Source organism: Neovison vison, chromosome 11, assembly GCF_020171115.1.
Source record: "Neovison vison isolate M4711 chromosome 11, ASM_NN_V1, whole genome shotgun sequence".
In the NCBI taxonomy this organism is placed as follows: Eukaryota; Metazoa; Chordata; class Mammalia; order Carnivora; family Mustelidae; genus Neogale; species Neogale vison.
In genome coordinates, this window is record NC_058101.1 from 169,290,271 (window position 1) to 169,362,359 (window position 72,089).

General features: G+C 44.3%; 1 long non-coding RNA gene and 1 other non-coding gene across 2 annotated transcripts; both read left to right on the forward strand.

The window, feature by feature from the left end:
- Positions 1-10,094: 10,094 nt before the first annotated feature.
- Positions 10,095-32,126, forward strand: LOC122889825. Its single transcript, XR_006380974.1, has 4 exons — positions 10,095-10,163; positions 11,065-11,192; positions 31,092-31,235; positions 32,040-32,126. It is a non-coding gene; the product is annotated as an uncharacterized LOC122889825 (long non-coding RNA).
- On the forward strand, positions 18,257-18,406 carry LOC122890790. The gene has a single exon (XR_006381212.1). It is a non-coding gene; the product is annotated as a small nucleolar RNA SNORA62/SNORA6 family (small nucleolar RNA).
- Positions 32,127-72,089: the final 39,963 nt, after the last annotated feature.

Genomic DNA, 72,089 nt, shown 5'->3' on the forward strand with positions numbered 1-72,089 from the left:
CAGAGCCGCTAGGTAGAGAAAAGATAGAAAAAGACATGGAAATGGGAGAGGGGGAAGTGAAAGTGTCTGTGTTTTCAGTTGATGTGGTCCTATATACAGAAAATCCTAAAGACCCCACCAAAAAACTGTTGAAATCGATAAATGAACTCAGAATTGCTACAGAACACAAAATTAACATGTAAAAATCACTTGTGTTTCTATATGCTAGCAACATACTATCAAAAGAGAAACTCTTAAAAAAATCCCATTTACAATAGAATCAAAAACAATAAAGTACTTAGGAATAAATTTAGCCAAGAATAATATTTGAAGATAAATTGTGAAAAGTTAAAAATGCATATTGTAAATTCTAAAGCATCCACTAAAAGAGTAAAACAAGAACATATGGCTGGGCCACTGGGTGGCTCAGATGGTTAAGCGGCCGACTCTTGATCCTGTTCAGGTTATGATCTCAGGGTTGTGGGATTGAGCCCTGATTGGACTCTGTGCTGGGTTCAGAACCTGCTTAAGATTCTCTCCCTTGTTCCCCCCGCTCCCTTTCTAAAAATAAAACAAAAAACTCACCTATGGCTAATAAGGCAATAGTGGAGATAACACGGAATATTTTTTAACATAGTCTATTAGTTCGCAAAGGAGAAAGCAGGCAAAATGGAACAAATCACAGATGGGACAAACTGAAACAATTGCAAGATGGTAGACTGAATGTAAGGGCATCAACCATTACATTAAAAATAAGTGTGGGAGGCGCTTGGGTGGTTCAGTGGATTAAAGCCTCTGCCTTCGGCTCAGGTCATGATCCCAGGGTTCTGGGATCGAACCCCACATTGGGCTCTCTGATCAGCAGGGAGCCCACTTCCCCCTCTCTCTCTGCCTGCCTCACTGCCTCCTTGCGATCTCTTTCAAATAAATAAATAAAATCTTAAAAAAAAAGTGGTGATTAAAATGTCGTCTCCTAAAAAGTCCTTCTAGCTCAACTGAAAAATAACAAAACAAAGGTAACAGAATTTCTTACTTTAGAAATATAAAAATCATTTATTGAAGAGCCATCTTGAATGCTTATATTTAATTATCAGTGAGGAAATTCCTTACATGTTTCCAGTTTCCTATACATGCATGACATTTGGTCTTATAAATCACTTGGTGACGAAGAGTAACATACTTTCCAGTGAATTATGAATCTTTTGGCCCCATTTGGCAAAATAAAGGGAGCTATCTCCTGCTCAGGAAAAGCAAATCAGTCTAAAAATTGCACCAGGGTTTTGGTATAAGTAGCTCACAACTTTTTTAGTACTAAGGAGAAAATTCAGATATATTTAACATTACATAAATCAATGAACCCATCTGAACTGAATTAAGTACGTTATAATGGAGATCTTTATTAATTATATGGAAAATATGTTCAAGTATAAAGTGAATGGCAATTTTTCCAAAAAGAAAGGCCAAATAATGTTTTCATGCACTTGATTTTGACAATTTGAATATAAAATAATCTTGGGGGGGTGCCTGGGTGGCTCAGTGGGTTAAAGCCCCTGCCTTCGGCTCAGGTCCTGATCCCAGGGTCCTGGGATTGAGCCCCACATTGGGCTCTCTGTTCAGCAGGGAGCCTGCTTCCTCCTCTCTCTGCCTGTCTCTCTGCCTTCTTGTGATCTCTGTCTGTCAAATAAATAAATAAAATTTAAAAAATTAAAAAAAAAAATCCTGGAGATGAAGATGAAATAATCTATAACATTTAGTAAGTAGAGTTCATAGACACATGTAAAGTGATACCAATGTTAATTTAGAAATCCCCTTTTTCACAATTCAGGGAATATTTTTATCTTAACAGTTTATAGGGGCACCTGGGTGGCTCCATTAGTTGAGTGCCCAACTCTTGATTTCATTTCGGGTCATGACCTCAGGGTCCTGGGATTGAGCCCCATGTTGCACTCTGTGCTCAGTGCAGAGTCTGCTTGTCCCTCCCTCTCTGCTACTCCCTCCAACTCGTGCATACATTCTCTCTCTTTCTCTCAAATAAATAAAATCTTTAAAAAATCGTTTACAGGCAGCTTCTATCTACTAGAGCCAGTATTCACATCATCTGCAAGTTTTTTAGAGCACTGGTTTCACTCCTTCTGAGTGTTAAATACAGCTTTTAATTTGCATACAATGTTGTCATTGAAAAGTTCCCCCAACATCCAAGCATCTGTTATACAATTGCAGACAATACTGACTCCATCTTTGGCCCTCCAACATGTTCATGTTTGCTCTTGGGACTGTGTTCCAGGCCCCTTGGAGATTGATACAGACCTTAGAAATGCCCACTAAGGCTAGGATTAGAGGAGACTTCTTTGGCCATGAATTTGTTAGAGGTAACATAGTCTCTTCTCCTTGATGCACAGGTGATGACCAAGATCTAATTAAAGGTTAGCTGTCAATTAGGGGCATGCAAGCCCTTGGAGGTGCATGTGAACATTTTGATCTCATGATCCGCATGTCTCCTCATTCTGTAAAAATCTCTGGGCTAACGTCTAGGTTTTGCAAAGAATACTTGTGCGACTGCCATGGATTGTTGCCCACCCGATGCCCTGAATACAGTTCTGTATAAACTGTGTGGTGGGGCCTCTTTTGGTTTTTGGTCTCAAAGTGCCTTCTCAGTTTGGAACTTATTTTCTGGTCCCTTCTCTACTGTTAATATCCATCCACTGAGTATGAGGATCATTTCTTTTTAAAAAATTCAACCTATATGTTTGGATTCATATCCTCCACAATCTAAACCCTTCCTATGAGGTTTTCAAATTGATCATGAAGTTGTTTACAAAAATATATAGTCTTTGTCAATGTGAGGTCATCACCCCTAGAGTAATGATTATTTGATGCTTTTTTGCTATTGTTTTCGGATTAGTTTTGTCAACAGACCTCTATAAACAACCAAACTATCACTGATTGAGAGCCTTTTAAGGTAAAATTATTCTGTAAGGAGGACTTGATTTTTCATATAAAATAATTGAGAGGACACTCATAATACGTGAGACTTCATACAGATGTAAGCCCAAGTTAAAATCTTTTCTGGGGAAAGAACATTTTTGAAAAAAAAGCTCCTTGGCTTATATTTGGGAAATTCTGTTAATAATTGCTTATTTAAAAATTAAAAACAAAGGACAACTTTTAATTTGTCTTTTGAAAAAATATTTGTACTGAAGGAATGTTCCCACTAAGAAACCCCATTCATTGACAGTGGATCAGCCTTACGTGAGAGTTTCATGAGGATCTACCTTTTTTTTTTTTGGTAGAAAAACACTACTGTAATCTTTTTTTTTTTTAAAGATTTTATTTATTCATTTGAGAGAGAGAGAGAGCACAAGCAGGGAGACAGGCAGAGGCAAAGGGAGAAGCAGACTCCCCGCCGAGCAGAGAGCCTGATGCCGGGCTCGATCCCAGGACCTTGGGACCATGACCTGAGCTGAAGGCAGATGCTTAACCCACTGAGCCACCCAGGTGCCCCACTACCATCATCTTTTAAGGCGAGCAGGAAAATTAGTAGAGTAAATGAGTGGCTTTTCTGAACATTTTTTGGCCATTGAAGAGTTAGAAAAATTACTTGAATTCAACATTTCTTTAAAGAAATTCCATATTTTTAAAGTCAAGAAGCCCTGCTTCCATCCATTTAAATTATCTACATTCTTACTAACAGTAATGTGTTAGGACAAGAGAGGGTGGAGAGTTTGCAGTGCCTAAAGCCTATGTAATTTGCTGGTGTTGGGGAGTTCTTTAAGAAAAAGAAAACAAATTCATGAGTATAGAATTAGGTGCAGAACTTTTGATAATTAGTTTCAAGGTAAAAACCATCTTCCCTTGAGCTGGGGATGGAGATGGAAGGTGCCTTGCATGTATATAGAGTGAGGTCATTCTTAGCGGATCCTCAGAACTCATGCCCTCTGCCAGGCTTGGAGCCTTATGCAGGGCTTGATCCCAAGACCCTGGGATCATGACCTGAGCTGAAGGCAAATGCCCAATGACTGAGCCACCCAGGTGCCCCTAAATATCACATTTTTAGCAAACTTTGCATACCTGAGAAAAATCCTCTTTGGCCATAGCATTTTATGTGTTGCTGAATTCAGTTTACTAGCATTAGTATTGAAGATTTTTGTGTCTACAGTTCTAAGAGACATTGGTCTATAATTTCATTTTCTTGTGTCATCTTTACCTGGTTTTGGGATCTGGCTAATACTGACTCTCACAGAATGAATGTGAATTGTTCTCAGGGTCCTGGGATCAAGCCCCTCATCAGGCTCCCTGCTCAGCAGGGAGCCTGCTTCCCTTCCTCTCTCTCTGCCTGCCTCCTGCCTACTTTTGATCTGTCTCTGTCAAACAAATAATAAAATAAAATCTTTTTTAAAAAAAAGAATTAGCTTTTGTATATATTGATTTTCTCTGTTGTGTCTTATTTCATTTATATCTGATCTCATCTTTCAAAATTTCTTTCCTTTTGCTTGCCTTTTAACTCATTTTTCCTTTATCAAGTTTTTATTTTTATTTCTTTATTTGAGAGACTGAAAGAGTGAGTGAGAAGGGAAGAGCAGAGAGACAAAAGCAGTCCTCGCTGAGCACAGAGCCCAACACGGGGCTCAAGCCCACAACCCTGAGATCATGACCTGAGCCAAAACCAAGAATTGGTCACCTAACCAACTGAGCCACCTATAAGCCCCTAATTTGTTTTTCATTTTGTCATTTCTTACGATGATAGGTTATTTTTTTAAGATTTTATTTATTTATTTGACAGAGAGAGATCACAGTAGGCAGAGAGGCAGGCAGAGAGAGAGGAAGGGAAGCAGGCCCCCTGCTGAGCAGAGAGCCCCATGTGGGACTTGATCCCAGGACCCTGAGATCATGACCTGAGCGGAAGGCAGCGGCTTAACCCACTGAGCCACCCAGGCGCCCATGATAGGTTATTAAAGTAACACTTTCTTCCTTTTTAAATATATGTTTATAATCCTAAGTTTCCCTCAAAAAAAAAAAAAAAACTTAACTGTATCCCATAAGACTTTGTATTTTATATTTTCACTTTCAAGAGATGAGCAATTGACAGATTTTTGGCTTTCAATCATCTCAAGGTATTTTCTAACTTCTACTGTGATTTCTTTTTTGGACTCCTGTCTCATTTGGGAGTGTGTTATTTATTTTCCACATATCTGTGAATTTTCTGTGTCCTTTTGTGAATGACCTTTATTTTATTGCATGGAGTTAGAGACCACACATTGAGTGACTTTAGTTCTTCAACATGAATACTACATTTATAGGTCTTTTGGTTTTTCAGACTGGATAATCTCAATTGATCTCTATTTATATTCCCTGATTATTTCATCTTTTACTACCATTGAGCTCATCTGGAGAATATTTTATTTCAGTTATAATGCAACTTTCATTTCATTCTGTTCTAATTTTATTTCTAGTATATTTTTGATTTGGTGGGGCACCATTCTTGTACTTCCTGTGTATTCTTTTTTGTAAGATTTTATTTATTTATTTGACAGACAGAGAGGCAGGCAGAAAGAGAGAGAGGAGGAAGCAGGTTCCCTGCTGAGCAGAGAGCCCAGTGCTGGGCTAGATCCCAGGACTCTGGGATCATGACCTGAGCCAAAGGCAGAGGCTTTAACCCACTAAGCCACCAAGGCACCCCGGTGTATTCTTTAAACATGGTTTTTCTTCAGTTCTTTAACATATGGAAACATAAGAATGACAGTTTTTGTCCACGTCTTTATCCATTCAACATATATCTGGAGTTCTTTGGAAATGGCTTTAATTCATCGTATTTTGTTTTTTTTTTTTTTCCCTAGTGTATAGATAGCTATACTTCCCTTTTGCCGGAGTATTGTACAATTTCTTGAGAAAATTAAGGTTTAAACTATATAATGTGGTAACTATAGAAAGTAGATCCTACCCCTGGGTTTTGAAAGGTAGCCTAAACATCAAGGCCAGATCTCTTGAGACTACATTTCACTCTGTTTTCCCCCCTACATACACATATTTGCACACTTCATATGACTGTATTTTAATTATTAACCTGAGTAGTGGAAGCATATGTCTATTTACTTATTTACTGCTGCTTAATTTTGATGTTATTTTCTAATTATACAATGATTCTCTTTTAGCTGATACTCCATGGAGTGTGCATTAAGAATGTAACAAAATTCTACTGGCTTTCTTACCACAAATGTTGTTTTTCAATTCACAAATGAAATGTGAAATTTTCACAAATGTAGGCTTTCATTTGACTTGAGCTCCCCAATACACTCAAATCAAGAAAGATTATTAAATACATAGAAAAATGGGGATTCAAATTGTGTCATGCTTTCTGCCTACGCATAATAGACATGTGATGTAAAACGGATATCGAGACAAAAGATTTAGCTTGGTTTTTAATTGTTGCACCTAAACACTGTGACTGTAGACAAATCAATCATTATGCTCTTATTTGTAAACTGGTAATAACACCAGCTCTACTTAATACTTTAATATTTATGCATTTTTACATCAAATGTTACATATTTCTACATAAAAGTTATAAAATGCATTTTATTGAGATAAAATGTGTATATTTTCTCCTGTACCACCTAGTTACTGTATAATATATAGGGTTATAAGTTACTTTCCCAAGGTTACACACTCTTAAATTGCATATTTGAAACTCAACCTTTTCTTTTTCTGTTTTTTTCCATATGAAACTATGTAAACTTATTACACAGATGTTCTTAGCTCTATTCACAATGCTCCAAACTGGAAAACTACATGTATACACAAGTATACACATACATAAACACATATGTATATATATACATGCATACACAATGGAATACTGTTTTTTTTTGTTTTTTTTTTAAATTTATTTCTTATTTATTTTCAGCATAACAATATTCATTATTTTTGCACCACACCCAGTACTCCATGCAATCCCTGCACTCTCTAAAACCCACCACCTGGTTCCCCCTACCTACCACCCCCGCCCCTTCAAACCCCTTAGATTGTTTTTCCAAGTCCCTAGGCTCTCATGGTTTACCTCCCCTTCCAATTTCCCCCAACTCCCTTTTCCTCTCTATCTTCCCATGTCCTGCATGCTACTTGTTATGCTCCACCATTAAGTGAAACCATATGATAATTGACTCTCTCTGCTTGACTTATTTCACTCAGCATAATCTCTTCCAGTCCCTTCCATGTTGCTACAAAAGTTGGGCATTCGTCCTTTCTGATGGAGGCTTAATACTCCATAGTGTATAGGGACCATATCTTCCTTATCCATTCGTCCGTTGAAGGGCATCTTGGATCTTTCCACAGTTTGGCGACCGTGGCCATTGCTGCTATAAACACTGGGGTACAGATGGCCCTTCTTTTCACTACATCTGTACCTTTGGGTTAAATACCCAGGAGCCCAATGGCCGGGTCATAGGGAAGTTTTATTTTTAATTTCTTGAGGAATCTCCACACTGTTCTCCAAATAGGTTGCACCAACTTGCATTCCCACCAACAGTGGAAGAGGGTTCCCCTTTCTCCACAACCCCTCCAACACATGTTGTTTCCTGTCTTGCTAATTCTGGCCATTCTAACTGGTTTAAGGTGATATCTCAATGTGGTTTTAATTTGAATCTACCTGAGGGCTAGTGATGATGAACATTTTTTCATGTGTCTGATAGGCATTTATATGTCTCCATTGGAGATGTGTCTGCTTTGCACCCAACACGAAATACACACAACCAAAACCACACATCAACCGCCCGAAAATGCAAAAAAGCCATCCTCAACAAGTTGGAAAGAGGACCTCAAGGAGAGCCCTCCACCCTCTCCCACACCTTAAGCAACAAAAGTCCTCCCATCAAAGCTAACCCAGATCTTCAAGTACCTGGTGGAGGTGCCTTCCCTCACATTGCAGATGCTGCCTATGAAGGCTTCAGTGCAGCTTCTGAAGGTGCAGATGCTCTAACCCCAGAAGCCTTTCTCTGCAGCAGTTTCCCTGGTCTTTCTGGCCTTCTGAGGAGGGAGGAGTGGGGGAAAGTGGAGGGAAGAGACAGGGATCCAGTTAAAAAGGAGGAGAAACAGCAAAATACAGGCAGTGGTGAGCCCTCACAACTTCCCAGGCATCCAGTGCTGCAAACTTGGCTGGAAGACCGACCACCCACCCACCCTTTCCAGGGACCAAAACAGGGACCAGGGAGTGCACGGGGCGCCCCCATGTGCACTCCACAAACTCTGGGCCCAGACCATGCTGCCTCCCACAGGCAGTGGAGATGGCAGCGGCCTGAGAGAGGCCAAGGCGGTCATGGGGAGCCGCCGACTTGTGGACTGCAGCGTGGGGCTGGGGAAGGGGCCGGCAGGGGAGAGGCTGGGCAGATCTGAAGGGAGCAGGTAGAGGCAGCCAGAGGCCTGTGGCGGGAAATGGGCCAGCTCCTTACCTCTCCCCTCCCAGGCTGGCTCCCTCCCTTTCTCCCTACCTGGGTAAATCTCCCTTTGCCTGGGAGGAATGGTAATGGCGGTGGCAGCGGCGGAGGGCCGCTGAGGAGGAGCTGCCAGGGCTGCTGCACTCAGAGCCGCCAGCCTCCAGCGGGAGCGAAGGCGCCCACTGCTGCCACAGCCTCCCCCAGCCCCAGGATCTCCATTTTAGCAGCGCGGGCCTCCCTCCGCCCTGGGTAGCCACGAAAACTTGTCGTCGCCAGCCCCCTCTAGCCCACAGCCCTCCCTCCCCTTCCACCCTCTCAGTTAACAGCAGGTACCTGGTCAGGCTCTCCTTATTGCACAAGGACACGGGTGGGCTCTACCCCGGCACTCCACCGTCCCAAAGGCCAAAGTGGCGCCACTGGAAGGAAAATGCCGTCCACGAAGTCCTCACAAACCGGCCCCCCTCCCTTCTCGGCGACAGTCCTCAGCCCTACCTCTGCCCTTCCTCAGTTGTTGTCCCTCTGGCTCCCGCTGCCACCGCTTGCGCAGCCCCCGCCGCCGCTCCGCCGCTCCACCGCCGCCATCTGCGTTGCTGCCATCTGCGCTGCAGCCGCCCCTTGAGTTGCCAACACCGCTTGTGCAGCCAACGCAGTCTGCGCAGACGCCGCTGTTTGCTCCACCGCTGCTACCGCCGCAGACACCGCCGCCCCTGCTGGAGCCCTGAACGCCCAAGCGGTTGCTGCTTGCGCAGTCCAGCTGTCTGTGCCAGTGCCGCTTGCACCGCGGACGCCGTCGCTGGTTCCGCCGCTGACGTCCTCTGCGCCGTCACCGACGCCGCTTGTGCCGCTGCCACTGCTATCCCCGCCGTCGCCACCGCTTATGCCGCTGCCGCCACCGCTTGAGCCCCAGACGCCTTCGGACCCTAAGCGGCTTGTGCAGCTGAAGGCATCCGCCCCTATGCCTCTCGGCGCCCTCAACGCCGCTGTCTGCGTCCACTGTTATGCCGCAGGGCCGCTTGCGCCTCTGACGCAGCCGCTTCCGCCGCCGCCGCTTCCGCCGCCGCCACTGTCTGCGCCACCAGCGCCATCAGCCTCCGTAGCCGCGGCGGCGCAGCCGGGGCATGCGCCCGCGGCTTAAGCGGTGTCTGAGGCGGTGCAGAGGGCGTGGGCCGAAGAAGAGGCGGCGGCGCAGGTGGCGGCGTCGCCGGACAGGCGGGGACGGCGTCGGCGGCGCAAGCGGCCTGGGCTGCACAAGCAGCGTGGGGAATCAAGTGGCGGCAGCGGCGGTGGCGGCACAGACGGTACCGGCGGCGGCAGAGTCGGCGGCGGCAGTGGTAACAGTGGCGGTGCAGACAGCGGCGTGGGCGGCGCAGGCGGTGGCGGTGCAGATGGCGGTGGCTTTGGTGGCGGCGGCATTGTCGGCGGCGGCGCAGGCGGTGTTGGCTGCGGCAGCGGCCGCGGTACAGACGACGGTGTGGGCGGGCAAGCGGCATTGGCGCAGACAGCTGGGCTGCACAAGCGGTAACCGCTTGGGCGTCCACGGCTCCAGCAGCGGCAGCGGCGGCGGCGGCGGCGGCGGCGTCAGCAGCAGCGGTGGAGCAGACAGCGGCGTCGGCGCAGATTGCGTCGGCTGCACAAGCGGTGTTGGCTACACAAGAGGCGGCTCCGGCGCAGATGGCAGCAACGCAGATGGCGGTGGGGGCTGCGCAAGCGGCGGCAGTGGCAGCTCCAGCGAGGGCCAGCAACTGAGGAAGGGCAGAGGTAGGGCTGAGGACTGGCGCCGAGAGGGAGGGGGGCAGATTTGGGAGGAATTCCTGGATGGCATTTCTCCTTCCAGTGGCGCCACTTTGGGCTTTGGGGTGGGCGGGCGGGGGTACAGACAACCCTTGTCCTTTCGCGATAAGGAGAGCCCGACCAGGTACCTGCTCTGAGCTGAGAGGGTGGAGGGTGGAGGGTTGGTGGCGAGAAGGGGCTGGCGACGACAAGTCCCCGTGGCTCCCCAGGGCCGAGGGAGGCGAGCGATGCTAAAATGGAGATTCTCGGGGCTGGGGGAGGCTGAGGCGGCAGCGGGCCCGGTCGCTCCCGCTCAGGCCTGGCTCCTCTGGTGCAGCAGCCCTGGCGCCTGCTCCTCAGCGGCCATCCGCCGCTGCCACCGCCCTGGCCATTCCTCCCAGGGAAAGGGAGATTTACCTTGGTGAGGAGGGAGGGAGGGAGCCAGCCTGGGAGGAGAGAGGGAAGGAGCCGGCCCACTCGCCGCCACTGGCCTCTGGCTGCCTCTGCGTGCCCCGTCCTATCCAGCCAGCATCTCCTCTGCTGCACCCCCGCCCTCGCCCCGGACAGCCCCACACTGCAGTCCACAAGTCCGCCTGCTCCCCGCGCCCACCGCGGCCTCTCTGGGGCTGCTGCCATCTCTGCCGCCTGTTAGAGGTTGCAGGGTCTGGGCCCTGAGGTTGTGGGGTGCCCTTGGGGGCAACCCATGCACTCCCCGGTCCCTGTTTCGGTCCCTGGAAAGGGTGGGTGGTCAGTCTCAGAGCCAAGTTTGCAGCACTGGATGCCTGGGAAGTTGCTAGGGCTGACCAGTGCCTGTGTTTTGCTGTTTCTCCACCTTTTTAACTGGATCCCTGTCTCTTCCCTCCCCTTTCCCCCACTCCTCACTCCTCAGAAGGCCAGAATGACCAGAGAACCTGCTGTAGAGAAAGGCTTTTGTGGTTTGAGCATCTGCACCTTCAGAAGCTGCGTTGAAGCCTTCATAGGCAGCCTCTGCCAAGTGAGGGAAGGCACCTCCACCAGGTACTTGAAGATCTGGGTTAGCTTTGGTGGGAGGACTTTTGTTGCTTAAGGTGTGGGAGAGGGTGGAGGGCTCTCCTTGAGGTCCTCTTTCCAACTTGTTGAGGATGGCTTTTTTGTATTTGCAGGTGGTTGATGTGTGGTTTTGGTTGTGTGTATTTCGTGTTGGGTGCAAAGGGGTCCTGTTCACCGCACGACTTGTGGGAGGACATTTGTCCAAGTTTTTGTCTCATTTCTAACGGGCCGGATTGGTTTGCCACTTGTATCCATTGGGTTATTGGTATGGATGGGCTCAAAAGGAGAGGAAGCAGGGATTTTTCTGTGGATTGGAGGAGTTTAGACGTTTTCTTTTGACCATGTGTAGAATGGTTTTAATTTGCCTGTCCTGAATTACGTTTTCTTCTCCTGAGCGATTTGGTGGTGGAGGTACAGTTATGCTGGTTGTTGTGCTTTTCCTGTCTTGAGCGGCAAATGTCTCTTCCTTTCTTGTGTTTGAAGATAAAGGTTGGGGTTGGATAAAGAAAGTGTAATTTTTTTGAAATCTGAATTGTCAGTTTGTGTTTGTTTCTTTTCTGATGATCTTCTGCAGTGGTGATGGGTGTCTTTCTAGACAGTGTTAAGGTACACATTAGTCTTTTGGGGCAGCACACAATGTCCTTTCTTTTGGAGCAAGGGGTAGTTACTTCTGTAGGTTATTACTGTAGGCTTTGCCGTTTAGCTCATTGGGTTGGGGATAATGTAAAATGGAGACCTTTGTATAGAGGCTAGTCTGCTTTTCCTTAGTTGCCTGCCATTTTCTGAGGCCAGGCCAGCTAACTTGTCAGTGTATGCTCTTAGTTGCTGGGATGGGAGGTTTGAGTGACGTAGGTTCTTCCTGTGCTTCAGTCAATGCTGAAGAAATTCCAAGATGAATAAAAACAATTTTGGTAGGGACGCCTGGGTGGCTCAGTGGGTTAAGCCACTGCTTTCGGCTCAGGTCATGATCCTGGGGTCCTGGGATGGAGTCCCGCATGGGGCTCCTGGCTCGGCGGGGAGCCTGCCTCTCTCTCCACCTCTGCCTGCCTCTGCCTGCTTGTGTGCTTTCTCTCTCCCTTTATGCCCCCCACAAAAAAAAAAACCAAAACCAAAAACAAAAACAAAACTATTTTGGTAAACGGCAGCTGGGTGAGGAAGTGGTCAGCACTAACTCAATTCGTTAGAACTTCAGGGAATAGTGGATCCCTGGATGTCTCCTTTGCAGTCTGAACTAAAACATGCTATATTCTTTTGGCTCTCAGTTTCTCTTTGGCTCTGTCACCTGGGCCTTTTTGGTTGTGTTGTCTTCCTCCCCATGGGGAAGTTCCCTTCTTCTTTCTAAGGAAAGGGAGTTTTGTGTTTGTTTGTTTATTTGTTTGTTTTTAAGGCTTATTTATTCTCTTAAAGATACTTGTTTCCTTGAGAGAGTCTATGTGGGGGCAAGGGAGGGCAGAGGGACAGAGAGAGAATGTCAGGTACAGTCTGCACTGAGCCAGGAGCCAGACTGAGAGCTCCATCCCAGGACCCTGAGATCATGACCTGAGCCAGAGTCAGGAGTTGGATGCTTAACCCACAGAGCCACCCAGGCACCCCTTTAAGTAAACTTTTTGAACTGCAGCATATATACAGAGAAGTGCACAGATCATAAGCCAAAAGCTTGAGGAACCTTCACAAGGGGAACACACCATGTGACTTTACACCCAGGACCCCAGGGTCTGTGATAACCCTCTTGAGGTTCACTTCTGCCACGGTTCTTGACTTCCGTTGCTGGGGAGCTGTTGTGCATGTTCCTGAATTTGGTGTACGTGGAGTCATCCAGTTGGATGAACTCCTGGGCCTGCCTTACGGAGAGTCATCCGTGTTTGTGTGCGTGGTTGTGAGTTTACCAGTGCTGCTGTTTCATCCTCACACTATTTTAGAGCTCCACTCTGCGTGTAGACCCTTAGACATCCTAGAAATAGGATAGCTCCTTGGTGCCTTTTAATTACCTGCATCCTTGAACACAGGTGTCTTCTTTCAGCTGTAGTGTAAGGATCAAGCCTGGTGTGTGGAACTTTTCTACAGCCCATAAACGGAGAAAGCTTTTGCCTCCTCAGTTGTAGAGTTCTATCAGTCATTGCTCTTTCAAGTCACTGGTGAAGTGGATAGAAAATGCCTGCTTTCAGGGAACCGAACGGATGTTGAAAAGGTGAGACAAAAAGGTCTTCAGTGGTGGGAGGCACGCCCATGGAATAAATGAGTCCATGGGAGAGATAGTTAGTCTCTGTGGGTACATTGGGAAAGGCCTTACTGAATCTGGGATTTAATGATTCTTGGAGGTCGTTTGTTGGGCAGGCCGATACAAGTTAGTTGTTTGTTCCCTCCTCCATCCTTGTTAAGCTCTTCCTTCACTTCAGAGGTCATCCACACCTTTCCACTTCGCCCCACAGGCTGGTAACTACCATTTACTGTATAATAACCATCACCAGCCTTATGCATCCAGGCCCGAGGCAAGCAAATCCAACTCTCTCTGCTTGGTCAAGTTAAATTACGTGGCAGTTTTTATTGCCTTTTTTTTTTCATTTAAAGATTTTACTTATTTATTTGACAGAGATCACAAGTAGACAGAGAGGCAGGCAGAGAGAGATAGAGGAGGAAGCAGGCTCCCCGCCAAGCAGAGAACCAGATGTGGGGCTGGATCCCAGGACCCTGGGATCATGCCCTGAGCCGAAGGCAGAAGCTTTAAGCCACTGATCCACCCAGGTTCCCCTCTCATTGCCTTTGAAATAAAGTCCAAATGCCAAGCATTCGAGGGGCTCTTGATTCAGTTCTTTCGTGTTCCTTTAGGATTTGTGCAAGCAGACTGCCACCAATCCCCATGTGCCCTCCACATATAAGGGTCTGTGTTTCCTGCCAACTGCTTGTGTCTTGGGCTGGGACCATGGGACCTCATTTCCATACCTTCACACCTTCTCTTCCTCTGGTTCTCTGAAATGCTTTCCCTTGCTTCTATGTCCTGGCTCACTACCGTTTGGACTCCTAGATGTCTCAGGAAGCCTTTTCATCACTCCAGTCAGGTGTAGCTCATCTTTTTGACACTTGAATTGTATTTTTATTGGCTTACCTCACCCTCCAAATCATGTACAATTCATTTAACACTTGAACAGAAGTTTTATTGGATCACCTATTACATTTTACCATTTTTGAGGGTAGGACCTTTTAAAAACAAAACAAAACAAAACAACCTAATGATTTTGAGAGAGGGAGGGAGGGAGGGTGGGGACAGAGAGAGAGAAAGTTTTAAGCAGTCTTCATGCAGACTCTGAGCCCCACATGAGGCTCCATCTGATGACCCTGAGATCCTGATCATCTGACCCTTAACTGATTTGAGCCACACAGGTGCCCCCTGAGGGCAGGACCTCTCTTTTCACATCTTTATTTTTCTATCTGTGTAGTACAGTGCCTGGCAGTGACAGGGCTTCAGGAAATGTGTATAGAATAGATGAAGATGAGTTTTAGTTTGAATCCACCTAAAACTGTTCCATCCATTTGGAAGTTTTATGTAATAAATAAGCTTTCATACTAGGGCTCGAGTCCTGTGTCTGTAATGTTACTAGGATAGGGCAAAGTTGTCTTTATGAAGTGTGTCCTTAAAAGTAGTATACCTCTTTTTCTCATTTTGTTTTTCTCACCATGGGTTGGAAATTAAACCCAGAATTTGAGTCTTGGATGCTGTAGGCAGTGCCTTGAAAGTACTTCCTGGAGTGGTCTGGAACTTCAGAGCTTGAGCACATTGACCTGAGCAACAACTCTGATGATTCCTAATCCTTTTTGGGTGTCCATTTGGTTATTTACGTGGCCGAGAAAGTCTTAAAAGTCTGCTGAGGAAGCGCAGATCTGTCATGCGCAAAATCGGTTTTGAGGAACTAGATGGGTGTGCACGTGACCTGGTGTCTAAAGGCAGTTTAAGAATGGGAACAGAACATGTTGGGTATCGATGGAGGGGTTATGCTGTCCATCGTGTAAGTTGTCTTGTGCTCATATACCTATAAGTTGGAAGTTGTACACAGAGTATATTCTGTTGAGGACTGTGGATTAATTCTGTTAAATGGAAGTCTTGACCATTCACTCCACGTATTGAGCTTTAATTTCACTTCTATGCAGTGATTGACTGTCGTGTCCAAGAAGAATTGTCAGTAAAGACACTGCAAGAAAACTGCAGTGTTATTCAGAAATCAGGAATAGTAGAAATCATAAGGTAAACAAGGGAAATTTTAATTTTTCAACAGGATTAGATAATGCTTTCCTTTCCCTCCCTCTCTCAGTTTAGAAAAACTATTTAAATGATCCTTTGGTTGAGAGAAGAAACTGGTAGAAGGGATATGTTAAAAAAATCTTACTTAAAAATTCATATTAAGAGCATTCGCAATACATTTTAAGATGAAGTTGCTTTTGCGGGGAACAGGTAATTAAAGGGGATGTAGAATGCCAGTATTATCAGCCTGTATTGGATCTTCAAATCTATCGAGTACTTGGTGGTTAGTCAGGGAGAAGATAAACCTGATGACTGCTTTCTGAGAAGAGATGACATTTCCTATGTACGGTAGAAGGTTTATACACTGTTCATTCTTTTCTAGAAGTAAAAGTTGTCAAATATCATAAGTGCCAGAATATTCCAGGTTTCAAGAAATAAAAATTCAGCTTAAAATGAACTTCAGTCAAAACCAAACCATTCTGGGGCGCCTGGGTGGCTCAGCGGGTTAAGCCTCTGCCTTTTGCTCAGGTCATGATCCCAGGGTCCTGGGATCGAGCCCCGCATCAGGCTCTCTGTTCAGCGGGGAGCCTGCTTCTTCCTCTGTCTCTGCCTGCCTCTCTGCCTACTTGTGATCTCTCTCTGTCAGATAAATAAATAAAATCTTAAAAACAAACAAACAACAACAAAATAAAGTTCTCTGGTCTTGGGGTGCCTGGGTGGCTCAGTTGGTTAAGCAACTGCCTTTGGCTCAGGTCAGGATCCTGAGGTCCTGGGATTGAGCCCCACATTGGGCTCCCTGCTCAGAAGGTCTTACTTCGAGGGAAATGGGGCACTTACCCAGGTGGATAGGAGGTAGCTACCATAATAACACCTGCTTGTAACCGGGTTAATAGCCATGTGTTCACTTTGAGTTTCAAACTTTAATAAACATGAAGGTTGGAACTCGGTTTATCTGGTACTACCAAAGCCTCTTTTGAATTTTGATCCCATGAAGGAGAGAGATTATCAGCGCATTGGTAAAATTTAAAAAATAACTAATATACTTGTAGGGTATTTTCCTGTATCATTCCATATATTCCTGATTCTCCTTTCTTTTGGTTGTGAAGATGGTAATACATGCTTAGAAGAAATTAGGGGACAAAACAACATACAGGTCACTTTTATTCTGCCCATGCAGAATTACTTTTATTTGACCGATTTATTTGTTTATTCCCTGGACCACAAATACTTGCATAATTATATTTTTCTAGGTGCTGTTTAATATGCTAGTTCATTGAATTTCGAACGTGCTATAGGTTGTAGTTCCGTGTAGGAATGGGGGTATCAGGCAGTGTATGATACAAAACTGATTGAGTCTCTGGTTTGAAAGACATCAGTTCTGACCTGTTGGTTCTCTGTGGTTCATTTTGGGTTTTTCTTCTCTAAGGAAATTTTTTTGTGATCACTTCATAGTTTTAGGGATTCCTTTTTATAGAAAATAAAGCTAACATCCAGTTTCCAGTTTTCTTTTTTTTTTTTTTTTTTGTTTTGTTTTGCTTTGGGGGAGAATGAAAATATGTCTCTGGATTCTTAGTATCTGTGGCGTGATTAACTTTGCTGAAGTCTTTCATGAAAAGAAAAAGTATGGAAGGCAATCCAGATTTAATGTCTTTCTACTAAATTTGTTTAATGTTGTGGTGCTCCAACTTTCCTATGTATCGGAATCCGCTGGAATGCTTGTTGAAACACATTGCTTGATTTCTGGCTCCACCCACCACCTTCTGGGTTTTTTTTATGAAGTAGGTCTGGGTGGGGCCTGTGAATTTGCATTTATTTCTTAGAAGTTACTAGGTGATGTTAGTGCTGCTAGTGCTGGTCTAAAGAGCGCTATTGGGAACTATTGATTAGATGATCTTAAATGCGAAAGAGAGGCCAGCCATGTTTCTTAATGAAACTGGAGATAGTTTTGATGTTACAGAAAATTGATGTAAAATTGATGTAAATTCCGTATTTCACACGGAATTTAAGAGAAGTGATATCCATTCACGTTTTTATTAATTAATTAATTAATTAATTAATTAAAATGATTTTATTTGTCGGGGGAGGTGGGGGAGAATGAGGAAGCACAAGCAGGGAGAGCAGCAGGCAGAGGCAGAAGCAGGCTCCCTGCTAAGCGGGAAGCCCCATGCGGGATTCAATCCCAGGACCCTGGGATCATGATGGGAGCTGAATTCAGTTGCTTAAGTGCCTGAGCCCACCAAGGCATCCCTACATTCATTTTTTTTTTCACTTAAAGCTGGAATTAGATGGGATTTCTTAATAAAGACATTGTGTGTAGTAGAAGAGCACTTATCAATTGGGGAACCATATCCACTAAATTTTTATCGTCCACATTGAAAAGTCAGATACTTTCTTGGGCTATTAATATGTGTGCTGGATTTCAGATACATGTAGTTTTAAAGGCTATTTCTTTGTAACGTATGTTAGAGCCAAGTTTGATAGGTTAGTAAACTAATCTTTCAATAGAATGTTGGCCAAAGAATATGAATAGATAGTTAAAGAATGACAAATCAAGTCCAGAAACATGAGAAATATATAACTTCTATTACTTCAATACAAAACAATATTTTTGGCAAGTCAGATTTTAAAGACTACAAAAATCTTAGTGCATCTTGTAAGAAGTGGACATTGTAACAGCCTTGGTGGCTAAGATAAGCTGCTTTGATTTTTTGAAGGCCAGTTGGTAGCAATTCCTTTAAAAATATTTTTAGCTTGTGACCCAGCATTTGCACTAGGAATTAGTGTTCTCTGCATATACATTTTCTGTGTAAGTTCGTTTGTTACATCATTATTACAACAAAAAATAGCTGCCTGGCCAATGCACTCATTAAATGTTGGTAGTATGCTTCATGAGGGGCAGGTCTTTTGCTAAGACCACAAGGGTCTGTGGCCCAAAAAGTGGAGTTTGAGAGTAATTCTTGCTGCAAGTTAAAAACAAACAAACAAAACAGTCTACATAGAGGTCAGGGAATTGATACAAAACTGTGTAATAGTTACAAATATTTTGCAGGTCTTAATAATGTCAGCTTTACTTTTCATATGGTAAAACAGGAAATAACCCAAATGTCCTTCAGTACATGAGTGGCACATCCATACCAGATGGAATACTTCTCAGCAATTAAGAAGGAACAAACTCTGGATGCATGCAGCAACTAGTGTGGATTTCAAGGGCATGATGCTGAGTGGAAAAAGCCAATCTGTACAGGTCACACACTGTAGGCAGCCATTCACGTTTTTGTTATCACAAAGTTAGATTAGCAGTCACCGAAGGGTTAGGGCTGATGAGGTTGGGGGTGGGGTGGGTGGTTGTGACTGGAAAGGGGTACTGAGAGGGAATGTTTTTGTGTTGATGAAATCTGATCTTGATTGTGGTGGTTGTTACCTGAATCGACACTTGTGATAAGGTGACCTAAAATGGTACACATGCATCCCAATGTCAGTTTCCTGGTTTTGATGTCCTGTAATCCAGAGGATGCAACCCTGTCTGGGAAATGGGGTGGAAATTATATGGGACTTCATACTGTTTTTGCAACACCCTGTGAATCTGTAATTATTTCAAAGTAAAATGTGAAGTTTTAGAAAGAATATCTAATAAAAGGAAGTGTTCAAAGTATTAGAATAAAACAAGTTTCAAAGTGATAAAACATATGATCCCACCTTAATATTTCATATCACTTAACACATTTACCTGGAAGTAATGGGTGATCAAAATATTCTGAGCAGTAGCATGGTGGGTTCTTTTGGATTCTTTTGTGAGTGTGTGTATGCTTCTCTATAATGTTGATAGTTTAGATGAGCTGGTATCACTTATGTCGTTTGAAAAACTGTATTCATAATAAGTCCCAAAAATCTAATTCTGGAGTGTTGAAATTTAAATAACAGTTACATTGAGATTGTAAAGTTTTGTTTATATTGGTTACACCAAGTTAGCATTTAAATAGCTCTTAGCTGAGATTGGAGAGTATATTTATCCTCTAAAACATGTTGTGTATGTAAATTTAAAGCTGGTTTTTGATCTTGGTATGACAAATGTCCTGTTTGATGTTCTGACTCCCCAGTGTTGTCCAATGTAAGTATATACATTGCAGGCCACATGAAATTTCAAGCTTCATTAACCACATTGAGAAAGTAAAAAGCAGGCAAAATGATTGTTTTTAAAGATTCTATTTATTTTTTGTCAGAGAGCAAGAGCGAGAGCGAGAGCTCGAGCAGATGTGCTCTCAAGCCAGAGAGCCCCTGTGGGCACATGCACAATCCAGGGGGGAGGGGCAGGCAGAGGAGTCAGACCAGGCAGAAATGAGAAGCAGGCTCCCTGGTAAGCAAAGAGCTGGATGTGGAATTTGATCCCAGGACTCTGAGATCACAACCTGAGCTCAAGCTTAATTAACTGAGCCACCCTGGTGTCCTTTGTTGAAATCATTTTTAAGAAATTTAGTTTGTTTAATCAGTTATATCCAGAATATTATCATTTCAATATGTAATCAGTATAAAATCACAGTGAGATGTTTTACATTCATTTTATCATACTGTGATAAAAATCATACTGATGTGGGAAACAGAGGCAGAAGAAACATTATTAAATTTCCTTACCTCCTGACAAGCCCTTAAAACAGGCAGAGTGACTCTCCTCTAGGGACTCAACTACCTGACCTTAAGGGCTTGCTAAGGGCAAAGGGAAGTCCTAGCCTGACCGACCCCCTACCCCTCACCAGGACCCTGTGAGCACTTTAACAATTCCTTTGGAAACTTTATCTCTAAACCTCCCAGATAGTGTTGACGATCATTCCCAAGCATATGGCCTACTGATAGACATGTAAAGGGTCTCACAAAAAGGTTTTACTACTAGTAGTGAATAACCTTTCCCCCCAAAAATAGATGGCCCCTCAAGGTCCTAGAAACCTTGCTTCCAAAATTCCTTAGAGACTGACACCATCCCTAATCCCTTCCCACCTTACAAGTATATACTAGACCACTCCTGAGAACCCCAGGGCAGCATCTCTTCCTGCCCACAGGTCCTGTCCCCATACTTTAATAAATCACCATTTTGCACCAGAGAGGCCTCAAGGATCCTTTCTTGGTACTGAGCTCCAGACCTCACCCAACCAAACCTCACCTATGTTCTAGAAGTTCATCATTTGGCGTCCAACTGGGTCTGTGAGTCTTTACATTTGGACTCTGAGCTTTGGTGCAAAGTTGGTGAGTCTGTTCTCGCTCCTTCCTTTACTCTCACTTCAGGGCTTTTCAAGGAGTATGGTCTTATTGGGACACTTGCATGTCAGTTGCTTAGGCTTTAATCCTCTAGCCCGTGGCTAATCTACAGGGAAGAAAACATCAGATTTTTGGCTGGAAGTTAGTACGCTGGCCGGAATGGTAATAAGACCCAGAAACTTGATGTCGTCTCTTTATTCCTGTTCTTACATAAAGTTGGCTTTCTTGGGCACGGGACAGCCATCTAAGTCACCAGGAAGGACCGCTGCCATTCTTAAGACTCCCATGTGAGGTTTCTTCCTGAATGATCTAATGTGATCTCCTCCACATGCCTGGCCTAGCCACTTCCTGCCATGGGACCTCCACTGGAAGATGGCCCAAAGCAGTACCCGATTGAATTATAACACAACCGGGGATCGTTTCCTAGGGAAGTGGGCGGTAAGGACCCCATGTGTTGGAATGTCACATAGACCATGATGGGTTTCAGTCTTTACTGTTTCACAGGGTGAATGAACCTAGGGTGCCTTCATTGTTTATGCCTAAGCCATCATTGCTCTACACCAGGACTCAGACCTAAGGGCGTTTTGCAGAATGTGTTTGCCTGAACGAGTGAGCTAGTCAACTCCCTCCTGACATATTGGGTGATTATTATGTAAATAAGCCTTCTAGAAAACCCAGGTTGCTAGGCCACCCCTAGGAAAGGGGACTCTGACTTTCCCTCTCTCTGTTTCTCCTCATAGATGTGGGGGCTTCTCCTTTACTCATGTCTGTGTTAATGGCTATAACTGGAGCCAACTGGGGTTAGTCTAACTCGAGATGGAGACTTTGAGGAATATTCCCAGGCAGCTGCCAAAACTCCCTTTGTTTCAGGGAAATTCCCTTTCTTCTTTGGCCTGACATGGACTGCTTAACCCCTCCTTCCTGGCGGGAAAACATGGCTTCTGCTCCTCTGTTGGAGCTGTCCTTTTAACCATTGCTGGTACTCTAAGGTTTGCTCTTCCAGACTAAGGAAACTTTTTTCTTAAGAGGTCCGTGACTTACAACAATGTAAAAATATTTATTTGTAAATAAAACATTCACCTTTTCTCTCTATCTGAACCCTCTAAAACTCAAAAGGTCTCAGTAAGTGTTTTCCTCCATGGCAATCAGTCATTTGAATAAGTTCAGTAAGAATCTGTTCTCCTTGTAATAGAACACCACGGGAAGCATGGGTTATTTTACCAAGGCTTTGACTGGAATGCCCTATTTGAGAAAGACAAAAAGAACAACTCAGATATGACCAGACAGCTTTAAGGAACTAAGGTTGCCTTTTTGAAACCTGGAGCCATAAAGCCCCTTGGAACTGTTGGCCCAATACCTGGCTTCCAGTGTTCCCAGCAGCCTCACCAGGTGAGTAAAGAATGTCACTTCCTGGCAGGTGCTGGAACCTCGGGATACCCTGGGGGACCTCAAGAAGAGGAATTCACCCCAATCGACAGGTATTGCAGGCATGTCTGATGGCAAGTACATGGCTTGGCTTCTGGCCTGGAGAGGCTATAACAAGTTCAACCTAGAAATTCCTTACAAGAAGTTCCAGTAAAGCAGATTCTAAAAGATCTATATGATCACTCACTGTTCTTGCTGAGCTTATATAAATAATTAGGCCACATTTGTTAAAACTGGACTTGTTTTTCAAATAAACTAGTCCTGATTTGGCTATCTCTGGAAATGAGGGTTATTTTAGAGAGACAAACTATGTTTTAATAACACCTTTATGAAGGTTACATTCTAGATTGGATTGTCTTTAAATGTTTGTTTACCTAAGCTAAACAATTTGAGGTGAACTTCAGAAAAGTTGCACAATAGCTCATTCAGAGGATCTTCTTGCATTTTTATTCTGGGGGGGTTATAACAAGAGCCCATGGCACTTGGTTAAACAACTGGAAAATATAATTGATTCCCAAACAATTGTATAACTTAACTATGACCTTGACCATTGTACTTCTCTATAGAGCATAACTGTTCAGATGTTACTGATCTTGCTTACTGTATTTGGCCAGATTTAAGATGCCCCTGTATAAAATACAAATGATAGTTGGTTTACTGATGACAGTAGTTTTCATGAAAAGAGTAAGAAAATCTAGGTGTGCCATAGTGCCCACTAGCACTTTGCAATTTCCAAAGCCTTAAAAAGTTAAATATTTCCTGCATTCAGCCTGGCATCCACAATCTTCTGGAAAGGTAGAAAAAACGAATCATACTTTAAAATGTCATATTACTAAGCTTAGTCTATAAACCCAGGAAAATTGAATTACTCTCCTACCAATAGGACTTCTCACGATGAGAACTGCTCCAAAACAACCTCTAGGACTCCGCCCTTTTGACTTATTACATAATAATATTATATAATAATGATCATCATAATTATTATTATGTAGTAATGAGTTATTATATATATGTATATAAAATATCTCTTTCCATTGATCTGTCATTGGATGAAGATTATAATGCCTTATTAAATACTCACTAGAGGCTGGTTTAACTTATAAGATACTCAGTGAAGATACTAATCATGTACTCCCCAAACCTGATTTAATTATAGCTGAAAACCCACCCCATGTAAATCTCAGGGACACTGTTTATTTAAAAAAAAAAAATTGGAAGTCACATACAACAGAAAGCCTACATCCAAAATGGAAAGGTCCCTATCAGGTCATACTATGTACTCCCACTGCGGGAAAGCTAGATAGACACTCTTCCTGGGTGCATATATCTAGAGTAAAACCCTAACCTCCTTCACAGGGACCCAGTGAGCAAATGAATGTGCCTTCTTACTCCTGTGAGCCCATAGAAGACCTCAAACTTCTCTTCAAGCCAAAATGAAGGTTGTAATTCTCTTTATCTTCCTTTCACCTATCTTAACTGACAGTTCCTTTCTACAGTGGGCACACCATTATACTGAACTGCATAATCAGTTTGTTGGATATGTGGAATTTTGCCTATGTCAAGTACATCCAGGTTACCCTGGTGTGTTTTGCCTTTACAGGGCACGGATTGGCATTCTCTGCAGGATTATATTTCAGATATAATATATGGAGACAGTATGTACCAGGATAACTCTATCACTAACCCAGATGTTTCTTCCTGGGCCATCCTCATTGAAACATGGAGTTCACCAGGACCCCATGACCAAGCTTTTTCATACTCTCAAACTATTAAAGTCCTAACTGACCTTACAAGCCCACAAATTAATACCCACCAACTAGGGCCTAAGCCTAAGCTACAAAACCCTCCTCATCGCTATACCAAGGATGGCATATATCAAATTTGGGATACATATTTGTGGGTCCTACCCACCATCGGACAGCTCAGTCAAAAGGCAGTTTTAGGCCAGGACCAAAGAAATCATACATATGATACATGGGCAAAATGCACACAACATCTGGGATGGCTATCATTAGAAATGTGTTCTGAAATAATAGTACTCCAGGCTACTGACAGGTTTGCTACTGATTGGGTAAGGTGACCTGGCATTAGATGGACAGCTTCAGATGGAACCAACTAGATATGTGGAACTAACCTATGGCCCTGGCTTCCTCCAGGGAAGATAGGTCGCTGCACCTTAGGATTTGCCTGGATTCATGGGCGTGATACTATAATCGTCACTACTCCAGCTAATCTCCCAGTTTAAAGCAAAGATGACACGATCTGTTTTTAAGTGGTATGATCACTTCACATCCATTTTTGCTCCATCTGTGGGACTAGAGGATTTCATTTGGCATGTAGAAGCCCTTAATAAATATACTGCAAAGGCACTCAGTGATTCACTAAATAGCATCTCCTTACTTACTATCGAAGTCTCAATGATGCACAAGGCAGTCCTACAAAATAAGATGGCCTTAGATGTCCTGACAGCAGCATAGGGTGACACATGTGCAATTATCAAAGCAGAATGTGTGTACATCCCAGAATATCACAGAAATGTCACGGGACTAATAAAAGATAAGAATACCCAGATTGAGGCTCCGCAGGATCCTTCTCTCTCTCTCTCTCTCTCTCTCTCTCTCTCTCTCTCTCTCTCTCAGTGATTGGTTAAGTTCCTGGTTTAAAGGAGGACTGTGGCCAACAATTAAATATCTCCTTTTTGGCTTTCTCATCCTTACGGCCTTGATAATCTTAATGTGTTGCCTTGTTCAGTGTTTCTCTGCTTGGTGCCGAGCTCCATTGCTGCAATGACTTCATGACGACAGATGATACTTACCACGCAGAGACACTTCCTCACTGTCAGCGCTGGATTCAGCTGCCTCCCTCTTTTGTAACTTCCCTACACGTTCCTCAACTGATCAATGTTGAACCAAGTAGGTAGGGACAACTCTACACCCCTATTCAGCAGGAAGAAGTTACAGAAGATGAGCCCTTCCATCTTCAACTACTGTAAAGTTTTAAGGGTCAACATAGTTCAGGGGGGAATGATGTGGGAAACAGAGGCAGAAGAAAAATTATTAAATTTTTTTACCTACTGACAAGCCCTTAAAACAGGCAGAGTGACCCTCCTCTAGGGACTCAACTACCCCCACCTTAAGGCTTTGCTAAGGGCAAAAGGAAATCCTAGCCTGACTGACCCCTACCCCCAACCAGGATCCTATAAGTCTACTTTAACAATTCCTTTGGAAACTTTATATCTAAACCTCCAAGATAGTGTTGACAAACATTCCCAAGCATATGGACCACTGGTAGACATCGAAAGGGTCTCACATAAAGGTTTAATTACTGGTCATGAATAACCTTTTCCCCAAAACAATAGCTAGCCCCTCAAGGTCATAGAAACTTGCTTCTAAATTCCATAGAGACTGACACCATCCCTAACTTATTTCCTCCCCAACTTATAAGTACATAATAGACCACTCCTGATAACCCCAGGGCCTCTCTTCTTGTCTACCGAGCCTGTAAATGTACAAAGAACACCTCAGCATTCTTTATGAAGAACTCATTTCTGATTTTGGTGAATATTAGCAGCATGAAATTCTGCAATTAGAGTGTTTTTTTTTCTTTATTGAACATTTGTGAGGATTGTGGAATGTGGCTGTCCAGACTAAGTGAAATTCGATGTAATGATGTTTCATAGGTTTTTTTTTTTCTCAGTGCTTTAGGGTGTCTTTAAAGTTTCAGTATACACAGTGTCTGTTTATTGCCATTTCTTTGTGGATAAAAGCTTTAAAAATATAACATTGAGGATATTATGTATGTGTAGACACATATGCAGGTTGGGATTTTAAACCCTGGGTTGCAGTTAAATTCATGGAACTGATTGATTTCTTGGTTCCTCCAGTTATGCTGTGATTTATGTCAGTTTTGGCAGTTTCTAATGCAATAATGAAATATCTTGATGCCAAATTACTTGTCTAAAGTTTATTGAAAATAATTTATTGGTAATGTCTCACTCCTCCACCCCCAGGGTATGTCAGTAGCTACTTATACTATATTTCCAAATTTCTGAATAGGAAGGTTTTCTCTGTTAAAACTTGTTGGCAAGAGTATGTGTAGTCGGGGATGCCAGGTGGGTCAGTCGGTTAAGCGGATGCCTTTTGCTCAGGTCATGATCCCAGGGTCCTGGGATCGAGTCCCCACATCAGGCTCCCTGCTCGGCGGGGAGCCTGATTCCCCCCCGCTCTCTCTCTTTGCCTCTCTGCCTACTTGTGATCCTTGTCTATCAAATAAATAAATAAAATCTTTAAAAAAAAAGCACTTGGCAAATGACTTAGATATACTGCCAATATTCATTTACTTCCTCTCTTTAGTTTTTAATTTTACTCTTTGTATAGCCCCTCTTTAAAATTTTGTTTGTTTTTATTTAATTTCTTTTCAGTGTAATAGATTTCATTGTTTATGCACCACACCCAGTGCTCCATGCAATACCTGCCCTCCATAATACCCACCACCAGGCTCCCCCAACCTCCCACCGCCCCACCCCTTCAAAACCCTCAGATTGTTTTTCAGAGTCCATAGTCTCTCACAGTTCATCTCCCCCTCCAATTTTCAGAATTTTTTTAAAAATTTACTTACTTACTTATTTAGAGTATATGAGGTCCTCTTTTTCCATCCTCATTTCTGTGAAATTTGGTGAGATTGTGACGGGATTGCATTGACTCTGTTGCTAGCACTGTCCAGTAGCAATAAGTTTTTGTAATGAGGGTAATGTTTCCCATCTACACTGTCCAGTATGACAGTGACGGACAACATGTGACTTGAGCACTTGAAAAGTGATTAGTAAAATTGAGGAAACAAATTCTAAATTTTATGTGATTTTAATTAAATGCAAATGTAAAGAGCCATGTTACTAGCGACTGCTGTGTTGTGTATCATAACTACAGGTCATTTTGAGGAAAATTGATTTTAACATTAATAAGTTTTCTCACCTACAAGCATGGTATGTCTCTTACTCAGTTAAGTCTCTGATTCTCTCATCAGTGTTTCATATATTGTAGCACACAGATCTCCTCCATATCTTTTTATATTTATCCCTGAATAGTTAATGTGTTTTTTTATGCTATTGTTAAGTTGTACTTTATGTTTTATTTCCAGTTGTTGGTAATATGTCAATAATATTGTATTTATTTTAGTATTTTCATGTTTCAGGTATGAAATAACTTTGCACTCCTGGTATAAACTCAATTCTTTATTATGTGTTACCATTTTTATGTATTGCAGGATTCAATTTTCTAATTTCTTAAGGAGTTTTGGTTCCATATTCTTGATAGAGCTGGATCATTCTCTTGTGTTGTCTTTATTTTTGGTGTTCTGGTAATGCTGACTTCATAACACTGAGTTGAAAAGTGTGTTCTTTTGGGAAGGAAGAATTGGTGAAGAATTCTTTCTTAAATTTTTGGTAGAAATTCACCAAAGAAGTTGTCTAGGTGGCGGTATTCTTTTGGTTTTGTTGTTTTAATTGTTGAAGTCTTTAAGTACAGCTCAGTTATTTTAAATATATATAGGTCTTTTTACTTCACCTATTCTTATGTAACCTTTGATAATTGGAGAAATTCTTTGAGACATCTCCTCTAAGCTGTCACATACACAAATTGTAAGTTTCCCTTATCCTTTTAATATCTATAAGACTTGTAATGATGTCTTTTTCTTGATTCTTGGTAGAACTTGCATCTTCTTTTTTCCTTTGACTTAATGTACTTTTCCGTTTTTAAAACCTTTGGAAAGACAATCTTTTAAACTAATAGAAAAAGACAAAGAAATACTCATTTCCTAAATTTAAGAAATGTTAACTTTGGGGCGCCTGGGTGGCTCAGTGAGTTAAGCCACTGCCTTCAGCTCAGGTCATGATCTCAGGGTCCTGGGATCCAGTCCCGCATCAGGCTCTCTGCTCAGCAGGGGTCCTGCTTCCCTTCCTCTCTATCTGCCTGCTTCTCTGCCTACTTGTGATCTCTGTCTGTCAAATAAATAAATAAAACCTTTAAAAAAAGAGAGAAATGTTAACTTTTTTTTGTGTATTTGATTTGGATAGATTTTTTTCAATTAAGATTTTATTTATTTATTTGCCAGAGAGAGAGAGAGCGAGAACAGGCAGACAGAGTGGCAGCAGAGGCAGAGGGAGAAGCAGGCTCCCCGCCAAGCAAGGAGCCTGATGTGGGACTCAATCCCAGGATGCTGGGATCATGACCTGATCCTAAGGCAGCCGCTTAACCAACTGAGCCACCCAAGCGTCCCTAATTTGTATAGTTTTGATTAAAATATTCAAACACTGAACAGTTTGCAGGAATTGAAACAGTGAGCACGTCTTCTTTTTCTCCCTTAGTGCCTTTCCGAACCACCATTACTGAAGGAGATCTATATCATTCATTTGCATATTTCTCTATTTTTTGGTGCATGTTTGTATGAATTCATCATCTGTATAAACCTTTTTTCTAGTTGGAAAATCTGTCTAAATGGTGTGCTTTATATATCTTTTTGCACCTTGGGTTTTTTGTTTTTGTTGTTGTTGTTGTTTGACTTAGCATTGTGTGACATACAACCATGTTGATACTGGATCTAGCATACATAAACAGAATTCCAATTTTCTTGTAGAATACCAACAGTTTGGGGTTATCATATTTCAGGTCTAGAAATGAGAGTGGAAAATGGGAGGGTGGTAAATGGTATTCAAATCTTTTACTGTACATTTTCCTTATCCAGAAGTATAAACTTCTTTTCATATGTTTGTTAGCTGCTTGAAATTCTTCTGTTTGTTAACTGTGTTGGAATGTTAAGAAAGTATAATCTTCTGAACATTGTTCCCAGAGTTATAATTTGAACTTTGGTGTTCCTTTCATTTAGTGCCTTTATACACTTTTCTTTTTTTTTTTTTTAAGATTTTATTTATTTATTTGAGAGAGAGAGAGTGTGAGAGAGAGCATGAGCGAGGAGAAGGTCAGAGAGCGAAGCAGACTCCCCATGGAGCTGGGAGCCTGATGTGGGACTCGATCCCGGGACTCCAGGATCACGCCCTGAGCCGAAGGCAGTCGTCCAACCAACTGAGCCACCCAGGCGTCCCATAGTGCCTTTATACACTTTTCTTATGTTTTCTGTTCTTTGTCTTGTTACCTGTAATTTCAGGGTGCAAAAGGACAAGAGTATGTGCCCATCTTGATTTTCTTTCTTTTATAAGTTTCAAGTAATGTAAGGATGTTACAGTTTTCAGATGGCTCCTTTACTGTTGCTTTTTACTTTGAAATGGGAAGGAAAGCTTCTCCACCTTTACTCTCCGCCTTCCTTTTTCTGGCAGCTGTCCATTGCATGTGAAGACTTGCTGGGTGCCATCAGTAGGTCACCAGGTGGAATGGGGATAGCTTTGCATGCTTTATGTGGAGTTAAGAGACAAACCGGGCTCCCAAAAGATTTCCACTAACCAGATATCCTATCAGATGGGAGTTGAAGGTGTCAAGGTGCTAAGAACCTAGGTTGGTGATTTGAACTAACTTGGTAAACTTGGAATTAATAATAAAGTGTATGCCTTTTGGTGTGTCCTACAATCTCGAAGGCATGGCTTCATCTGTACCATACCTTTCTGAATGAAGAGATTGTTCCAGGGTTTTTGGTTAAAAATTTAACTCTACCTCTAGAGATTGTTTTTTTGCAGCTCGATGTAGAAGTTTTCAGTGCTGAATTTCTTTCCTGTGTTTGTTCTCTGGTGTTTAAGAATCAGTAGCTAATGATTGACTGAAATCACTTTTCTTTGCTCTGCTGTGTGGAAGGTTTATACCCCATAAAAAAGATTCATATATTGCAAGACTTAAAACGTGATGCAGCCTCAGAATATGTGAGCTACTGGTATTCTGTAGAGGTAGCAGTGTAAATATGCTATGTTGAAATTTTTTTTAACTTTGAAAAAAATTTATCTTGAAACACTTGATTTATATGCAGTTGTAAGAAATACTAGAGACATCTCACATCTCCTATAACCTTTATCCTGTTTTTCCCAGTGATAATGTCTTGAATGACTGTAGGAAAAGTAACACATCCAGAAACTTGACACCGACACAATCCAGACTTTATTTAAATTCCCAAGTTTTACTTAGACCTATCTGTGACGTTGTCAGGTGGAGGAAATGAGAAAGAAAGAGAGTGTATGCGTAATTAGTTGTAGGTAATGTTACCATACATGTAGTTTGTAATGCCACCATCACAGTAAAGATACAGAGTAAGTCTGTCACAAGAATCCCTACAGTCCTGTCCTCTGCTCCCAGCCTCTTTGGCAACCACTCATCTGGTCTCTCTCCAGTGATGTTGTCATTTCAAGAAGGTTTTGTAGATGGAATCATACATATGTTACCCATTAAGAGTAGATTTTTTTTCACTTAATCATAATTTATTTAAGGCGAATTCAAATTGTGTGTTTTACTAGTTATCCCTTTTTTACTCTTCAGTTGGTATTCCATGCTGTGGACATTCTTCAGCTATAATATCCACCCATTGTAGGGTATTTGAGTTGTTTTCAGTTTTGGGCTATGATCAGATAAAGCTGCTAGAAACACTTATGTAAAGGTTTGGGTGTGAAAATAGGTTTTTCTTTCTTTAGAATAAATGCCCAAGAGTATACTTACTGAGCAATGTATTGACTGTGTTTTGGCTTGTTTTTATTTTTTTTTTTTTTTGACCAGGTAGATGAGAATGAAATACCTGCTGTTAGACATTGCTAAACAATGCACCTTAAATGGAAAACTGTCCTCTTAAGTTCCTTTTAATTCTATTACAGTTTGTGTTTGAAAATACAATCTTTTGCCTTTGGTAACTGTGAGAATATGTTGAAAACTAAATTAGCTTCTACTAAAAATTTTGGAGGGTTGGGTTTTCACTTATAACAGCATTTTTAAAATATTATAATACACAATTCACCTGTCAAACGATTTAGCGAGTGTATACATGTGTCCATTAAACAGATATTTATGGAGAGAGGGAGAGAGAATCCTGAAGCAGACGCCCCACTCAAGATGAAGTCCAACGCCAGGCTGGATGCCAGGACCCTGAGATCGGGACCTGAGCTGAAACCAAGAGCTGACCGCGCATACCATTTGGTTTAAATGGTAAAGATGTTTTTTAATTCCCAAGATACTCATTGAAGGGCAAAGGTCAAAATGGCTTCAGATGGCCTTAGAGATCAAGGCTCCCTCTGCTACTTCTTGGTTCCCTAAGGCTGGTTCCCTCAGTTGGCAGAAGACCTTCACTGGTAATTTGGGCGTCAGCTCCTGGTTTAGAACACTAAAACTTTGGTTCCCTGTAGTGTACACCAGGGAGAGTTTAGGCTACCGTAGCATTATCCAGGTTGTGTAGATCAGAGTTCCGGCTACTGCACCATTTTCTAGGTTGTAGCTATTATGTTTATTGGTACCTCGTTTTCCCACTGCGACCTGCCTAAGGGATGTGGAAGAACTGGTACCTATTACAGAGCTGGGGGAAAGGCTTAGGAAGTCATTCAGGTGAGTTTTAGGAAACAATCTTGGAGCTCTTTTCCCATAGACATAGAACTTGTGGTGGAACAGAGTTGTCTGACTGGCTCTTGCCAGTGAGTTTGCTGAGGGAATAAATGGTGGCAGGTCTTCTAGGTGAGGTATGAGGTGAGGTGCTGTGCTCTGTAGGGTCCTGGGAAGGGAGTTAGGCCCCTGAGGAAATAAAGAGAAGAAACGGCTGCCTGCGAGGGGTGGAACGGTGAGGGGCTGTGTACGTGAGCACCAAGACAGATGGCTGAGTCTGCTGAGGTTTGTAATGGTGCCTGAAATGTGCCTCTGATGACCTTTGGAGGTAGCTGATTGTCCTCGTTGACCTGCTTCCTGAGAACTGGGCCAGAACCTATTGACCTCCCCTCACCTGCCTCGTTTCTTCCCTTCTAGGTCTGCAGTAAGCCTCAGCTACTGGCATGACCCTTCCATCCAGCATTGTATAAGACTAAGGAGAAGAAGGCCTCCAGAATTAACAGAGGCAAGTGACTCCCTCCCTCCCAATGTCCCCTCATCAGCCCAGAGGCCTGAGGTTTTAGGGGTTCCTTCTTCAAAAGAGAGAGTTCCAGTGTTCACGCTTTCCAGTGGCATATGAAAGTGCTCATTTCCCAACATCCTCACCAGCACAGGGACCTTTTCATTGTGGTTCATCTGTTATGTGAAAAATGTGATCTTACAGTATATTTATGTTATTGTATTCCTCTTATTTGGGGGCTGAAATTAAGGATCATTTTTATATGCTTAAGAACCATTTCTAGTATCTTTTACAGTGAACTGTCCAGGTAAGGTATCACCTTTTTGTCCATATTAAAGTGATAATAACACTATTAGGCTCTGCAAGTCCTTTCTATCAAGGAAGGCAATGAAAAGATTTGAGATGGGAGGGTGACCCATTCTCGATCAGATTGAGAAATTAGGCAAATGACCCCACGCCCTTGGGCATGCACAGAATCCTAGCCAAAAAGATAGAGCCTCTGGGTAGATTTTGTAAGAAATGCAAAGAAAGTTTAAAGTGACAATAAGGACAAGGACCTTCCTTTGAGCTAAGGGTGAACCCAGGCTTTAGGAAGATGGGACCAGGCCTGCCTAAGAGGCCTCCGTCCTGGGCTCCTGAGGCAGCTTTCATAACCAGAGGCGGGGCCACACCTTGGAGCCCTGGGGACCTGGGTGCCCTGAGGCAGCAAGTCAGCAGCCTGTCTTCCTTCTTTCTCTGCATGGGCTGGCATGTGCAGAGTGCTTCCCAAGTAGGGTGTGGTGAGCATCTTTTCAGGTTTTGTTTCAACATCCAGCCTGTTGTGAATGATACTGTGTAACATACAACAAAAATGATTTCCTAGAAATAAAATGCAAGATAACCTGTAAACTATAAGCTGAAATGATTTATTAGGAGAATCAATAGACACCGAACTCCTATATCACATTGCAGTACATTTCTAAATGCTGCTCAGGTTTTGTTCTTAAGATAGTTACACTTTAAGCAACAGGGCTGTAGAACACAGATTTTATCTTCCTTTCCCCCTTTTATTCACCATCTCCTTTACCCAAGCTCCTCACCCTGGAGCTGAATAAGTCCATTTTGGGGGCAATGTTTGCTCGTGCCTTCCTTTCCTGCAGTCGGTCCGTGAGGTCAGTTTATAAGCATAGAGACTTTTACCCACACAGGTTGGAGATGAAGGGGACATGGTAAGAAATACGGCTTTATTTTATTTTATTTTATTTCACTTTGCTTGGACATTTATCTGCCCCATATTCTGACCACAAAATATTATATCATCTTGATCTCGCATGTTGACGTTTAGCTGAGTCCTCAGTAGTTTGCACCTGGGCACAAAAAGCGTATTTCGAAGAGGAACATTAAGATCTTTCCTGTGTACAATCATAGGACATTTTATGGTAATCTTTAAAGATTTCATTTATTTATTTATTGGAGAGGGAGAGGGAAAAACAGGCTGTCAGCTGAGCAGGGAGCAGATCCTGACCTGAGCCAAAGGCAGATGCTTTACCGACTGAGCCACCCAGGTGCCCCAAGGAACATTTTTATTTCTAAGATCTTTATTTCCACCATTAAATCATTAAATAGATTGTAGTTACTTTGGTTCCAGCAGGTTTAAGTTAAAAAGAAGACAGTGTGAAAGTCTTGATTTCTCCCATGAGTCCACAGGAAAATCACTGACCCCAAAGAAGAGCAGCCAAATCCTCATTTCCTCCTCTCCTAGGGCGGGCTCTGCAGGGATGCTTTCTGATCTCACTGAGTGATAACTTGTCTCTGTCTCAGGATATTTTGCTCGAGTCTATGGCGTCAGTCAGCTGATAAGGGCATTTCTGCAGAAGATAGAATGTCATTGTCAAATTCTAAATCTTGGGACTGGGATGGAGACCACCTTCTGGAGATTAAAGGTAAGTGAACATTCGCCCTCTTCTTTCCCGAATTGTTTCATTTGTGAAGGTGCCCACCTGGTTCAAAATGTTAAAAATATATTAGGAGGAGATGCAGTGACCGCCTGTCTCCCACGCCTGTCCCCAGCTACTTGCGCCTGCTGCCGCTGTCAGCCATGTACTTGATGTCACCGGGGCCCCGGTGAAGGATGGGTGCCTGGCTTCTCATCCTCTGCTGTTACCAACAGGGCTCCTGATAAAAACCCTTGTCAACATGTCCTCTGTATGAGCAGAAGATCCTGACAGTGGGACTGTGAGCGCTAGACCCCCATGTCCGCTCTATTCACAATCATGATGATTTTATTGTCAGCGACAATGTCTTCAGTACAGTTTAGAGATGTGCAAGGCTGGTGATAGTGATATGTACAAAGGCCTTTCATAGCTGCTCCCTGATTTCATCCCTCACCTGCTTGGTTAATGACCAAGAACAGTTTTAACTTCTCTCACAGGAAATGAGACGGGTCCGGTTAGTGTCAGAACCAGGACCGAATAGACTGTAGGTCCCGCAAGTCCTGGTTGCTTCCATGTTTCTCTGTACAGAGCCTTGCGCTTGCTCAGGGGGGTCTTTGTGGTCCATCAGTCGATGGGGTGGGCCTCGGGGCTCCCGCGGGACAGCTGCCAGCACGGTTCCTAACCCTATCCCCTGGACTAGCATCAGTCAGGACTGGCAAGGGGGTTGGAATCGGGCCTCTGCTGCTGCACACCTGCCACTCTGTGCGGGCGGAGGACCCGCGGACCAGGCGTGTCCACCATTCTGCCCAACCACCTGCCTGGTCTAGGCGCACAGCTGTGGGAGGTGATAGAGGCGCAGCGTGGGCAGTGGCCAGTGAACGGCCAGAGCAAATCACGACCAAGCTGTCCCCGCAGAACTGATGGGGCAAGAAGGGACAGGGCACTCTGGAGCCACTGGAGGCTGGAAATACACAAAGTCTTCATGAGGGCCATTCTCTGTGCAGATAAAGACCTCTGTGAAGTGCTCTGAGGATCCTCTCTCCTAGCTGGATGGATGTGTGTGACCCTGTAATTTACACCAGAATGAAAAATGTACTATTCGGTGGAAAGACCATACCACAGGACTTTGTGTACTGTGATCCCACTTAGGGGGAAGTAGAGGGCCATGTGCATTTTCTGGGGGCAGGCCCCTGGGTGCAGTCAGGCGGGATCATGCACTAGGGGCACACCCAGGACAGGCACCAAGGAGGACAAGGGGCCCAGGCCTGGGTGGGAAATTGTGGGGATGTGCTGTGGGGACAGGGACCCGGACCAGTGGCCAGAGGGCCTTGGCTGTTTGGAGCTACCTGACCAGCAGAGGCGCGCGGGAGTGAGTGGCAGGAGGTGGGGTGGTGGGGTAGAGGGGTAGGAAAGGGGCATGCAGGCATTGCCTGGAAAGGTCTGTATGCTTAGGCACAAGGGAGCTCTGGAGAGGGGGTGGGGGAGGGGCATGCAGGCGTTGCCTGGAAACGTCTGTAGGCTTAGGCACACCTGAGCTCACAGGAGGGGGCGGGGGAGGGGCATGCAGGTGTTGCCTGGAAACCTCTGTAGGCTTTTGATTCTTAGCCCTGCTCAGCTTGGGGTTCTGGGACACTTGGCGGGGTAGTCCGACTGGGCTGGACGCTTTTGTACCGCGGACCAGGACAGTTGTATGACCGTCAGATGTTCTCCTGGGCTGGTAGGCTGGGCTCTGGCCTAGGCCATTCCCTAGGGGCCGTGGACAGCAGCCAGACCTCTTTGACCAGGGACATCGATATTAAGAGACATGTGCTGGGGAAAGGGACTTTCCCTGGGGATGCCAGGGATTTGGCAGATGTCATCTCAACCCAGACACAGATCAGTAGACTCCTCCGTGAGATTGAAACATTGGAGGGTGAAGTGACTCATTGGAAGAAGTTGTGCCAGTGTTCCACCCAGGGACCAAATACCACCGACCCAGAAATACTGTGGAAACTGAAGAGCCACATCAGGGACCTAGAGCAGCGGCAGAAGCGGGAGCTGGACGAACATCAGCTGGAGGTGGCGGGGTTGCAAAACACCCACCGGCAGAAGCTAGCAGACCTCACTGACCGGCACCGCCAACAACTTAGAGACTATCAACGGATGGATCGGCTCTCCAAAGAGGAGATTGGGAAACTCACTGAAATTATCCAGCAAAAGGATTTGGAAATTCAGGATCTTTCTAGGAAAATCTCTGCAGCTTCTCACTGCCAGAATGGGCACGTGGAACAACTTCAGCGCCAATTGCAAGAGTGTACTTTGAAAAGCGAACAGGTCTTGGTGGTCCTAAATGAGAAGGCAAGGGAGAATAGCCATCTGAAAAGGAACTATGACAGAATGACCGATCGACTTGCTGCCAAAGAAGCAGAACTCCAGAGGATGCAAGAGGAAAATCAAAAGCTGTCCACTAGAATAGAAAGTAGTGGCCTAGAGTTGTTTAGAGAAACGATTCGGAATTTGTCACACATCATTCGAGAAAAAGACCTGGAAGTGGATGCGTTAAGTCAAAAATGCCAGACTTTAATGACAATCCTGCAGACACCCAGCACTGGTCATGAGGTTGGAGGAGTTTCTATTGATCAGTTCCAGCAGCTTCTACAGGAACGGGACACATTAACACAGCGGGTGAAGATCATGGAGGAGTGGAAAGAGCAGGTGCTGACCACAGTCCAAAATATGAAGCGTGAGTCACCCCAGCTTCAGAGAGATCTGCGACAACTCCAGGCGTGGGCTTGCACCAACAGCGAGGTTTTGAAACCACAGACGACCTCTCTTGACCATATCCACACTTACCAAGGACATGAGATAAACTTACAAGAGCTAGAGAAGGAACTGGCACAACTTCAGCTCCGCATCGGGGAGCTCTGCAATGCCAAGGACCTCCTTTTAGGGAAGCTTGATGTGATTTTCCACCGGCCCTCCAGCAACTCTGCAGAGGCAGCCAACTCTCTGAAGGCCGTGAAATCTGACCGAGTGAGTGAGTCTTCTCAGGTGCTCCGAGAGGAGGTAGAAGAGCTCAGAAAATCAGGGCAAGGAAAAGATACAATGATTCAAACCCCCCAGGAAGATCAGCAGAGACGGATTGCTTCAGGGGCGGCTATGGGGGAAGGAGAAGGGAAGCCACAGGAACACAGCGATTCTGATTCCCACATGGAGCAGCAGAAGGAGAAACAGGCTGTTCTACAAGATTTCCCTCAGCCTCAGGAGCTCCGAATCCCAGCGAAAAGTGAGGAACTGCTTTCTTTACAGGAGAAGCTCAGGGGCCAACTGAGTGAGAATGAGCTGCTGAGGCAGGCATTCACCAGTCTGAAGGAGAGGATAGCAGATTTTGAAATGGTTGTGTGTCGGCTGAAAGAGGAAAATGCAAAGATGGTGGAAACATGTAGAGAAAAGGACATGGAGAATCAGGCCTTGCAAGAGACAAATCGACTGCTTTCAAAGATGCGGAGGGAGGAGGAATCCCAGCCTGCCGGTGTGAAAGAGAAGGCACTTGCTCTGGAGCAACTGCTGCGAGAGAAAGAACAGGGCGAGAGCGGGGAATTGAACCGGCATGTAGATGCAGTTCAGTCAAAGCAGGAAAAGGCAGTTGTGGGTCAACAGGAGAGAGATGATGTAGTATTGGCACAGAAACAGAAAGAAATGGAAACCTGTGCTCACCAGAAGGAGGGTCACCAGTTACATGAGAGAGAATTGTGCCTAACCCAGGAGCTGGAGAGAGGGCGGCACGTCGTTGCAGAAGCCCAAGATTCTCGTCGCCTGGAACCTTTGGCTTCAGAAAACCAAGGGGCTCAGCTAAGAGAGGAAATGACGGTCCTGCAGGGGAAACTCGTTTTGTCTTCTGATGCCATAGAAAAGGGCAGCCATGGATCCAGTCTGCAGGTAGAGTCGCTGCTGGAGCAATTGCATGTGGTCACCCAGCAGAAAGAGGAAGCGGCGCTCCGGCTTGCCGCCTCCCAGGAAGAGGGAAGGCACTATGATCGAAGGCTAGCGAACCTCAAGCTGGAACTCGCTGAATGGATGGAAAAGGCAGACACCCTAGAAGGAAAACTGAAGTCGTTACAGGGACGATTGCATCAAACAAATGCCGACTTGGAGGTGAAGGAGGACCAACTCCAAGAGTTCAAAAAACAGAATGAGGTCCAGAAGGAAATACTGGAGGACACACAGAAGAAACTCTTGACCTTAGTAAGTAAGGCTGAAGGAATGGTGGACAAAACCCTCCTAAGGAGGCTCTTCGTGGGATCTTTCCAGGCAGCTGATGCAGAACGGCAAGAAGCGTTGAGGTTGATGGCAAGCACACTGGGGATCCAAGAAGACCAGTTGCAGCAGCTGCGTGGTCAAGAGCCCGCGGGTGTGCCCAGCGGGGTGACTGGGGGGCCTGGATCCAGAAGCGCCCCCAATGCACCTGGGAAGCCAAATCACCAAGCTGTGGCCAATCATTCTTTTTCAGGACTTTTCGTCCAGTTTCTAGAAGCGGAATCTCATTCAGCTTTTCCATCGCCAAACTCCTCTGCTCATGACTTGAAACCCTCAGATTCAGGAGGAAGGGGAAAACTGCCTAAGAAACAAGGCCCACCACGACTGAATGCTACCCTGGGATCCACACCCGGAAAAAAAGATGTCAAGCCCCGAACCACAGCTGTGTCTCTTATTAACCCACCTGGACCGGAAATGGATGGGTCGGAGCACCTTCTTCTAAATGTTATCTCTGATTCTTTACCCAGATACACGCCCTATATACTGTCACCTGCCAAGAAGGTTGGAATGGCGGCCAAAGACCTCTCAAAGAAATAGATGATTGTCAAGCCAGAGACGAGACCACGCTTTGAAGATCCCAAGTCACTCTGTGTGTCTACCTTAATCCCAAATGCCCTTTTTCAAAATGTAAACTATTTGCAGTTCTGCTTTCAGCTTATTAAACATAATATTTTATGACTTAACAGAAAAAGGGGTCATTTAATAACTGCAGAAGTATTTGCCAAAGTGAAAACAGTGGTGACTTCTTTTACTTTTTTTAAGATTTTTTTTTATATTTTTTTTGACAGAAATTAGGGGCACACGAGCAGGGGCAGAAGCAGAGGGAGAGAGAGAAGTAGGTTCTCCACTGAGCAGGGGAACCTGTGACCTGATCCTAGGACCCCAGGATCATGACCAGAGCCAAAGGCAGACAGTTAACAGACTGAGCCACCCACTTTGTTAGGACAGTCGACACTGCTGGGCTTGGGGGCTGTGGTCAAAGGATTCTTCCAATAATGTCTGTAATGCTTTAAGGTTTTCACAAGGGTCAGGTGTCGTCGTATATCTGATCTAGGGAACACATCAACTTGTTTTAGTCTTCCAAATTTATCAAATACACGAGTACACACTCCTTATATGGGAAACTAAGTGAATAGCACGAAAGTACAAGATGAATATATGGTTTAAAAAAAAAAAAAAGGCAAGTTTGCTTTTCCCAGGTAAGTCTCATTTCTGTTAGCTTATTTTTTATTTTCTATTTTTTCAAAATCATTTCCTTTTCTGTTGTCTGCAAAAGCACTCTATGGGTAACCTGAGTCCTCTTGGGCCTTATGTATATTTGCCTAGTTAGGAATATTGTATTCTCTGACTTGTTTTATCTTTTTCCCTCCAAATCACTCTGCCTTGGAGACCATTTGAAATGGGAATGAATCCCATCTTATTCTTTAAAAGAATATCCAGCAGCTTATGGTTCTACCCTAAATTATGCGAATAGCTCCCCTTTATTAGCATTTAAGCGGTTTCTACCTGGAATGTCCATGGTCAACTCCCTCGTTCATTTGTTCCATTGCACCTTGGAAAGGATCCGTTCAGATTTCTTTAAGGACCTCATTCCATTTTCCATTCTGCTCTCTCTCTATCCTGCCAAATATGGTCATTCCTTCCCTGATTTCCTGTTGTCAGGGCTCTGATTCACACCCACTGTTGTCTCAGACTGGTGCAGTAGACTCCCTAACAATCTTGCTGGTTCCACTCTTAACCTCCCTTGAATCCATTCTGAACACTGCTGTCAGGATGAACTGAGATGAAAATGTGATGTTACTTCCCTGCTGTAATTACTGGAGGGTTTCCCCACTGCCTGGAGTTTGACCTTTAAGAGACCATCCAAGCCCTTGCCTTTGCAGCCTTCCTTCCTCTTCATCGTTCACATAAAGGCTGCCCTTTAGCTTCAGGTGAATTCTTGCAGGCCCCAAATAGATCATTATCCAAATAACTTCAAGTCCATGAGCCTCCTCATTGTGCCTTGACAAAGGTACAAGTGAGAAAGATTTCATCCTTCTCTTCTTCACCCGTTGGCGAATGGAGGGATTCCAACCCTAAAGCTATGCAATGTCCACATGCAACATAGCTGAGATCCACCGTTAAGTTGTTACTGACCTATCCTCATGGCCCAGGGAAGGAGGACACACACATCATGCAGGGCCATAGGGGACGTTGCACCTGGGAACAGAATGGACAAGTGCTGTGGGTACAGACTATGTAGTAAGAGGAGAGCAAAGGTGAGCCCTACTTCCTGCAGGAGGGAATGACTGGCTTGCTGGATCATTCCACAGACTGTCAGGGAACTGGGGCTTACTACTTGGGGAGACACTGTGCCTGGTACCTGTGCTTAGGAGGCCTTGATGGCCAGAGGATCTGATCTGTGGGAGCAGAGTGGGAAGGGAACATGGAGTGAGGCCATTTGAGGCCATCTGAATCTTAATCAAACTCAGGCTTTCAATCACAATGGACTCTGATATTTGGACATCCATTTCATCTGAGACCCTTAAGGCATAGGAAAGGTGCTTCTCCGGGACGTGAAACTGTCATGTGAGCAGGAGGGAGACATGGTCATCAAAACCAAAATGGAATATCTTCCATAGATGTTCACACAGTTGATCCCAAGGAAATCTCTAGGTGGCCAAGGGGTAGAAGGAAGGGCTGATGTCCTCCAGCACCATGGAATCTGGCAATGCACTGTGGACAGAAGCCGCCACCTCCACCTGCAGTTAGGATAAGCCGACTTTGGCGTCAGCCTGTAGCAAGTAGGCCTTGGTGACTCTATTAAGCTGGTGGGGGTGCCATGACCCAGAGAATAATAGACAGCTGGATAGGAAGGCTCAGAGCCTGTGAGAGACTCTATTTCCAGGAGAGCCCAGTGCATGGCCAGCAACTGCTGCTTTCATGGTCTATAACCCAGGGCCAAGGAGGCCTGTTTCTTGCATTGGGATCCCATGGACAATTGACAGATACCATGGGTAGTCCAGGGACTCCAGGAAGGAGAGAGGAGGCTGGTGAAGCCTTTTCTCCTGGGCACTAACAGGCGATTTTTTAAAAAAGATTTTATGTAGTTAAGAGAGAGCTCTGGCTGGAAGAGGGGGTGGAAGGGAGAGGGAGAAGCAGGCTCCCCACGAAGCAGGGAACCCCCCTGCCAGGCTTGATGTCAGGATCCTGAGATCAGGACCTGAAACAAAGGCAGATGCTTCACCAACTGAGCCACCCCGTCACCCTCAACAGGTCATTTTTACTTGAACATTTTTACTTGCCTTTTTTTGAGGGGAGAACCTCCTGCCTCATTGTGAGCTCATTGACAAGTAACAGCCCAAATGGGCTTCTGTAAAATTTATAAACAAGGAATATGTTGCCTCAGAACCCAAAAAGTACTGAAAGTTTTTGGACTTCTATGTCCTTTGTTTCTTTTTTAAAGATTTAATTTGTTAGTTGATAGAGCATGAGAGAGAGAGAGAGAGAGAGAAGAATAGAAGGGGCTGGCAGTGGCAGAGAGAGAGGGAGAAGCATGCTTCCCGCTGGTCAGGGAGCCTGATGCAGGGCTTGTTGCAGGACCCTGAGATCAGGACCTGAGCTGAAGGCAGACACTTGACTGACAGAGCCACCCAGGAACCCCCGCATTTGTAGGTCCTTAACAAGTTTGCCAAATAAATTTCCTCACAGTAGGATGTCTTGAATGTGATGTCACACCTATGTTCCTGGAGAAAGATGGGTGTAGTAAGTTCCTACACACAGAGGTTGCCTGTGATAGCAGAGCGGTTTGGATGCCCTTTGTATAACGAGGTAAATCATGTCTCCTTCAAGGTTGAGGCACACGTGCCTGAGAGGATGTTGAAATAGGCACTGAACAGAACATACTGGCCAAATCTATCATAGCGAAGTATTAACCATCTTTTAATTGGTTGGGCTCCCTCATTTTTTTTTTTAATTTTTAAAAAAAAATATATTTATTTATTTTGACAGAGATAGATCACAAGTAGGTAGAGAGGCAGGCAGAGAAAGGGGGAAGCAGGCTCCCCCCTGAGCAGAGAGCCCAATGTGGGGCCTGATCCCAGGACCCTGAGACCATGACCTGAGTTGAAGGCAGAGGCTTTAACCCACTGAGCCACCCAGGTGCCCCATCCCTCATGGTTTTTTAAATGACTTTATTTCTTTATTTTAAAGAGAGAGAGAGAGAGAGCAAAGGAGCTGGGGTAGGGGGTGGTGGTGGGAAGGGAAGGGCAGAGGCAGAGAAAATCCCAAGTGGACTCCACCCGAGCATGTAGCTGGACATGGGACCGAATCCTATGACTCTGAGATCATGACCTGAGCCAAAGGCTTAACCCACTGAGCCCCGCAGGTGTCTCAGATGTTTTAAGGGGACTGGGGTTTATTTTAATCAGGTATGGTAAGACAGGCAGATAGACAAGTAACTCTCACAATGGAAGAAGTGTTTTTGGACTCACAGATTCCATGAAAGGTGGTCCTGGGAGGCAGGGAGGGCCACCCCAGGAAGCACCAGGCTTGGTCAGGAGAAAGAGGAAGTGAAGGGACAATAGGGGGAAGACCCTTTATGGTGGACTCTGTGGGAAGGGGCAGGTGAGTCCGGGTAAGCACGTTTAAGACTGCCTAGTTTGTGTCATCTCAGTGGGTTCTGGGACACAGTGGTGTCTGGAGTAGTCTGTCCTTCCCCCTGGGATGATCAGGGCAGGGCATAGTGGCCCAGAGTGTAAGAGTTTCTTACAAGAGGTGGTTGGGGGTAAAGGCTCTGATTTGGTTGCTTTACATGTGAAAGGTTTGCTGGCAGGCAAGCTGCTGACCATCTCTAGGAATTCAGTAAGCCTGCCAAGGACAGTCCCTCCGAAGTCAGCAAGGCCTGAGATGTCAAAGCATTAAATACAGACGATAGAAAATATGGTTATTATATTTGCTATAAAGAGGATTTGAGCCCTCATAATAAGTCCATTAAGGTTAGCCAACCAGTGCCTCCTAGCAACATTAGAGTTCATTCAGAACCTATGTTGTAGAGGCACAAAAGCCAGTCGGCCTCCTTTTATTTTTGCCAATTAATTTATTTTAGTAAATTTTCGATCTACTTTTTTTCAAAGATATTATTTATTCATTGGAGAGAGAGCGAGAGAGAGCGCAAGTACATGTGATAGAGCAGACCCCAGGGGGAGTAGCAGGGAGAGGTAGAGGGAGAAGCAGACTGACTCCTTGCCCAGCAGGGAGCTTGATATGGGGCTCTATCCCAGGATCCTGGAATCAAGACCCAAGCTGAAGTCATTGACTAACCATGTGAGCCACCCAGGTGCCCCTGTAAATTTTGGATTTGCAGTTGGGTCAAATTTTGAACCTATGTTGAATTAGTCGGGGCGGGTGGGGGGAGAGTTCTGCCTCCTGTATTCAGATTTCTCTCTTCCACTCCTATGCTTGGGTCTGTTTCTTCCTGGTGAAGAAACCCCTGTGGGGTGGGGGGAGTGTCTCATTACCCTGCTCCTCTTTCTTGGTTTTTTTTTCCAGAGTGTCTCAAATCAGCATCATCAGCCTTGGAGCTTCCGTTGTGGCAATGGTTGTATGGTTTCAAGTCTCCTGGTGTAAGTCAAGTGGGAATTGATCCCCTCACTGTGCCACAGGGGTCTCCCGTATGTTTCCCCCATAACCCTGATGATCAGGATCTTGTGCCAAACAGGTTAGGCAATGCGGTGGTCAGTGGAAAGGCACAAGACCCACAGCCTAGTCGTTGATGAAGCAAAACCATCTTCTGCTACAGCCCTACCTTCTCTTAGTGTAGACTGTTTCCCTTCCCCCCTTTTCCCGCTCTACAGATTCCCTCAGGATAGATTTTTCATTTCTAACCACACAAAGTCATGAGATTTTGTTTCTGTCCCCATCTAATCACACATGGTGCACATGTTCTGCATGTTTATGGGGAAAGGGAGCTGGTTTGGTCAGCCCACAGATGGCCATCCTCTTCTTGTGGGAATGCCAGTCCATCTCCCCAGTGTTGGAGTCCACAGCCAGGAAAATCATTCTGTCCATGGCCAGAGTCAGAGCCTCAAGCCCCTGAATCACAAGATTAGTCTATCGACGAGCTGGGGAGCAACAACACTACGAGAAAGGCAAGTGTGCTGGTGAGGTGTTTGGCACTGGGAGAGAAGTGGAACACCAAATGCCCCCCCCCCTTTTCTGTTTTTAGATCAGCAGGTGGGCCCTGAAAACCTTGAGGGCTCAAGAAGACACATGGTAACAGGGAGAGGAGTGGCAGCTCGGAGTCGGGCAAGGCCACTCCCAATGCCTGAAACACAGTGACTCGGGAGGCAGCCAGGGAGCCATTCTTACATTTCCCTGGGGCTGCGGCCTCCCTCCTTTGCACCCACAACACAGAGGGCCAGCCCCAGGACTGTGCTTGGGGTGCGCTTTCCCGCCTAGACCTGTACGTCAGCCCGAAGCACTGGGCCATCACCCAGTCCCTGGAACTCAAGCACACCAGTCAGCATGTCCTGCAGTTGCCAACCTCAGGCGGTAGCCTTGGAGACCAATGCAGGCCACACGCAGGTCACATAGGTGACACCTCTACCCCAGATACAGTCAATTCTCATTTATTCTCACCTTTTTGGCAAGGATGGGGTATTATTTTGGAAATGGAAGGCGACCTCCATTTGAGAGAATGGAACATGAGCCAACACAGCTTGCCAGTGATTGCCGGTTCCCTCCCAGATTGTGATTGTCACCCCTGAAGCCAGTGACTTAGCAAAGCAGCAGGTCAAGCTGACCCCATGTCTTCATTTAATGTGGGGACACCCTGTTTGTGATGCCACTTGTTTGAATCACCTTCTCCTCAGGTCCCTGATGAGGCCTGAGGAGACCTGCTCCAGATGTTTGGGGATCCCCTGACACCTGCTACATGTGATTAACAACAGTTTACTAGTCACATATACTCACACTTCAGAGGAGGAGGATACCAAACACGGTGCAGGACTGCACAGAGATTGCACTTGGGAACAGAGAGAAGGAGCAGGGCCTTGGGAGGCAAGACTTGGTTGAAACAAGAGGGCAGGCAAGTACTGGGTCCCATGGGTGGGTATGAGTGGCTTCCTTGAAAAATTCAGTGGGCTTCTCTAGAGAACTGAACACTGCTCCCCAAAAACCAATAGGCTCTATGTCTGGTCCCTGTGATGAGAAGTGTGTTTGGTTAAGAGACATCCCCTGTGATAGGGAGAGGAGAACTTGCATGATGCCATTTGAGTCCCTCCTTGATCTTCCAGGTGTCAAGAGAGCCCTTATTACTGAATCTTAATTTCAGGCCTTATGCCATAAGAGGGTACGACAAAGTAATTCTTAAATTATGTAAAGCAAGTTGTATTCCTCTATGGTAGCAATAAATATGTGGGCTCCACAATCAAACACACATTCACAATTACTCGTACAAAGAAACTACTTCGGCGGGGCGCCTGGGTGGCTCAGTGGGTTAAGCCGCTGCCTTCGGCTCAGGTCATGATCTCAGGGTCCTGGGATCGAGTCCCGCATCAGGCTCTCTGCTCGGCAGGGAGCCTGTTTCCTCCTCTCTCTCTCTCTCTGCCTGCCTCTCTGCCTGCTTGTGATCTCTGTCAAGTAAATAAATAAAATCTTTAAAAGAAAAAAAGAAAGAAAGAAAGAAACTACTTCGGGATAAATCTAACAGTGCCTGTCCAGGCATCCCATGCTGAAAGCTATTTAGCACTGATACAGGAAGTCAAAGATATAAATTAATGGAGAGATACACCATACTCATGATTTGGAAGACTAAGCATTGTAAAGATGTCAATTCTTCCCAGACTGATAGAGTTGATGTAGTTCCTATCAAAGTCCTGTCAGCTTTGTTTGTTTTTGTTGAGATAGACAAAAATATTCCAAAATGTATGTGGAAGGACAAAGGAATTAGAGTAGTTTCAAAAACTATTTGGAAAATAATACTAATGTGGGAACACAGTCTACAGAGTTTCAGAACTTAGTAGTTAAAATAAGGAAGACCAGGGGCGCCTGGGTGGCTCAGTGCGTTAGGCCGCTTCCTTCGGCTCAGGTCATGATCTCGGGGTCCTGGGATCGAGTCCCGCATCGGGCTCTCTGCTCAGCGGGGAGCCTGCTTCCCTCTCTCTCTGCCTGCCTCTCCATCTACTTGTGATTTCTCTCTGTCAAATAAATAAATAAAATCTAAAAAAAAAAAATAAGGAAGACTGTGTGCTATTTGCAGGACAGATACATGGAACAGAGAAGAACAGGGGCGCCTGGGTGGCTCAGTGGGTTAAAGCCTCTGCCTTTGACTCAGGTCATGATCTCAGAGTCCTGGGATGGAGCCCCACATTTGGCTCTCCCCTCAGCAGGGAGCCTGCTTCCTCCTCTCTCTCTGCCTGCCTCTCTGCCTACTTGTAATCTCTGTCGGGTAAATAAATAAAATATTTAAAAAAAAAATTTAAAAAGAACAGAGCAGAACAAAGAACCCAGGAATAGTCCCCACAAATAAGCCCAACTGCGTTTTGAAAAGGGCGCTAAAGCAACTCCAATGGGAGAAAGCTGGGTTTTGTACTCTCTACAGCTTTCTAAATCTTGTGGAAGTCAGAGAGGCCAAACTCAGAAAACAGCAGCAGCAGAGAAGGATGACGGTGCTGTGACTGAGGCCCTAACAGGTGGGAATGGGGAGGGAGAGAGATTGGGCGCCCCGGGTTGTGTGGGCGGGGTCCAAAGAGCTATCCCGTGATGCTTTCCAAAGGCTGAGGGAGCGGGGAAACTGTCCAATCAGCGTGTGGGCACAGGCACCAATGAGGGGGAAGGTTGTTAGGATATCTTACAGTGGCGGGTCACTGAGATGCCTAGGCTGAGTGTGGGGCTACCAGCTCCCATTTTCCGGCCTTCTGAGAGGCTTGCTTCTTTGCTTCTTGCCTGGCATCTCCGAATCCCGTTTCCTTGCCCTGGTGGGTGCAGAACCTCCAGACCCATAGCCACTGGCCTGAGGACGCCCTTTTTCACCTCCTGTACTTCCTCCTCAAGGTCAACGCAGGGGATGATGGAGTGAGCGGCCCCTAGGAAGATGCTTCTCTGTGCAGAGGTACCTGTGGGGCATGATGTCAGAACCCCGTGTCCCTGGGAGGCTGGGGCCTTGCTGGGAGGCAGCCTGTGTCTCAGGAATACACTGATTGTCTCCCAGTGATATGTGGCATCTTCTTCTAACCTCTTGAATTTATATGCTGCTATGCCAGTACAATACACAGACTAATTTAAAAATCAAATAACAGACTCTAAGAAGTTGTAACAATCCCTGGACTAGTATAGGATGATAGCTAAGGGATCTGCTATATTAAATCATGACAATAAAAGTAAAATCCCTCCATCTTTTCCTGGATTACATTCAGAGCTCAAATCAGAGAGCAGTAAATGAATAATAATGAATGTATGCCTCTGTGAATGATTGAAGATTGAATCACATTTTAACTAGACTGTATTTATAAGTCCCTTTGGATGACATAATTACAATTCAAACCATACACTAATTAGCAGCAAACATCTATTTATTTAGTGGGTTTAAAATACATTTTTTACATGTTTCTGAAAACAAATAAGAGAAAGAACACTTTACCTCAACACAAGAAAAGAATGTTAAGGCCCCAAGTCAACAAATAAGTTGGTGCTAGCTAGAAGCAAACCCAATCATATTTAAAAATAAATAGTCATATTATATTTTTCTGAGAAATAATGACTAAATATCCTCATCTATAAGAGACACAGTGAGAAGGCCTAAAATATACTTTTCTCATACAATAACTTTTTTAAAAGACTGTATTTATTTATTTGAGAGAGAGAGAACACAAGCAGAAAGGAGGGGCAAAGAGTGAGGGAAAAGCAGACCCCTCAGCTAAGCAGGGAGCCCAACGTGGGGCTCGAGTCCAGGACCCTCAGCTCATGAGCTGAGCTGAAGGCAGCCACTTAACAGACTGAGCCACCCAGGTGCCCCCAGTAACATTTTAATAGAAAATTTACATTGTTTTCTATTTCCTATATTGCTTAGCAACTGTTTACAATTACATTAAAATTGAGATAATTCTTCATCCATTTTATACAGTTAAATGTACCTTAATGGGATAATTTACCAAGAGCCAAAACTTTCTCAACATTTTATTTTTAGATAGAATTCCATTTTGCCCCAGCTTTGCCTGTCCAGTGAATACTGCTTTCATTGGGCTGAGCTCCTAACTGCATTTATGTCTTTTAAAAATGTTGACCACTATCTTCTAATATTGTTTCCTTTAAGTTCCTACGCTTTTTAAAGTTCCTGAGTGATGAAGAAATTAGGAAGAAAGGCCTAGAATATTCAAATACAGTAGTTTGAAGATAAAATTATTATTTTTTTTGAATAGGAGGACAATCAACTTTTAATATTTAATATTATATTTTTGGAGAGCACTAGTTAATAAAGCAATTGAGAAATATTGGTCACTCCAATTTATCATACCAATGAAGCACTTCCTATGTGCTAGACTTGGTTCCAACTGCTTTATATATATACTAATACATTAATTCTCATAACAACCCTGGGAGATGGGTTTATGTTCACCCTTGTTTTACTGATGGGGTAAAGTTACATGCTGGGTCACAAGCTGAGGAACAGAAGTGTGGATTTGAACGGAGTTGATCTGGTTCTAGAGTCCATGTTCCAAGTGGCTGTGTTGTGCCAACTGTGTGAAACACAAATAGAAGTAGTAATTTTTTTGCATAGTTCACTAACAAAAATAGTCTTTTCAGGTTTTGATGTTCTTCTGTATTCCAGTTTCTAACTTCCAAATTACTAGTCTTCGTAAAAGTCTTTATACAATATTAATTTAGCACTCTGAATAGAATAGCCCTAAATCACATCTTGGAGAATGAGAATCACTGGCACAAAGCATTAAAAAAAAAATTAAGAACCCAGAGTCACTCAGTATGGCTGGACATCATAATGTGGGGAGAGCAGTACGGGCTGAGGCAGGGGACACCTTACAAAGAACTCTGTGGCCAGCTGTGACCTCCTGATTTGATCCATAGGTAATGATACCAAAAGTGATTTCCAGCATTGTCACGATAGAGTCAAATCTATGTTTCATAAGGATCATAAACTGAGGAAATATTGAACGTGAAGCGGAGACAAGCAAGTGACTGGTGATGCTGTTATTGTTACTAAGCAATGATGAGGTCTAAGTTAAAGCATTTAGAATGAGGAGGGGGAGGGACTGCACAAAATCAGCATACAGATAGTAGATGGATTTGATTTAGCAAATGATAACACTGGGGCTGTGGGTGCAATAATAAATTATGGGGGAAATTACAGTAACAGCTAATATTACATAAACATCAATGTGCTGACATTGTTTTGATTTTCTACAAGTAATCATAGTCAATATAAGAATGATAATAGAAGCCATGGCAGGAAAGGAAAAGAGACATATTATTATAAACATAGGTTTTTGTCACACACTATTCTGACATTAAACATCATTTAAATCTGCATTTTTAAATACCATCTAAAAACATTTAGTTCCTGAAAATACCAATCAATACTTTTTGTAATGTTACCTATAGTAAAATCAGCCACATAGTGTCCCAGGAAGCCTTTGATATACTAAAAATTCAAGGCTGAATTTTTTTCCTGTTCAATTTTAAAAACCACAATAAGTAATAGTCTCATAGCAAATTTTGTATGAAGAATTAGTTCAGTTGGTAGTATTTCCTGCTGTTTAACTGAAGCAGCTACAAACAAACAACATTTAAAAATTAACCCATTCATTAATTCATTTCTTCATTCAAGCAGACCATGCCAGGGGAGTACTGGGTGTAAAAAGCTGTACTAAGCTCTTTGCAAAGTCAACGTGAGAGAGAAGGCATGATTGCTTTCTGAAGGAGGCTTAAAACCTGACTAAAGAAACTGTATAGGTGAATCTCTACCAGTAGCAGCTAAATACAGCAATAAAAAACATTTCATTTTCAGTGAAATTTCCTTCAGGCTATATTCTCTTCTACCACTTAGGACCAAATATAGAAATCATATATTTCACACTTTATAACATTTGAACTTTGTGGGTATTTTCTTTTGGAGGCACATACATTGGAGGGCTCTAGTATGGTACTCTCAAATTGGAAGAAACTGGATTAGGGGGGAATGGTCCTAAATTACGTTAAAATTTGTGTATAAGCATTTGTGAGAAGAAGGTCCATCGATTTCATCAAAATTTTAACTGGCTTCATGACCCGCAATAGGTTAAAAACCACTGAATCTTTTATCTAAATAGGAAATTGATCTAAACCATGTTTTTCCAAAACCAGTTGATGTAACTTTTCATGTCTTTTGTTATAATTTTTTCCAAATGTCTTTATGATTCTATTGCGGGATTAGGCATGGAAGTGATAAAGCATCACCCAAAAAGGCACTGTCTTAAAATTGCTAGTAAAATAGCTAGTCAGTCTTAAAATTTTTATTTGCAGAATTCAAGATTTTTATAAATCATTTATTCAAAGATTTTGATGCCAAACTTAAAAAAAAAATTACTTTGAAACTCTAGGATCACAGCAAAGTGAAATTAAAAAAAAATCAATCCAATCTGTAAATAGATAAATAGTAATTAACGTTTCTTTGCTTTTAGGATAATTCAAATGATGATATTTTTAAATGTCACAATTATCTGCAGCATCAAAAAGTTCCATTTTGAAACCAGAGGTTTCATCTAGAATAGGTCTCACTGGCCTTCCAGAATAATCTGTGTCCATAGATAGAAGTATAGAGTTCGGTGAGAATATGATAAATAACATTTCCAGAAACAATAGAAATTCTCTTACTTCATTGCTCTCTTGTGGAACGTAGTGAGTAAACATGACTCCAGATTTCCAGGGAGCTTACCTGTATGTAGTAGAAATAACATATTTAACTCAAGCTTCTATAATCAGTACTCTTTATAGGTAAAAGTAGCCCAGTCCTACAAAAGAAGATGCAATGCTGCCCCACGCTACCCCGACTCGAATCAGGATTAGGGACAGATGAGAACCTGTTCTCTTGTTTTCAGTAATGTTTAGCTGGAATTTGTAATTTGAAGACAAATGTTTTTACAGATCATTTACATATTTCAGAAATCAAATCTCCATTCAAAACCCCAAATTTTGGACTATCAATCTCAGCCATTAGGAAGCATAACTGTTTTGATAATCCAGGTAATTTTCATTGACGCTCATGGAGAAAGTGGAACATTTACAACACATGGAGAGTCACCAAAAATGTTGACATTTTGAAGGAAACAAAGAGTTCCACTCAGCTTCCAGAGAATGAGTGAATAAGAGGGCATTTCATCTTCCCCAACTCTCTTTTTTCCCCCTTTCTCTAACACAATACACTTGGAAACAAAAGGCAGATTATTAAGTTTTCTAATGAAGCTACTTGTTCCTCTCCTCTCTCTAGATGCCTCCCCCCTCCTTCGCCCTTCAGCACATCTGGTAACCATGTGCGGTAGTGCTAATGAAGACTTTCCTGAGCCAGTTACAATTAGTTCCAACTTCTGTGGCTTTCCTGGGCAGTACCAAAGTCAAAGACAGGGATAGGGGGTGCGGGAGAACCAATGACTCTGTCACTTCACAACACCCAATTCTCCCCTCCCCCTGGGACTCTCATCACCATCCCTCTTTCAGAAAGGTGTAAGCATGTACTTTAAGGGTTCCCTACCTCCTTTTCTCCACAGCAGTATTTCACGCAACTTGATTGAATGCGACAGGCAGGCAACAGGACTTCTATGATCCTTTGAATAATAGAGAATTGTTAAATAGATGCCATTTCCCCTTTTGGTCCATGTATTAGACTTATCTAACAATTGTATCTCCTGTAATAGAATAAATTTGTGCATTTTATGTTTGATGGATTAGAAGGAACCGCGGAATCAAATGTACTGTATACAATTAGGCTGTCTTGAAAACGCACACTTTTGTTTACTCTAGGCCTCTTCCCCCCTTCTCAATCAAGCTACTAATAGAGCTGTTTTAAGTTTCAACAAGGACCATATTAACTGCGGGTCTCCACATGAAGCAGCATTAGCCATTGTGAGAAGAGTCTAAGTGACCCTGGGGGTAGAAAACAATATTATTATTTTTGTCAACTTGTACCCACATCTTATCCTAATGCCGTCTACTTTTTAATTTCACCAACTCTGGTCTTAGTACATGCACTTACTCAGTAAGTGTTACCAATGAGAACATCCACACTTTATGTTTCAGCCTATCCTACACTCATATATACAGTCAGCACGTGAACCCCATAACTAACCACAGTGATAAAAAAAATTCACAAATAAAAATGCAAAATCAGAAATAAAAACTGGCTTCCTAATGGATTATTTGAAGCTATTACAATGTATAAATCAAAGAAAGTAGCATTCCTAAAACAAAGAAACCCTGCGGTACAGAACACAAAGGAAGGGTACAGGGATATTTTTCTTTCTTCTTTCATGTAAGCCAAACAAAATAATATCACATCCAGAAACAAGTGACCATAAATAAAATCCAATAAACAGATTTAAAAAGAAAAATCACAGTCCAACTCATCTGGCCCTTACATGTAAATATTTTCTTAATAAAAGAAAGAAAAGCATCTCCCCCACTACATACAACTGAAAATACTTTAACTTAATGAAACTAAAATTTCTACAACTATTCACCCTCCTGGTTTCCCCTCACTGATCACAAAATGTGAATGGTTTAATTGGACAGTGCCAAATCCTCATAATGGAGGAAGTTTTGCCCTGACCTGGCCGACTATTTGTTTCCATCTCTAGGTGGTTATCCTTCTGAATCAATATCTGCATCTTTCAGAAATGATCAAACTAAAACAAAAGCAAAACTCTCTGCAGATAGTCTGTAAGGTATTTTTTTTTCCTACCAAGAGAATGCTAGCACAAAGAAATATCAAACACACACACATACACACACACACACACACACACACACACACAAATTGTTTAAACTATTGTGATGAAAATATTGAGATCCATCTACATTTCAAAATGCCAATAGAATTCTAAGACACAGAATAAGTTAGCAACACCAACACTGTATTATAGAATGACATGTTTTTCATTAATTTTTTCTTTGTTTTTATGAATAAGAAGTTGACTCTACTAGCAATAATGACAGTTAATGACAACCCAGTGAGTCACTGCCTCCTGGGCCTTAAGGACGAGTAGGTTCATGTATAAATGATATTTTTTTTAAAGATTTTATTTATTTATCAGAGAGAGAGGGGGAGAGAGAGCGAGCACAGGCAGACAGAATGGCAGGCAGAGGCAGAGGGAGAAGCAGGCTCCCCGCCGAGCAAGGAGCCCGATGTGGGACTTGATCCCAGGACGCTGGGATCATGACCTGAGCCAAAGGCAGCTGCCCAACCAACTGAGCCACCCAGGCGTCCCAGTATAAATGATAATTAATGCCATTAAACATTCCAGCACTACACTTACTTCAACAGCTTTTGGCATTCAAACTCTTAAATGCTTCTACTGTCCCTTACCAAATAATGAAATACTGTGAAGGTACACAGGGTTAATCTGCAAAGCTAACTGACTGGGCTTGCTCTGGGATGTGTCTTGAGAACAGCATCAGTCTTTAATTTTTATGTTCACCGGTCACCTTTAAACGTGGGCATTATATTTTTATCCACCTGCATAATAGGTGGCCTACAAGTTCAATACACAATAAGCTGGGCCCGTATTTTGGTTGGTATCAACACTCAGCCCTTGAGTTGTTAACATTGGCTCTGGTATCTGATGATGCTGTGGCAAGTCAGACTTCTTCTAGATGTGATTCAAATGCATTTTTATAAACTGTACTTTCAGTGATTTACACGAGGATCATAGGACTTCTCTCAATATTTCAGGAAGGTGCTGAGAGGAAAAACTGAGTAATATTGGATACCAACCTAAAAAGTTATTTAATATTGGTAAACATGTAAAATGTTCTGATTTCCAGATAATAAAGAATTATTGTATTGTACATAAAGATGTTTAAATTAACATGCACGGGGCACCTGGGTGGCTCAGTGGGTTGGGCCGCTGCCTTCGGCTCAGGTCATGATCTCAGAGTCCTGGGATCGAGTCCCGCGTCGGGCTCTCTGCTCAGCGGGGAGCCTGCTTCCCTCTCTCTCTCTCTGCCTGCCTCTCTACCTACTTGTGATTTCTCTCTGTCAAATAAATAAAAATAAAATCTTTTAAAAAAAATAAATAAATAAATTAACATGCACATTCCATTCCCATCTTTCTTAAATTCAGCAGAATAACTGTAACTCTTCACAAGGCATGTTATCAATGTAAAAGCAATAAAAAAGTCACCCTCTTGTGAATTACTATTTACAGTATTTCACAAGAATGGCATTCACACCCTCCAAATGAACAAGGTTTTCTCTTTAAATTGAAGGACACTGCCTGCACTCTACATCAGTGAGCATTAGCAACAGGGGGAGGGGAAGGGAGAAAATAACAAACCATTTTTCTATCATTTGAACTCTCTTTGACCCTCAAAACCTATTCAAGTATGCACTTAAGACAATTCAAATAAATAACATATATACACATATATAGAGCAGATATACAGACAGCAAGAGTGAATCCTGATAAAGTAGATAGATTGATACCTAGAAATTAACCACCTTGAAGCCTGTTTCTTGGCATTGTCATTGACAGCACAAGAGGAATTCCCACATACAGAGGATAACATTTCATGATTTAATCAATAATTACATGATTGGGATATAAACTCATTGTGAATCAACTATAGCTAAAAGAGCTAAGTGAGTTCAGAAAAGGAAAGAGCCACCTTGTCCCCATATTGACTGAAAAATTTTTGTTCCATAATCATGTTCCACTGGGGGAGTGTCAAAGAGGCTGGCAAATATAAAATGCAGTGAGAAGTATATGATGAAATATATCATTTAAGTGAAAAGTTACATCAACTGGTTTTGGAAAAACATGGTTTAGATCAATTTCCTATTTAGATAAAAGATTCAGTGGTTTTTAACCTATTGCGGGTCATGAAGCCAGTTAAAATTTTGATGAAATCGATGGACCTTCTTCTCACAAATGCTTATACACAAATTTTAACGTAATTTAGGACCATTCCCCCCTAATCCAGTTTCTTCCAATTTGAGAGTACCATACTAGAGCCCTCCAATGTATGTGCCTCCAAAAGAAAATACCCACAAAGTTCAAATGTTATAAAGTGTGAAATATATGATTTCTATATTTGGTCCTAAGTGGTAGAAGAGAATATAGCCTGAAGGAAATTTCACTGAAAATGAAATGTTTTTTATTGCTGTATTTAGCTGCTACTGGTAGAGATTCACCTATACAGTTTCTTTAGTCAGGTTTTAAGCCTCCTTCAGAAAGCAATCATGCCTTCTCTCTCACGTTGACTTTGCAAAGAGCTTAGTACAGCTTTTTACACCCAGTACTCCCCTGGCATGGTCTGCTTGAATGAAGAAATGAATTAATGAATGGGTTAATTTTTAAATGTTGTTTGTTTGTAGCTGCTTCAGTTAAACAGCAGGAAATACTACCAACTGAACTAATTCTTCATACAAAATTTGCTATGAGACTATTACTTATTGTGGTTTTTAAAATTGAACAGGAAAAAAATTCAGCCTTGAATTTTTAGTATATCAAAGGCTTCCTGGGACACTATGTGGCTGATTTTACTATAGGTAACATTACAAAAAGTATTGATTGGTATTTTCAGGAACTAAATGTTTTTAGATGGTATTTAAAAATGCAGATTTAAATGATGTTTAATGTCAGAATAGTGTGTGACAAAAACCTATGTTTATAATAATATGTCTCTTTTCCTTTCCTGCCATGGCTTCTATTATCATTCTTATATTGACTATGATTACTTGTAGAAAATCAAAACAATGTCAGCACATTGATGTTTATGTAATATTAGCTGTTACTGTAATTTCCCCCATAATTTATTATTGCACCCACAGCCCCAGTGTTATCATTTGCTAAATCAAATCCATCTACTATCTGTATGCTGATTTTGTGCAGTCCCTCCCCCTCCTCATTCTAAATGCTTTAACTTAGACCTCATCATTGCTTAGTAACAATAACAGCATCACCAGTCACTTGCTTGTCTCCGCTTCACGTTCAATATTTCCTCAGTTTATGATCCTTATGAAACATAGATTTGACTCTATCGTGACAATGCTGGAAATCACTTTTGGTATCATTACCTATGGATCAAATCAGGAGGTCACAGCTGGCCACAGAGTTCTTTGTAAGGTGTCCCCTGCCTCAGCCCGTACTGCTCTCCCCACATTATGATGTCCAGCCATACTGAGTGACTCTGGGTTCTTAATTTTTTTTTTAATGCTTTGTGCCAGTGATTCTCATTCTCCAAGATGTGATTTAGGGCTATTCTATTCAGAGTGCTAAATTAATATTGTATAAAGACTTTTACGAAGACTAGTAATTTGGAAGTTAGAAACTGGAATACAGAAGAACATCAAAACCTGAAAAGACTATTTTTGTTAGTGAACTATGCAAAAAAATTACTACTTCTATTTGTGTTTCACACAGTTGGCACAACACAGCCACTTGGAACATGGACTCTAGAACCAGATCAACTCCGTTCAAATCCACACTTCTGTTCCTCAGCTTGTGACCCAGCATGTAACTTTACCCCATCAGTAAAACAAGGGTGAACATAAACCCATCTCCCAGGGTTGTTATGAGAATTAATGTATTAGTATATATATAAAGCAGTTGGAACCAAGTCTAGCACATAGGAAGTGCTTCATTGGTATGATAAATTGGAGTGACCAATATTTCTCAATTGCTTTATTAACTAGTGCTCTCCAAAAATATAATATTAAATATTAAAAGTTGATTGTCCTCCTATTCAAAAAAAATAATAATTTTATCTTCAAACTACTGTATTTGAATATTCTAGGCCTTTCTTCCTAATTTCTTCATCACTCAGGAACTTTAAAAAGCGTAGGAACTTAAAGGAAACAATATTAGAAGATAGTGGTCAACATTTTTAAAAGACATAAATGCAGTTAGGAGCTCAGCCCAATGAAAGCAGTATTCACTGGACAGGCAAAGCTGGGGCAAAATGGAATTCTATCTAAAAATAAAATGTTGAGAAAGTTTTGGCTCTTGGTAAATTATCCCATTAAGGTACATTTAACTGTATAAAATGGATGAAGAATTATCTCAATTTTAATGTAATTGTAAACAGTTGCTAAGCAATATAGGAAATAGAAAACAATGTAAATTTTCTATTAAAATGTTACTGGGGGCACCTGGGTGGCTCAGTCTGTTAAGTGGCTGCCTTCAGCTCAGCTCATGAGCTGAGGGTCCTGGACTCGAGCCCCACGTTGGGCTCCCTGCTTAGCTGAGGGGTCTGCTTTTCCCTCACTCTTTGCCCCTCCTTTCTGCTTGTGTTCTCTCTCTCTCAAATAAATAAATACAGTCTTTTAAAAAAGTTATTGTATGAGAAAAGTATATTTTAGGCCTTCTCACTGTGTCTCTTATAGATGAGGATATTTAGTCATTATTTCTCAGAAAAATATAATATGACTATTTATTTTTAAATATGATTGGGTTTGCTTCTAGCTAGCACCAACTTATTTGTTGACTTGGGGCCTTAACATTCTTTTCTTGTGTTGAGGTAAAGTGTTCTTTCTCTTATTTGTTTTCAGAAACATGTAAAAAATGTATTTTAAACCCACTAAATAAATAGATGTTTGCTGCTAATTAGTGTATGGTTTGAATTGTAATTATGTCATCCAAAGGGACTTATAAATACAGTCTAGTTAAAATGTGATTCAATCTTCAATCATTCACAGAGGCATACATTCATTATTATTCATTTACTGCTCTCTGATTTGAGCTCTGAATGTAATCCAGGAAAAGATGGAGGGATTTTACTTTTATTGTCATGATTTAATATAGCAGATCCCTTAGCTATCATCCTATACTAGTCCAGGGATTGTTACAACTTCTTAGAGTCTGTTATTTGATTTTTAAATTAGTCTGTGTATTGTACTGGCATAGCAGCATATAAATTCAAGAGGTTAGAAGAAGATGCCACATATCACTGGGAGACAATCAGTGTATTCCTGAGACACAGGCTGCCTCCCAGCAAGGCCCCAGCCTCCCAGGGACACGGGGTTCTGACATCATGCCCCACAGGTACCTCTGCACAGAGAAGCATCTTCCTAGGGGCCGCTCACTCCATCATCCCCTGCGTTGACCTTGAGGAGGAAGTACAGGAGGTGAAAAAGGGCGTCCTCAGGCCAGTGGCTATGGGTCTGGAGGTTCTGCACCCACCAGGGCAAGGAAACGGGATTCGGAGATGCCAGGCAAGAAGCAAAGAAGCAAGCCTCTCAGAAGGCCGGAAAATGGGAGCTGGTAGCCCCACACTCAGCCTAGGCATCTCAGTGACCCGCCACTGTAAGATATCCTAACAACCTTCCCCCTCATTGGTGCCTGTGCCCACACGCTGATTGGACAGTTTCCCCGCTCCCTCAGCCTTTGGAAAGCATCACGGGATAGCTCTTTGGACCCCGCCCACACAATCCGGGGCGCCCAATCTCTCTCCCTCCCCATTCCCACCTGTTAGGGCCTCAGTCACAGCACCGTCATCCTTCTCTGCTGCTGCTGTTTTCTGAGTTTGGCCTCTCTGACTTCCACAAGATTTAGAAAGCTGTAGAGAGTACAAAACCCAGCTTTCTCCCATTGGAGTTGCTTTAGCGCCCTTTTCAAAACGCAGTTGGGCTTATTTGTGGGGACTATTCCTGGGTTCTTTGTTCTGCTCTGTTCTTTTTAAATTTTTTTTTAAATATTTTATTTATTTACCCGACAGAGATTACAAGTAGGCAGAGAGGCAGGCAGAGAGAGAGGAGGAAGCAGGCTCCCTGCTGAGGGGAGAGCCAAATGTGGGGCTCCATCCCAGGACTCTGAGATCATGACCTGAGTCAAAGGCAGAGGCTTTAACCCACTGAGCCACCCAGGCGCCCCTGTTCTTCTCTGTTCCATGTATCTGTCCTGCAAATAGCACACAGTCTTCCTTATTTTTTTTTTTTAGATTTTATTTATTTATTTGACAGAGAGAAATCACAAGTAGATGGAGAGGCAGGCAGAGAGAGAGGGAAGCAGGCTCCCCGCTGAGCAGAGAGCCCGATGCGGGACTCGATCCCAGGACCCCGAGATCATGACCTGAGCCGAAGGAAGCGGCCTAACGCACTGAGCCACCCAGGCGCCCCTGGTCTTCCTTATTTTAACTACTAAGTTCTGAAACTCTGTAGACTGTGTTCCCACATTAGTATTATTTTCCAAATAGTTTTTGAAACTACTCTAATTCCTTTGTCCTTCCACATACATTTTGGAATATTTTTGTCTATCTCAACAAAAACAAACAAAGCTGACAGGACTTTGATAGGAACTGCATCAACTCTATCAGTCTGGGAAGAATTGACATCTTTACAATGCTTAGTCTTCCAAATCATGAGTATGGTGTATCTCTCCATTAATTTATATCTTTGACTTCCTGTATCAGTGCTAAATAGCTTTCAGCATGGGATGCCTGGACAGGCACTGTTAGATTTATCCCGAAGTAGTTTCTTTCTTTCTTTCTTTTTTTCTTTTAAAGATTTTATTTATTTACTTGACAGATAGAGATCACAAGCAGGCAGAGAGGCAGGCAGAGAGAGAGAGAGAGGAGGAAACAGGCTCCCTGCCGAGCAGAGAGCCTGATGCGGGACTCGATCCCAGGACCCTGAGATCATGACCTGAGCCGAAGGCAGCGGCTTAACCCACTGAGCCACCCAGGCGCCCCGCCGAAGTAGTTTCTTTGTACGAGTAATTGTGAATGTGTGTTTGATTGTGGAGCCCACATATTTATTGCTACCATAGAGGAATACAACTTGCTTTACATAATTTAAGAATTACTTTGTCGTACCCTCTTATGGCATAAGGCCTGAAATTAAGATTCAGTAATAAGGGCTCTCTTGACACCCGGAAGATCAAGGAGGGACTCAAATGGCATCATGCAAGTTCTCCTCTCCCTATCACAGGGGATGTCTCTTAACCAAACACACTTCTCATCACAGGGACCAGACATAGAGCCTATTGGTTTTTGGGGAGCAGTGTTCAGTTCTCTAGAGAAGCCCACTGAATTTTTCAAGGAAGCCACTCATACCCACCCATGGGACCCAGTACTTGCCTGCCCTCTTGTTTCAACCAAGTCTTGCCTCCCAAGGCCCTGCTCCTTCTCTCTGTTCCCAAGTGCAATCTCTGTGCAGTCCTGCACCGTGTTTGGTATCCTCCTCCTCTGAAGTGTGAGTATATGTGACTAGTAAACTGTTGTTAATCACATGTAGCAGGTGTCAGGGGATCCCCAAACATCTGGAGCAGGTCTCCTCAGGCCTTATCAGGGACCTGAGGAGAAGGTGATTCAAACAAGTGGCATCACAAACAGGGTGTCCCCACATTAAATGAAGACATGGGGTCAGCTTGACCTGCTGCTTTGCTAAGTCACTGGCTTCAGGGGTGACAATCACAATCTGGGAGGGAACCGGCAATCACTGGCAAGCTGTGTTGGCTCATGTTCCATTCTCTCAAATGGAGGTCGCCTTCCATTTCCAAAATAATACCCCATCCTTGCCAAAAAGGTGAGAATAAATGAGAATTGACTGTATCTGGGGTAGAGGTGTCACCTATGTGACCTGCGTGTGGCCTGCATTGGTCTCCAAGGCTACCGCCTGAGGTTGGCAACTGCAGGACATGCTGACTGGTGTGCTTGAGTTCCAGGGACTGGGTGATGGCCCAGTGCTTCGGGCTGACGTACAGGTCTAGGCGGGAAAGCGCACCCCAAGCACAGTCCTGGGGCTGGCCCTCTGTGTTGTGGGTGCAAAGGAGGGAGGCCGCAGCCCCAGGGAAATGTAAGAATGGCTCCCTGGCTGCCTCCCGAGTCACTGTGTTTCAGGCATTGGGAGTGGCCTTGCCCGACTCCGAGCTGCCACTCCTCTCCCTGTTACCATGTGTCTTCTTGAGCCCTCAAGGTTTTCAGGGCCCACCTGCTGATCTAAAAACAGAAAAGGGGGGGGCATTTGGTGTTCCACTTCTCTCCCAGTGCCAAACACCTCACCAGCACACTTGCCTTTCTCGTAGTGTTGTTGCTCCCCAGCTCGTCGATAGACTAATCTTGTGATTCAGGGGCTTGAGGCTCTGACTCTGGCCATGGACAGAATGATTTTCCTGGCTGTGGACTCCAACACTGGGGAGATGGACTGGCATTCCCACAAGAAGAGGATGGCCATCTGTGGGCTGACCAAACCAGCTCCCTTTCCCCATAAACATGCAGAACATGTGCACCATGTGTGATTAGATGGGGACAGAAACAAAATCTCATGACTTTGTGTGGTTAGAAATGAAAAATCTATCCTGAGGGAATCTGTAGAGCGGGAAAAGGGGGGAAGGGAAACAGTCTACACTAAGAGAAGGTAGGGCTGTAGCAGAAGATGGTTTTGCTTCATCAACGACTAGGCTGTGGGTCTTGTGCCTTTCCACTGACCACCGCATTGCCTAACCTGTTTGGCACAAGATCCTGATCATCAGGGTTATGGGGGAAACATACGGGAGACCCCTGTGGCACAGTGAGGGGATCAATTCCCACTTGACTTACACCAGGAGACTTGAAACCATACAACCATTGCCACAACGGAAGCTCCAAGGCTGATGATGCTGATTTGAGACACTCTGGAAAAAAAAACCAAGAAAGAGGAGCAGGGTAATGAGACACTCCCCCCACCCCACAGGGGTTTCTTCACCAGGAAGAAACAGACCCAAGCATAGGAGTGGAAGAGAGAAATCTGAATACAGGAGGCAGAACTCTCCCCCCACCCGCCCCGACTAATTCAACATAGGTTCAAAATTTGACCCAACTGCAAATCCAAAATTTACAGGGGCACCTGGGTGGCTCACATGGTTAGTCAATGACTTCAGCTTGGGTCTTGATTCCAGGATCCTGGGATAGAGCCCCATATCAAGCTCCCTGCTGGGCAAGGAGTCAGTCTGCTTCTCCCTCTACCTCTCCCTGCTACTCCCCCTGGGGTCTGCTCTATCACATGTACTTGCGCTCTCTCTCGCTCTCTCTCCAATGAATAAATAATATCTTTGAAAAAAAGTAGATCGAAAATTTACTAAAATAAATTAATTGGCAAAAATAAAAGGAGGCCGACTGGCTTTTGTGCCTCTACAACATAGGTTCTGAATGAACTCTAATGTTGCTAGGAGGCACTGGTTGGCTAACCTTAATGGACTTATTATGAGGGCTCAAATCCTCTTTATAGCAAATATAATAACCATATTTTCTATCGTCTGTATTTAATGCTTTGACATCTCAGGCCTTGCTGACTTCGGAGGGACTGTCCTTGGCAGGCTTACTGAATTCCTAGAGATGGTCAGCAGCTTGCCTGCCAGCAAACCTTTCACATGTAAAGCAACCAAATCAGAGCCTTTACCCCCAACCACCTCTTGTAAGAAACTCTTACACTCTGGGCCACTATGCCCTGCCCTGATCATCCCAGGGGGAAGGACAGACTACTCCAGACACCACTGTGTCCCAGAACCCACTGAGATGACACAAACTAGGCAGTCTTAAACGTGCTTACCCGGACTCACCTGCCCCTTCCCACAGAGTCCACCATAAAGGGTCTTCCCCCTATTGTCCCTTCACTTCCTCTTTCTCCTGACCAAGCCTGGTGCTTCCTGGGGTGGCCCTCCCTGCCTCCCAGGACCACCTTTCATGGAATCTGTGAGTCCAAAAACACTTCTTCCATTGTGAGAGTTACTTGTCTATCTGCCTGTCTTACCATACCTGATTAAAATAAACCCCAGTCCCCTTAAAACATCTGAGACACCTGCGGGGCTCAGTGGGTTAAGCCTTTGGCTCAGGTCATGATCTCAGAGTCATAGGATTCGGTCCCATGTCCAGCTACATGCTCGGGTGGAGTCCACTTGGGATTTTCTCTGCCTCTGCCCTTCCCTTCCCACCACCACCCCCTACCCCAGCTCCTTTGCTCTCTCTCTCTCTCTCTTTAAAATAAAGAAATAAAGTCATTTAAAAAACCATGAGGGATGGGGCACCTGGGTGGCTCAGTGGGTTAAAGCCTCTGCCTTCAACTCAGGTCATGGTCTCAGGGTCCTGGGATCAGGCCCCACATTGGGCTCTCTGCTCAGGGGGGAGCCTGCTTCCCCCTTTCTCTGCCTGCCTCTCTACCTACTTGTGATCTATCTCTGTCAAAATAAATAAATATATTTTTTTTTAAAAATTAAAAAAAAAAATGAGGGAGCCCAACCAATTAAAAGATGGTTAATACTTCGCTATGATAGATTTGGCCAGTATGTTCTGTTCAGTGCCTATTTCAACATCCTCTCAGGCACGTGTGCCTCAACCTTGAAGGAGACATGATTTACCTCGTTATACAAAGGGCATCCAAACCGCTCTGCTATCACAGGCAACCTCTGTGTGTAGGAACTTACTACACCCATCTTTCTCCAGGAACATAGGTGTGACATCACATTCAAGACATCCTACTGTGAGGAAATTTATTTGGCAAACTTGTTAAGGACCTACAAATGCGGGGGTTCCTGGGTGGCTCTGTCAGTCAAGTGTCTGCCTTCAGCTCAGGTCCTGATCTCAGGGTCCTGCAACAAGCCCTGCATCAGGCTCCCTGACCAGCGGGAAGCATGCTTCTCCCTCTCTCTCTGCCACTGCCAGCCCCTTCTATTCTTCTCTCTCTCTCTCTCTCTCTCATGCTCTATCAACTAACAAATTAAATCTTTAAAAAAGAAACAAAGGACATAGAAGTCCAAAAACTTTCAGTACTTTTTGGGTTCTGAGGCAACATATTCCTTGTTTATAAATTTTACAGAAGCCCATTTGGGCTGTTACTTGTCAATGAGCTCACAATGAGGCAGGAGGTTCTCCCCTCAAAAAAAGGCAAGTAAAAATGTTCAAGTAAAAATGACCTGTTGAGGGTGACGGGGTGGCTCAGTTGGTGAAGCATCTGCCTTTGTTTCAGGTCCTGATCTCAGGATCCTGACATCAAGCCTGGCAGGGGCGTTCCCTGCTTGGTGGGGAGCCTGCTTCTCCCTCCCCCTTCCACCCCCTCTTCCAGCCAGAGCTCTCTCTTAACTACATAAATAAAATCTTTTTTAAAAAATCGCCTGTTAGTGCCCAGGAGAAAAGGCTTCACCAGCCTCCTCTCTCCTTCCTGGAGTCCCTGGACTACCCATGGTATCTGTCAATTGTCCATGGGATCCCAATGCAAGAAACAGGCCTCCTTGGCCCTGGGTTATAGACCATGAAAGCAGCAGTTGCTGGCCATGCACTGGGCTCTCCTGGAAATAGAGTCTCTCACAGGCTCTGAGCCTTCCTATCCAGCTGCCTATTATTCTCTGGGTCATGGCACCCCCACCAGCTTAATAGAGTCACCAAGGCCTACTTGCTACAGGCTGACGCCAAAGTCAGCTTATCCTACCTGCAGGTGGAGGTGGTGGCTTCTGTCCACAGTGCATTGCCAGATTCCATGGTGCTGGAGGACATCAGCCCTTCCTTCTACCCCTTGGCCACCCAGAGATTTCCTTGGGATCAACTGTGTGAACATCTATGGAAGATATTCCATTTTGGTTTTGATGACCATGTCTCCCTCCTGCTCACATGACAGTTTCACGTCCCGGAGAAGCACCTTTCCTATGCCTTAAGGGTCTCAGATGAAATGGATGTCCAAATATCAGAGTCCATTGTGATTGAAAGCCTGAGTTTGATTAAGATTCAGATGGCCTCAAATGGCCTCACTCCATGTTCCCTTCCCACTCTGCTCCCACAGATCAGATCCTCTGGCCATCAAGGCCTCCTAAGCACAGGTACCAGGCACAGTGTCTCCCCAAGTAGTAAGCTCCAGTTCCCTGACAGTCTGTGGAATGATCCAGCAAGCCAGTCATTCCCTCCTGCAGGAAGTAGGGCTCACCTTTGCTCTCCTCTTACTACATAGTCTGTACCCACAGCACTTGTCCATTCTGTTCCCAGGTGCAACGTCCCCTATGGCCCTGCATGATGTGTGTGTCCTCCTTCCCTGGGCCATGAGGATAGGTCAGTAACAACTTAACGGTGGATCTCAGCTATGTTGCATGTGGACATTGCATAGCTTTAGGGTTGGAATCCCTCCGTTCGCCAACGGGTGAAGAAGAGAAGGATGAAATCTTTCTCACTTGTACCTTTGTCAAGGCACAATGAGGAGGCTCATGGACTTGAAGTTATTTGGATAATGATCTCTTTGGGGCCTGCAAGAATTCACCTGAAGCTAAAGGGCAGCCTTTATGTGAACGATGAAGAGGAAGGAAGGCTGCAAAGGCAAGGGCTTGGATGGTCTCTTAAAGGTCAAACTCCAGGCAGTGGGGAAACCCTCCAGTAATTACAGCAGGGAAGTAACATCACATTTTCATCTCAGTTCATCCTGACAGCAGTGTTCAGAATGGATTCAAGGGAGGCTAAGAGTGGAACCAGCAAGATTGTTAGGGAGTCTACTGCACCAGCCTGAGACAGCAGTGGGTGTGAATCAGAGCACCGACAACAGGAAATCAGGGAAGGAATGACCATATTTGGCAGGATAGAGAGAGAGCAGAATGGAAAATGGAATGAGGTCCTTAAAGAAATCTGAACGGATCCTTCCCAAGGTGCAATGGAACAAATGAACGAGGGAGTTGACCATGGACATTCCAGGTAAAAACCGCTTACATGCTAATCAAGGGGAGCTATTCGCATAATTTAGGGTAGAACCATAAGCTGCTGGATATTCTTTTAAAGAATAAGATGGGATTCATTCCCATTTCAAATGGTCTCCAAGGCAGAGTGATTTGGAGGGAAAAAGATAAAACAAGTCAGAGAATACAATATTCCTAACTAGGCAAATATACATAAGGCCCAAGAGGACTCAGGTTACCCATAGAGTGCTTTTGCAGACAACAGAAAAGGAAATGATTTTGAAAAAATAGAAAATAAAAAATAAGCTAACAGAAATGAGACTTACCTGGGAAAAGCAAACTTGCCTTTTTTTTTTTTTAACCATATATTCATCTTGTACTTTCGTGCTATTCACTTTGTTTCCCATATAAGGAGTGTGTACTCGTGTATTTGATAAATTTGGAAGACTAAAACAAGTTGATGTGTTCCCTAGATCAGATATACGACGACACCTGACCCTTGTGAAAACCTTAAAGCATTACAGACATTATTGGAAGAATCCTTTGACCACAGCCCCCAAGCCCAGCAGTGTCGACTGTCCTAACAAAGTGGGTGGCTCAGTCTGTTAACTGTCTGCCTTTGGCTCTGGTCATGATCCTGGGGTCCTAGGATCAGGTCACAGGTTCCCCTGCTCAGTGGAGAACCTACTTCTCTCTCTCCCTCTGCTTCTGCCCCTGCTCGTGTGCCCCTAATTTCTGTCAAAAAAAATATAAAAAAAAATCTTAAAAAAAGAAAAAGAAGTCACCACTGCTTTCACTTTGGCAAATACTTCTGCAGTTATTAAATGACCCCTTTTTCTGTTAAGTCATAAAATATTATGTTTAATAAGCTGAAAGCAGAACTGCAAATAGTTTACATTTTGAAAAAGGGCATTTGGGATTAAGGTAGACACACAGAGTGACTTGGGATCTTCAAAGCGTGGTCTCGTCTCTGGCTTGACAATCATCTATTTCTTTGAGAGGTCTTTGGCCGCCATTCCAACCTTCTTGGCAGGTGACAGTATATAGGGCGTGTATCTGGGTAAAGAATCAGAGATAACATTTAGAAGAAGGTGCTCCGACCCATCCATTTCCGGTCCAGGTGGGTTAATAAGAGACACAGCTGTGGTTCGGGGCTTGACATCTTTTTTTCCGGGTGTGGATCCCAGGGTAGCATTCAGTCGTGGTGGGCCTTGTTTCTTAGGCAGTTTTCCCCTTCCTCCTGAATCTGGGGGTTTCACGTCATGAGCAGAGGAGTTTGGCGATGGAAAAGCTGAATGAGATTCCGCTTCTAGAAACTGGACGAAAAGTCCTGAAAAAGAATGATTGGCCACAGCTTGGTGATTTGGCTTCCCAGGTGCATTGGGGGCGCTTCTGGATCCAGGCCCCCTAGTCACCCCGCTGGGCACACCCGCGGGCTCTTGACCACGCAGCTGCTGCAACTGGTCTTCTTGGATCCCCAGTGTGCTTGCCATCAACCTCAACGCTTCTTGCCGTTCTGCATCAGCTGCCTGGAAAGATCCCACGAAGAGCCTCCTTAGGAGGGTTTTGTCCACCATTCCTTCAGCCTTACTTACTAAGGTCAAGAGTTTCTTCTGTGTGTCCTCCAGTATTTCCTTCTGGACCTCATTCTGTTTTTTGAACTCTTGGAGTTGGTCCTCCTTCACCTCCAAGTCGGCATTTGTTTGATGCAATCGTCCCTGTAACGACTTCAGTTTTCCTTCTAGGGTGTCTGCCTTTTCCATCCATTCAGCGAGTTCCAGCTTGAGGTTCGCTAGCCTTCGATCATAGTGCCTTCCCTCTTCCTGGGAGGCGGCAAGCCGGAGCGCCGCTTCCTCTTTCTGCTGGGTGACCACATGCAATTGCTCCAGCAGCGACTCTACCTGCAGACTGGATCCATGGCTGCCCTTTTCTATGGCATCAGAAGACAAAACGAGTTTCCCCTGCAGGACCGTCATTTCCTCTCTTAGCTGAGCCCCTTGGTTTTCTGAAGCCAAAGGTTCCAGGCGACGAGAATCTTGGGCTTCTGCAACGACGTGCCGCCCTCTCTCCAGCTCCTGGGTTAGGCACAATTCTCTCTCATGTAACTGGTGACCCTCCTTCTGGTGAGCACAGGTTTCCATTTCTTTCTGTTTCTGTGCCAATACTACATCATCTCTCTCCTGTTGACCCACAACTGCCTTTTCCTGCTTTGACTGAACTGCATCTACATGCCGGTTCAATTCCCCGCTCTCGCCCTGTTCTTTCTCTCGCAGCAGTTGCTCCAGAGCAAGTGCCTTCTCTTTCACACCGGCAGGCTGGGATTCCTCCTCCCTCCGCATCTTTGAAAGCAGCCGATTTGTCTCTTGCAAGGCCTGATTCTCCATGTCCTTTTCTCTACATGTTTCCACCATCTTTGCATTTTCCTCTTTCAGCCGACACACAACCATTTCAAAATCTGCTATCCTCTCCTTCAGACTGGTGAATGCCTGCCTCAGCAGCTCATTCTCACTCAGTTGGCCCCTGAGCTTCTCCTGTAAAGAAAGCAGTTCCTCACTTTTCGCTGGGATTCGGAGCTCCTGAGGCTGAGGGAAATCTTGTAGAACAGCCTGTTTCTCCTTCTGCTGCTCCATGTGGGAATCAGAATCGCTGTGTTCCTGTGGCTTCCCTTCTCCTTCCCCCATAGCCGCCCCTGAAGCAATCCGTCTCTGCTGATCTTCCTGGGGGGTTTGAATCATTGTATCTTTTCCTTGCCCTGATTTTCTGAGCTCTTCTACCTCCTCTCGGAGCACCTGAGAAGACTCACTCACTCGGTCAGATTTCACGGCCTTCAGAGAGTTGGCTGCCTCTGCAGAGTTGCTGGAGGGCCGGTGGAAAATCACATCAAGCTTCCCTAAAAGGAGGTCCTTGGCATTGCAGAGCTCCCCGATGCGGAGCTGAAGTTGTGCCAGTTCCTTCTCTAGCTCTTGTAAGTTTATCTCATGTCCTTGGTAAGTGTGGATATGGTCAAGAGAGGTCGTCTGTGGTTTCAAAACCTCGCTGTTGGTGCAAGCCCACGCCTGGAGTTGTCGCAGATCTCTCTGAAGCTGGGGTGACTCACGCTTCATATTTTGGACTGTGGTCAGCACCTGCTCTTTCCACTCCTCCATGATCTTCACCCGCTGTGCTAATGTGTCCCGTTCCTGTAGAAGCTGCTGGAACTGATCAATAGAAACTCCTCCAACCTCATGACCAGTGCTGGGTGTCTGCAGGATTGTCATTAAAGTCTGGCATTTTTGACTTAACGCATCCACTTCCAGGTCTTTTTCTCGAATGATGTGTGACAAATTCCGAATCGTTTCTCTAAACAACTCTAGGCCACTACTTTCTATTCTAGTGGACAGCTTTTGATTTTCCTCTTGCATCCTCTGGAGTTCTGCTTCTTTGGCAGCAAGTCGATCGGTCATTCTGTCATAGTTCCTTTTCAGATGGCTATTCTCCCTTGCCTTCTCATTTAGGACCACCAAGACCTGTTCGCTTTTCAAAGTACACTCTTGCAATTGGCGCTGAAGTTGTTCCACGTGCCCATTCTGGCAGTGAGAAGCTGCAGAGATTTTCCTAGAAAGATCCTGAATTTCCAAATCCTTTTGCTGGATAATTTGAGTGAGTTTCCCAATCTCCTCTTTGGAGAGCCGATCCATCCGTTGATAGTCTCTAAGTTGTTGGCGGTGCCGGTCAGTGAGGTCTGCTAGCTTCTGCCGGTGGGTGTTTTGCAACCCCGCCACCTCCAGCTGATGTTCGTCCAGCTCCCGCTTCTGCCGCTGCTCTAGGTCCCTGATGTGGCTCTTCAGTTTCCACAGTATTTCTGGGTCGGTGGTATTTGGTCCCTGGGTGGAACACTGGCACAACTTCTTCCAATGAGTCACTTCACCCTCCAATGTTTCAATCTCACGGAGGAGTCTACTGATCTGTGTCTGGGTTGAGATGACATCTGCCAAATCCCTGGCATCCCCAGGGAAAGTCCCTTTCCCCAGCACATGTCTCTTAATATCGATGTCCCTGGTCAAAGAGGTCTGGCTGCTGTCCACGGCCCCTAGGGAATGGCCTAGGCCAGAGCCCAGCCTACCAGCCCAGGAGAACATCTGACGGTCATACAACTGTCCTGGTCCGCGGTACAAAAGCGTCCAGCCCAGTCGGACTACCCCGCCAAGTGTCCCAGAACCCCAAGCTGAGCAGGGCTAAGAATCAAAAGCCTACAGAGGTTTCCAGGCAACACCTGCATGCCCCTCCCCCGCCCCCTCCTGTGAGCTCAGGTGTGCCTAAGCCTACAGACATTTCCAGGCAACGCCTGCATGCCCCTCCCCCACCCCCTCTCCAGAGCTCCCTTGTGCCTAAGCATACAGACCTTTCCAGGCAATGCCTGCATGCCCCTTTCCTACCCCTCCACCCCACCACCCCACCTCCTGCCGCTCACTCCCGCGCGCCTCTGCTGGTCAGGTAGCTCCAAACAGCCAAGGCCCTCTGGCCACTGGTCCGGGTCCCTGTCCCCACATCACATCCCCACAACTTCCCACCCAGGCCTGGGCCCCTTGTCCTCCTTGGTGCCTGTCCTGGGTGTGCCCCTAGTGCATGATCCCGCCTGACTGCACCCAGGGGCCTGCCCCCAGAAAATGCACATGGCCCTCTACTTCCCCCTAAGTGGGATCACAATACACAAAGTCCTGTGGTATGGTCTTTCCACCAAATAGTAAATTTTTCATTCTGGTGTAAATTACAGGGTCACACACATCCATCCAGCTAGGAGAGAGGATCCTCAGAGTACTTCACAGAGGTCTTTATCTGCACAGAGAATGGCCCTCATGAAGACTTTGTGTATTTCCACCCTCCAGTGGCTCCAGAGTGCCCTGTCCCTTCTTGCCCCATCAGTTCTGCGGGGACAGCTTGGTCGTGATTTGCTCTGGCCGTTCACAGGCCACTGCCCACGTTTCGCCTCTATCACCTCCCACAGCTGTGCGCCTAGACCAGGCAGGTGGTTGGGCAGAATGGTGGACACACCTGGTCCGCGGGTCCTCCGCCCGCACAGAGTGGCAGGTGTGCAGCAGCAGAGGCCCGATTCCAACCCCCTTGCCAGTCCTGACTGATGCTAGTCCAGGGGATAGGGTTAGGAACCGTGCTGACAGCTGTCCCGCGGGAGCCCCGAGGCCCACCCCATCGACTGATGGACCACAAAGACCCCCCTGAGCAAGCGCAAGGCTCTGTACAGAGAAACATGGAAGCAACCAGGACTTGCGGGACCTACAGTCTATTCCGTCCTGGTTCTGACACTAACCGGACCCGTCTCATTTCCTGTGAGAGAAGTTAAAACTGTTCTTGATCATTAACCAAGCAGGTGAGGGATGAAATCAGGGAGCAGCTATGAAAGGCCTTTGTACATATCACTATCACCAGCCTTGCACGTCTCTAAACTGTACTGAAGACATTGTCACGCTGACAATAAAATCATTGTGATTGTGAATAGAGCGGACATGGGGGTCTAGCGCTCACAGTCCCACTGTCAGGGTCTTCTGCTCATACAGAGGACATGTTGACAAGGGTTTTTATCAGGAGCCCTGTTGGTAACAGCAGAGGATGAGAAGCCAGGCACCCATCCTTCACCGGGGCCCCGGTGACATCAAGTACATGGCTGACAGCGGCAGCAGGCGCAAGTAGCTGGGGACAGGCGTGGGAGACAGGCGGTCACTGCATCTCCTCCTAATATATTTTTAACATTTTGAACCAGGTGGGCACCTTCACAAATGAAACAATTCGGGAAAGAAGAGGGCGAATGTTCACTTACCTTTAATCTCCAGAAGGTGGTCTCCATCCCAGTCCCAAGATTTAGAATTTGACAATGACATTCTATCTTCTGCACAAATGCCCTTATCAGCTGACTGACGCCATAGACTCGAGCAAAATATCCTGAGACAGAGACAAGTTATCA